Source organism: Acomys minous (assembly GCF_964271855.1).
Source record: "Acomys minous genome assembly, chromosome: 12".
NCBI classification, from domain to species: Eukaryota; Metazoa; Chordata; class Mammalia; order Rodentia; family Muridae; genus Acomys; species Acomys minous.
Window position 1 is genome coordinate 60,824,807 of NC_140493.1, and position 70,609 is coordinate 60,895,415.

Genomic DNA, 70,609 nt, shown 5'->3' on the forward strand with positions numbered 1-70,609 from the left:
GAAAGAACGATCCAAGCCGGGTGGTCATCATTTTATCGTCACTTTTCAGATTTGGTTGTACATATGTCAAAATAAGTCAAGTGGGGTTTGAGCCTTCAATCCGAATAATAACCCCTTAGGGTCATATCCAAGAGGAGGACCGTCAACAATTACTTGTTAACACGTGTATTCGAATTTTAAAAACCAACCCGCAGCCAGAAACTAATAAATTAATGCGCGTGGCGCTTAATAAATTTGTTTTTGCCTTTGAAATTTCTACTTAGTAGAGGAGGATGGGACGTATGGAAAATGCGAGATGCTGGTAAATTCAGAATGCAAAAACCTCTGAGCCATAGTCTAAGGCAGGGGGACGCCGACCCGCCGTGCGAGCCTCCCGCCTGCAGGGGGCGCGCCGCCGCGTGTCGCGAGGCCGCTCTGCCCCGCGCGAGCTCCACCTCTGTGGCTGTCCGCGCCCCGCCCGCCGCCGCTGGAGAGGAGGAGCTGCTGCTGTCGCCGCTTCCTCGGTCGCAGGTACCGGGGCCGGGGCTGTAAGGCAGCAGCTGGGCGGGAGCCGTGACACCTGCCCTGCGGGCCCCGAGGGCCCTGACGGCCGTAGAGCCCCAAGCGGGTCCGAGCGGCGTCCCCTGGGCGATGCTGGCGGGTGGGCCCGGGTCCGGCCTGTGCGGCTGCGCGGAGGATGCCCGCGGTGATGGGGGAGCCCCAAGGAGCCCGCGCCCCACCGGGCGCAGGTGCAGAGCATAGTTAGGAACTGTGAAGTCGTTAGCGGGTCACACGAGGAGTCCGCAGTCTGGCCATACGTGGGAGCTGTGGGGGTGCGTGTGAACTGTCACACTGCCCGGGATTTGCACGCTTTCCGCGTAGGCCTCGAGTGATCATGGACCTTGACACTTGACACGCGTCGTTAGAAAGCAGATAACGTCCCTCCAGATTTCCCAACAACTGTCATGGGGGGAAAAGACATGTAATCAATCACTCACCATTGGAGAGTAACCCTAAATATTCTTCAGAGCTAAGCATTGCAACCGAGGCGCTTCCTAAGGCGCCCTCAGTGCTATGAGTTTTTTTTATGTTCCAGTAACAGCTGGCTGCCTTCGTGTCAGATGTTGTGCCCAGTGATAGACCTTTTTAAAAAATCTCTGCCAGGTGCGTTGGCTCATGCCTTTAATCTCAGCACCTGGGAGGCAAAGGCTGCTGGATCCCTGTGAGTTCGAGGCCAGGCGGAGTCTAGGACATCCAAGACTACACAGAGAAACCCTGTCTCAAAAAAAAAAAAAAAAAAATTCTTTGCAATAACCCTAACAAGTACCATCTCTGATTTGCAGATAAGGAAACTGAGGCACAGAGTTAAAATTATCTTTTCCAAGCCCAGACAATTGGCAAAGATTATGTGAGATGGAGATGCCCAGACCTCCCCCCCCCCCACCTCAGCAATCCCATTTCCGGTTCCTTCCAACTGTAGTGTTCCTTAAGATTGTTGATTATTGATATAAGTTGTAGTCAGAACAAACTAGTTTGTTAAAGCCTTGTAGTACCAAAAAAGTTAAATGTCCTGGGTCCTCTTCAGTGCAGTTTGATTTGAAGTAGAAGTGGGTCTGTGTGTATGTGTTTGTTTACACACATTAGTTGTGTGTTCATTAATTTATTTTTACAGCAGTTCTAGTGAACTTTGAACATGCAGCATTCTGCCAAACTGAAAGATTTTTTTTCCCCCTCTGACAATAAGCTAATGTTTTACAGGGCACTGGAAAGGCATGGAAGAGAACTGTCATGTGACGAGGAAAGGAGGATTCAGGGCACATTCTGTAGAGCAAACTGAGTTACTGATTGCAAGATCAAGGATTTTCACTGTGACACAGGGAGTGGTTATTCCCTAGTCCCGGAGACCAGGGCTGGTAGTCTGTCTGTGTCCCTTTACTATTGCTGGGATCAGTACTCTGACAAAGCAGCATAAGAGAGAAAGGCTCATGACTCCCGGGCGCAGTCTGTCGTTGTGGAGAAGAGAAAGTGGCAGGGACTTGAGGCAGCCAGTCACATTGCAGCCATGGTCAAGAGCAGAGGGCGGTGAATGAATGTGTGCTGGCGCTCAGTGTCACCTCCTTTCCATGCTAAGGCCCAGCTCCTGAAAAGGTGCTGCCCACAGGGTGGGCCTCCCCATCCTAGCTGAGGAAACCCCTCACAGGGATGTGCACAGGCCCCCTTCCAGGTGCCCCCTTCTTTCATCAAGGCGACAGCCATCAATGCTAACCACCACAGAGGCCCGACTCCCTCAGCCGTATCAGGACTCAAGAGTTGCGTTGTCAGACTCCATGCAGCAGACGTAGCCTGTCCTTCGTGGCTGGGCGAGTCTAAGGACCCAGGACATACAGGGAACACAAGTCCTTGATCTAATGGAGCTAATAATCCCCTGGAGGAAGATGAGGATGATAGAGTAATTTGTTTAAAAATGGAAATATATCCAGTTAGGTGGTAACGGTTACTAAGAAGACAGATGAAGCAGCGAGGAGGTAAGAGGTACTGGGAAAGAAGCTACACAGTTTTACAGTGAGAATTAGTGTCCTACAGGATGCAGGGCGCCCTCCAGCTGTCAAGGGGAAAGTATACAGCAAACACAGAAACCCCTAGAACACAGTGTGTTAGAGAATGCCTCTGAGCAGAGCAGGGGGAAAGGCATGAAGCCAGAGGCCTAGTGGGTGCTGGTAATGCTGGCTTGTGCCCCTAAAGAAGATGGCCAGAGGGATTTGAGCAGAATGAGATCAAGTGTGTTCAGAGCTGAGGTGGAGTCAGAGAGGCCACTTAGAGGGCCCCAGGGCTGGTCAGGGTTCCTGGAGGGTATAGTCCAACACTCCCAGGCATGCCTGAGACCCGGGATAGTCCCAAGCCCTATATACACTGTGCTGTTTTTCCTTTGTATACATGCATATGCTTAACAAAGTAAGCACAGTGAGAGATTACCGACAGTAATAAAATAGGACAGTCAGTAGCGTTAGGCCATAATAAAAGTGACATGGATATGCTCTCTGCCTATTTAAAAATGTTTATGGTGTCCACCCATTTCCTTGTGGGGTTTGAGGTGACAGGATGTCCACATGATGAAATGAAGCAAGGCAAATGATACCGGCGTCTCAACATGAGCCACAAGCATTGCCAATACTGGCAGTTGATCTGGTAGTCCACGTGATGGCTAACTGGCTGTCGTAACCAGAGAGCCTGCTTAACAAAGGGGTGCGTCATGTCTAAGTTGGAACAGCTGGATGGCTTGAGATTTAATCACTATTCAGAATAGTGTGTCCTTTAGAACTTATGAATTCTTTCTGGAATTTTCCACCTATATTTTGGATTACGATGGTTGAAAACAAAAAAGTAAAAGCATAGATAAGAGGGCTTTGTGTAGTAGTCACCAGACATATTCTAGAAAAAGATTTGCTGATAGAAGGAAAGCGGATGTGAGAGTGGGTGGTACATGAAGCAGTCACAGTCGAGATGCCGTTCAAATAGACTATAAAAGGCCGGCGCTCAGGACAAAGGTCTGACTGGAAACGCAACTTTAGTACTTAGCAGGAAGGTGGGGTATTGGCCAATCTTTACTCAATGTAACAAAACCCCTGGAATAAATAAGTTGAAAGAGGAAAGATGTATTTTATTTCTAATTTAGAGATCTTAGTCCGTAGTCCTTGCTCTGTTGCTTCTGGAGTCATCGTGAAGTAGAGCATCAGGGGGCGGGGGACAGGGGGAAGGGGTGGGGGGCAGAGGGGGCAGGACTGCTTCTCTCACGGAGACAAGAAGCAGAGAGAAAGCGCGCGATGGCTGCAGTAACTCGCTTCCTCCAGCTAGACCCGCATGCTGAAAATTTCTCAGTCTCCCCAGCCCCGCCAGCTGGGAACCAGGCCTTCAGTTACCTGAGCCTTTGCTGGAACCTTTCATAGCCAAAGCATCATGGGTGTGGTTAAAGCCCCGAGACTGGCATCTAGTCTAAGGGATTGAGAACTGACTGACGTGATTGAGCAGGCAGAGGACACCAGGGAGGAGAAACCTCGCAGTGTTTGAGGGAAGGGAAGTGTCGGGTGCCAGGGAGAAAGGCTGTCAGCTGTATCCTCAGCCTTGACACAAGCCCGGTGGATGGAGTTAGAAACGGCAAAGGACAAATGGTCTTAGGAACATGTGTTGTTGGGACACTTGCCGTACAGGAGATGCAAACCTGTTATAAACCAGAGGCAGTGTGAGGCACTGGCATTGAGACGCGTGCACCCTGTGGACTTGAATGAGAGAGGGAACAGATCCACGCAGCGACGTGTTCTGCCGTAGCTACATTGCCTGTACCATAGCTGTGACCTCATGCTCGTTTGAATTTCAGACATGCTGTACCTGGCTGTAGTGACTGTGTGCTCCAGTTCTCAGCATTCAGATGCTCAGGGACTTACTAGTAATTGTTTAAAATCTCTCATCTGACTATGACTTTAGTAAGGTGGAAGAGCAGTGGTATCTGACATGAGGAGCAGAAAAGAACTGGAACAGAAGCCCGCGGAATTGAAAATGGAACCAGTAGCCAAGGCCCCGGAGCTGCTGCTTTGGGAAGATCAGTGGGACCAGTGAACATCTAGGCAGCTGAAGAAAAGGGAGGCACAGGCTGGTAATGTTATAAGTGGGTAGGCCTGGTGCCCAGGCTGAACTCCCAGCCTTAGAGGGCGGAAGCAGGAGGATTGTGAATTTGAGGCCAGGTTAACCTGGGAAACATAGGGAGACGCTGCCATATGATAGTGTCTTTTTCATACACACACACACACACACACACACACACATTGATTGATTGATTGATTGATTGAAGGGACATGATTACAGATCCCATGGACATTAAATGAAAACGAACCCTGTACTGTTCCCACAGAGCCATCCTTGTAAGCCAGTGCTAGGCCAGATGGATGCAGGGGTGAATTCTCTCAGACATTTGGGAAGTTACACCAGTTCTTGCAGCCTCTTTCCTCGTTCTGTGAGGCCAGCGTTACCACAGCCTCCCAGCACTGAGAAAACTACAGGTGTGTAGCTCAGGATTGGGGGGTAAAAAGCCTCCACAAAGTGTTAGCAAAAAGTTTCCCCACTTCTAAAGAGAATTACACAGCAGCCCCAGCATTAGGCCAGAGAAGGGAAGCCAGTGATCATGTCAGGTGCTTAGCAGTGCAGCCTTCAGTAACGCTCCTCAGAAAACAGCCCCGAGGACCTCTCGGCTTGGTAAGCCCTGCCACCGAGGCTGGACTTAGGGAGCTTTCCCACAGGATGAGACATGTAGCAGATGCTTTTCAGTGTATTGAAAGTCTACCTAGCTAGTGCTGGGACATGAAGAATATAAAGTTGGGGAAGAAAGAAAGAAAGAAAAAAAAGAAAGACCATTTTTGTAGGGCCCCTCTGAGCTGAGGCGCCCATTGCCCCAAGCCTCCCCACTGTGGTAGAGGTAGCCTATTTCCCCAAGCCTCGGTGGCCTGTTTCCCCAAGATGTGCAGCCACCCCACTTCCCCTGCCAGTATTGGAGAGGCCCAGTGCACACCCGCCCCCAGCTCTGTCTAGCCCCCGAGCAGAGGGCCATTGAGACTTTAAGTGGCACGATGCCCGCTCCCTCCTCCTTTCCTCAGCACTGCCTCCTGCCTACCTCAGGGCTGTCAGCCCCCTCCTTCCTGCCCTGGGGCTGTTGAGACAGGAGCAGACAAAATGGTGGCTCCTGTCAGTGCCTCAGCAGGAGCTGTCCATGGTGACTTTTCCTGCATCAGCCTATTGCCATGTTGGGAACAGACATCTTTTCTGCCTCAGAATGCCTGGGGCCGCCATGGGAGCTGTCCAGAAAGACGACAACCTTGCCTGCCTCAGCCTGTTGCCTCCACGGGAGCTGCCCACAATGGCAGTGCCTCCTCCTCTCCAGTCTCTGTCCATATTCATGCTGCTGGGAAAGGCTTCCCTACATGGACACCTCATACCCCTCAAGGAGAAAAGTGGCCAGACCCTGCCTGAGAAAGCTCAGCAGCCCAGCTCCTCCCCCAGACCTTGAGGGCCTCTGGGTGTGTCTGTTTCTGAAGTGTTACACACCTAAAGTTATCTGACAAACCATAACTAAAATCTAGAATCAATCCAGTGTGGATAGAAGACGGCATAGGAGGACCTGTTTGGGGGAGTGTTGCTGGCAAAGACGGCTGAAGGCTCGCTGTCCTGAGCCTGAAGGCATGGCTGTAATTTGTCTTTGTCTTTTATGCAAAAATACAAAACGTTTCTGATTCAAATTGTTTTCCAAAATCCAGAACTGTGTATTCTGAGATAGAATTGGTCCCATGTACTCAAAAATAAGAAGCTTGTTATAGTATTTGGAGCTGATGAGGACATCATCTTTGAAAGTATTTTAAAGAACAGTTTTCATGTCATATTGATCTTTTCTGAACAGCGTGGTTCTCTTGAGTGCCAGAACAAAAGTTCAAAGTAACAGTTATTCAGACTTTAAATAAAAAATTGTTAAGTGTTGTAGTTTGTCATGTCCCTGATGACAGGTCATATAGAACATTTTAAAAAATAAGGACATTTACCATGTTATTGCCAGGCTACTCAGTGTTAGTCATAGTGTAAATTACAAAGTTCTGGGTTTAAGACAGTGTGAGTAAGAGCTGGGAGAAAAGTGAGCCGTGTGTGTAAAGTAGCAAGGCTCTTCACCTGGCTGTGCCTGCGTCTCCGCTGGACGCACTGAGGACGCTTCCTGGCAGACGGCAGGTCTGAGGGTAGCTATTGTAACACAATGGGAGATGCACAGAGGGTGAGCCTTCTCCCCGGTGCTGTCACAGGGGCCCTTTGAGCTGTCTAAGCAGTCTGTGAGGATAGTTCATTCATAGGGTTGGAGGCTGGAGCGATGGCTTGGTGGTGAGGAGAGCAGTCCGCTCTTCCGTAGGACCTGTCTTCTCTCAGCACCCCTGTCAGGTGGCTCAGGGCCTCCTATCACTCAGGTCAGGGCATGCAGTGCCTTTGACCTCTGCACACACATGCACAGCACAACCCACCATGTATTCATAATCCCTGGGACTGCAGCCTCTGTTCCCATCTCTGAACGGTTCCCCCGAGCTCTCTGGGAGACCGAGTCACTGCCTGTTTGCCACCTTGCTGGGAGAGGCTGTGCAGGCCAGCTCTCCATCAGAAGGAAACTGGCTGTGATTCGATGCTCTTCCACTTGAAGTTATTACTCTGCTGAGGCAGCTCTGGGAACTGCTCTGTCCGTTCCGCGTCAGGGTATTGGCATTTCCTGCTTCCTCTGACCATCACGTAGTTTCCTAAATGTAGAAGGTTCTGCTAAAAACTCATTTCTGCCTATAATCTTTTATTTATTATCTCCATAACCTGAGCTTGGGAATACAGGAATAAGAAAGAAAAAAAAATCACTTTTCCTATTGAAAATCCACATCTTTGCACTTATCCTGCCTTCACTATCTTAGCATCAAAAGATGACAGACCCTGCCCTTCCTCTCAACTCCAAGAGAAAAGAGCCGGAGGGCCCTGTAAAGCCTGAGAGACTCCTTGGCCATCTAGGAGGTGACAGCTTTAAAATATCCAAAACCAGTATCCTTCTCCTAATCCGGGCTCATTAACAATATGCTGTTGGATGAAGTTGGCTCCCCAGCCCAAACCGACCAAGGCCTCTGGTAGCATAGGATTTATAAGTTACTGGGGTTTAAGGGTCAGTGAAGGTCCTTTGATGGTGTAGCCTCACGACAGTCAGACAGCCCTGAGGCTACTACACCCTCTCCAAGGTTGTGTGACGGAAGCTGTTGCCCTCCCCGTGTTGTTTGGATGGTAGCTTTGCGTGAAGGATGTGGTACCTGCCAGACAAGATTGGCTCCAAAACTAAGCTAAGCTGCAGACTAGATGGCCCACAGGGTGGCGCTATTGGGCCATATGAACAAAGCTGTTGGCTCCGCTGTTGTCCGTCAGTAACACAAGCAGGACGCGGAAGAGTCCAGCCTGACCTCCCAGAGCCTTGATGTCCATGCATATAGTAAGTATAGATCATAAACTGAAAAGAAGCCCCTTTGCAGTAAGAGTTTCAAACCCTGCATAATCACACACTAAAGATTCTAGAAAACAAAATCATTAAACTGTCCAAACTAGCATTTATTATTTCTATGAAAATTTTATTTAGATTTATTTAAATCTATTATCTTTTCTAAAAGTTGAGTTGTGATTAAATTTTAGTCATTTAAGCAATAAGCACTCTAAATAGTGCCAGAATAGAACAGACATCCCTGTTTTAGTGTTTTTAGTTTCTTTGCGGGGGGGGGGGGGGGGAATGGGTGAGGCTTCTCTCCTGTTATCCCACACCGTGAGAAGTACTGAGGAACAGCAAGTCCAGGAATCCAGTCACTTCCTGTAAACTAGAGGACAGTCTCAAAGGTTCTGTTGTTTTTCCACAAAAACTGACTTGTATTCACTAATGACAAGGTTGCTTCCAAGCTCACGTGCGGCTGCCTCCTGTACGCAGGCGGCACTGCAGACCTTAATTGTTCTCGGGATGAGGCGAGCCCGTTTGCAGTGTGAACACTAGACTCAGACTCCCTGCGTGGACGCCGTGAGGGGGAGGTTTGCCAGGGCAGCGTGTGAAGAAGGGATCCCCCGATAAAGCGTGTGACTTGACACCACACGTACGGTGGGGGAGGCCAGTGCTCAGCGGTTCTGCGGAGCCCAGTGCTGTGCATGAGGATGAATGCGAGGCCGATGGTACAGTTTGTGCTTCAGGTGCAGACAGGGGTGCGAGACTTCTAGTGGGTTTTGTTTCTTTTTGATTCATTTTTCCTTTTCATTAAGCTTAGTCCCCTAAGGGGATCTACTAAGTAATTGCTGAATTAACCTAGTTTAAATTACTTTATGAATGTCAATATAACGAATTGGCCCTTTAAAAAGTATTATTTAGAAATTCATACATCTCAAATTAATCTTTCCTTTGCTGTGTTAATTATGTTTTAATTATGAAATAATGGATAGTGTGGCACTGAGAACATGACAGAATTAAGACTTTCAAGGCTGGGATGTAGTGCAGTCTTGCTCCACATTTGGGAAGCCCTGGGTTCCCAAAGTACTGGGTGTGATGGCTCATCTCAGCTACAGCCACGTGTGAGGCCAGCCTGGCCTGGGCAAGGCCATGCCTCCGAAGCAGGGGACGCCTAAAATGTCTGAAGTGCCACAGAATGCGGGTTCTCTACAAGCTTAGCTGTGGAGTGAAAATGTGTCTGTTGGCCTCAGATCCATGTTCATCTAAACATTCTTGTTTTGAATGTCTGTTGTTTTTTTGTTTTTTGTTTTGTTTGAGACAGGGTTTCTGTGTTTTAGCTCTTGCTTTGTAGACCAGGCTGGCCTCGAACTCCTGCCTCTGCCTCCTGAGTGCTGGGATTACAGGATGTCCATTGATTTTAATCTCAGAAGAACCACTCCAAATGCCTCCCAGTGTGCTAGGCTGTCCTCAAGGCGTGTGCACAGTTTCTTCGTCAGCTCACTCAGAGCCCCACCTACAGAATGTGGGCAGCCCTTAAGACCCACAGTGGCTCTGGACAGGTGGCTTAATGGCTAAGAGCCCTTGCTCCTCTTGCAGGGGACCCAAGTTTGATTCTGGCACGGGAGACTCACATCTGTTGTAACTCCAGGTCCAGGGCATCCAATGCCTTCTTTTGACCTTTAAGGGCACCAAACATGCCAGGTGGTGGTGGCACAGGCCTTTAATCCCAGCACTTGGGAGGCAGAGGCAGTCGGATCGCTGTGAGTTTGAGGCCCGCCAGGACAGCCAAGGCTATACAGAGAAACCCTGTCTCAAAAAACCAACAAACCAACAAACAAAAAACAAAAGAGGGGCACCAAACACACCCACATAAATAAAAAATAAGTGTTTTTTAAAAGGAAAAAATTACAAAGAACCCCAAATAAATATTTGCACAATTTATGTTTACTTAGAACACATAACTCAAATCTTAGAAGGTCAAAGTTTAACCATAGGATTGATCAATAGAAATTTAATTCCCAGGCCCTTCTAATATAAGAGTCCTGAAAATAAACAAGCTTTAAATCCAGCTTAGTTTAAGATGAGCCGCATACCACTCTTGGAGCTTTCACAGGCCAGTAGCAATTGAGTCATCAGGAGAGGAGCCAAGTTCTGTAGCCATAGGCACAGCCAGCCTCGTCTGGCCAGAACTGTCACCCACCTGGGAACCAGTGAGAATAGTCTGATCTCAGTCAAAAATGGTTATTTTTAACTTTCTTCAGCATGATTTAAAATGTCAGTAGAGCCGGGTGTGGTGGTGCATGCCTGTAACTCCAAGATCTGACACCCTCACACACATACGTGCAGGCAAAACACCAATATACATAAAAATAAATAAATAAAAACTGTTTGAAAAGAAAGAAAATACAAGTGGAGATCTGACAGCCCCTCCCTGCTGTGCCAGTTTTTGGTCACACTTGGCTCGAGTGTCTTGGCTTTAATACCTCTTTCCAATTGCTCATAGGCATGATGTCAGCAGTGCATTTGAAGCGGGAGTGTAGCACTTAGTCATGCCTTTCCCAGTGACTTTCAAAAAGAAAAACAAATCGATACAGTGCGTACGGTTGTTGATACTGGATATAGAAAGAAACGTAAGGTTATCAGCACAGTCTGTACTAAAACAGAACAGCTTCCCGTCACTTCCTGACCACCAAGAATTGATTGCAGAACTTGTGTACTTTGACCCAAGACTATGGATCCAGAATTTGGGATATAAATGGAAAAGCATCTTCAATAGAACTTTCCATCCTGTTGGCAGCTGTCAAGCTTCCTCCCAAGCCTCCTCGCTGGCTCAGTGTTTGGTTAGCATCGGGGAGACCTAAGTGACTTCTTTGTCCCAAGGGTGAGTGGCTGTATCAGTGGGGCACACAGCACAAGGCTGTGGGGCTGTAGCACAGCTCTCAGGCCTGACCCCTTCCTTCTGGGACAGTGCCCATCCGTGGACTGGCCTCATGCACCTTGCCCTTTGCAAACCGTGGCCCTCATGACTGGCAGTGTGCTTTCTGGGCCTGGCTGCCCTACCACAGGCTGTTCGCGCCCATTGTGCTTTTACTTTGCCAGAAGCCAGTTCTTTTCCTGGAGGTCTTGCTCCCCACTGGGTGTCACCCCATGCTAGAAGCCACCCTGTTACCAAGGGATGCATGTGCCTTGCAAGTGTGCCTCAGCACAGCAGGGTACCACACAGCCTGGGATGGCAGCAGCCTGCGGCCTGGGCGCCAAGCTGCACAGCTGTAAGGATCTGAGCTGGATTACTGCCAGGCAGTGCAGCGGCACGCGAGTTCTGGATGGAGTGACCAAGCTTTGCCGGCTTCTAGCAACAAGGCCACCAGCTCTGTGGTCCTAAACATTGCTCCTCACACCCTCCTGTTTTCTCCACCTTGAATTCAGCCCTCATGTGTACTTAGCTTTCAGACCCATGTGCAGCCCTTGGAAGACATTTGAAAGCTGCCGGTCAACTGTTCTCTCTCGTGTTAGTGTCCCCAACTCTGTCTTTGGGGGGTACAGGCCGTGGTGAGTTCCAGGGCTTTTAGTTGTCCTTCCAAATGCTTGCGCCCACAGAGACTTCTGCAAATAGCTTGACCCTCAGAAAATGACTCCAAAGATGCTTTGTTGTGTTCTTTTTTGCATGGGAAAGATGGCACCATTGGGCCCAGCAGTTACGTTCCTAACTTTTTATCCCAGAAGAGGAAGACCACCACCACACGGCCTTCCCAAGTTCTTGTAAAAGTGTAGTGTGTGCTCAGCCCCAGGAGTGACGGCTAAGTTAGAGCCCTGGTAGAAGTGGAAACAGACCCCCCCCACCCCACCCCACCCCACTCCCACCCCCGTCACGAGTTATCCTCGGAGTTCCTCGTCACCACCACGCTACTCCACTACCAAATGCAAATGAATCATACTCAAAAGAAAAAGGCCCTAATGTAATTGCTAAGTTCCTGTAACAACCAAGTGTCCTTCAGCAGTAAGCTAACAAGCAGTGGTCTGTGCATAACACGCAAGGAGACAGTGAAAACGGGCGGAATCTGCACACAACATCAAGAGAGTCATGTCAAGTAAAAAGGAGCCAGGCCAAAGGCTCTGTGCAACCGTGTGGTTTCATTTCAGCTGAGTCTTCCAATTGTTCCAGAGATGGACAAGGCACACAGCAGTTTCTAGGGCATGAGAAGGTGGAAGTTGGAGCAGAGGCTAAGAGCACTTAGTGCCCCTGCAGAGATCAGCGGTGGGTTCCCTGCATCTGTGTGGCAGCTCACAGCCACTCCAGCTCCCGCCTTGGGGGACCCAGTGGCTCTGTGGGCATTGTAAATGTAGGTGATGCACGTGTGTGTGTGTGCAAAACATTTATACACACTAAAATAAATAAACCTTGGAAGGAAAACAGCCACACTCGTGGCACTGGAGACAGCCACTGTCTTGGTGGTGTCAGCATCGCCCTGACTATGCTGTCCTCCTATGGATTTTAAGGTGGTGCTATCAGGGGAGCTGAGGAAAAGGGACGTGGGGCTCTTGTGTCATCTTTTTTTTTTTTTTTAATTTTTACTGAAAAGAAGAAGACAGCTAGTCCAAGTCATGTGTAGGTAGGCACTGAGTATTCTGATGTAGCTGAGTGTCTAAGAAATTATCTGCCCCGTATCTGTCCATGACGATTTCACTCAATTCACCCTGGTCATCAAAAGGCAGTTTATTCTGGGGAGGCTGTCTTGTGTCATCTTACAGGTGGGCCTGCAGTTGTCTCCAAATACATACAGTTGAGAAGGGCCCCCTTGTGCAGTAGCTAACGCATGTTTGGGTTTTGTTCGCTGTGGGGGTGGGTAGGAATGGATTTCTAGTGACTGAAGTATAGATTGGTGCTGTTGGCACTGTTGTAATTCAGGCTGATGTTTATGTAGCATGAAATATGTAGATTTGATCTGTAATTTGGACAAGTGTGCTTGGCCACCAGGCGCCGTCCTGCCAAAATGGCAGAAGCCCGCCCTTTCTTACAGACCAGAGGGGATTGTGGGAGCATTTGAGGTGTGGTTATGTAATTGTCATTGTGGCTCTACATGACGACCACAGCTTCCTCCTCCACAACACGAGTGCACCTAACAGTACACTCTCACACCTTTTCATACTGGAGACTGCAGCCAGGTGTAAGCTGGAGAGAGGTGGCGATGACACTTCCACCTCGTCACTCAGGTCAGAGATGGAAAGTACTCAGAACAGTTGTCCAAGAAAATCGACTTAAGTGCTTCAGTGACAGGATGTTTGTCCAAACTGATGGGAGCCCAGACAATTAGAATCAGTAGAGGGCACTGTGCGCTAGCCAGGGTGTCTCACAGCCAGCTAGTCTGCCGTCATCCCCAGCTCCTGTCCAGCACCGCGCGCTCCGTGTGACAGTCTGGTATGCATGTCATAAATGAAGCCTTACCAGATGCCATTAGCGGTTCTCTGTGTAAAGATCTTGGGTAGCAGCATTCATGACCAGTCAACGCTCAACGCAGGTTTCACCCTCACAGTGATACTGGGATTTGGACTTTATTAGCAACCAGTTAAAGTGACGCATTTCAGACACAGGGTGAATGTTTAATGATTGATGCTGCCCTTCTGTGATCTGGACTGGCTGCCCTGTGTCCGCAGTTCTTCTTAAGAATTGAGTGGTCAGACAAGGTACACAGAGAGGCCACCAAGTGGGCCCGGGGGTAGCCCGAGGATGGGTGATACACGTCAGTGCAGGAGGACGAGGAGGGACAAAGATTAGATACTGAACTGACACTCTTCTGTTTGGTTGAGCTCTAAGCTTTGGCTGGTTGTCTGCCTTTCCCCCTCGTATGAACAGCATTTTCTTTGTAAGAGTGCTGTTGTGGGGCTAGGGGGGAACGTGGCCCAGTGGTTGAGCCCTTGACCACTTGTGCAAGACCCTGGGTTCCAGTTCTGGGGCCCTGCAGAAGTTAACTAGTCAGAGTGGGAGCAAGCTTCCATTCACACTGTAGAGAATGTGCATTCAGAGTTCCAGAGGCTGGAGTGACCCCAGGGCTGCCGCCACAGGGCCACCACCACAGGGCCGCCGCCACAGGGCCACCACAGGGCCACCGCCACAGGGCCGCTGCCACAGGGCCACCACCACAGGGCCGCCGCCACAGGGCCACCACCACAGGGCCGCCGCCACAGGGCCGCCGCCACAGGGCCGCCGCCACAGGGCCACCGCCACAGGGCCGCCGCCACAGGGCCACCGCCACAGGGCCGCTGCCACAGGGCCACCGCCACAGGGCCACCGCCACAGGGCCACCGCCACAGGGCCACCGCCACAGGGCCACCGCCACAGGGCCACCGCCACAGGGCCGCCGCCACAGGGCCGCCGCCACAGGGCCACCGCCACAGGGCCACCGCCACAGGGCCGCTGCCACAGGGCCACCGCCACAGGGCCACCGCCACAGGGCCACCGCCACAGGGCCGCCGCCACAGGGCCGCCGCCACAGGGCCACCGCCACAGGGCCACCGCCACAGGGCCGCCGCCACAGGGCCACCGCCACAGGGCCGCTGCCACAGGGCCACCGCCACAGGGCCGCTGCCACAGGGGCCGCCACAGGGCCACCCCGACAGGACTGCCGCCACAGGGCAGGCTCTCTCCTGTCTGCAGTCACAGCCCTCCACTCTTCTCTCTCACTTGAGAGCCTGGCAATCACTTGGGTGGCCTGGCGGGTTGGGCTTCCCTCAGGTGTTCTGGGGGTACACACAGGGCCCCGACCTGCTTGCGTGTCACAGCGCCCTGCGTTCTTTCTCGCGCTGCTTCTGGGCTGGAAGTGAAGTCCCTCGTCCTTGCCAGCCCTTCTGGTGCATTGCAGTTTGTTGTTGATGATGGTCTTTGTTAGGAATTCAGACACAGCTGGGGGTGCTGAGGGAGTGAGCTGACTGTGCACCCCTTCACCTGCTGGGCCTGCACTAGGGCAGGTGCACCTACTGACCAGGACAAAGTGCTGTTTTCCTGCGGGAGTCTTAATTGTGAAGTTGAGGTGAGCAGTTCCTCCAGGACAGAGAAATGGACCAGTTTGTCACCTCAGAGCATATAAGGACACTCCAGAGGAATCCCAGTCTGCCAGCTGGAAGACCTGAGTCAAAACACCAAGTAGACAGGTTTTTAGGATCACTTTGTACAGTATAGCCAACATGTCTTGGCTCTTGGAAAATACTTAGTATATGCACTTTTATTTCCAAAGCAGTTTGTTAGGTGTTCGTTTGTTTGAGTATTCCAGTCCATGACTAGTGCAAGGGAAATTAAGAGGAACTGCTAGCTGCTTTATTAAATAAATTATTAAGATGGAATTATTCTTTTTAATAAGTGAGAAGATAACTACCACATGGAAACTATGCCTTTTTTATTTTTTAAAAAATATTTTTCTGTCGCTGTGAGTTTGAAGCCAGCCTGGTCTACAAAGCAAGTCCAGGACAGCCAAGGCTACATAGAGAAACCCTGTCTTGAAAAAAATATTTTTTTTTCCTAGATTTCTTTTAAATATGTGAGTGTTCTGCTTGCATGCTTGTCTGTGCACCCCCATGTGCCTGATGCCTACAGAGCTCAGCAGAGGGCACTGGACCCCCTGCAGCTGGTGTACGAATGGGGATGACCCACCACGTTTGCATCAGGAACTGAACCTGGCTCTTCTGCAAGAGCAAAAAGTGCTCTTTTTTTTTTTTTAAATGATTTATTTTGTTCTTTGGTGTTTTGCCTACATATGTGTCTGTGTAAGGGTGTTGGATCCCCTGGTGCTGGAGTTACAGACAGTGTGAGCCACCAGATGGGTGCTCGGAATTGAACCCAGGTCCCCTGGAAGAGCAACCAGTGCTCTTAACTGTTGCGCCAACTCTCCAATCCCTGGGCCACAGTGCTCTTAACCACTGAGCTAAGTCTCCAGCCCTGGGGCTTAATTTTTAAGAATTTATTATTTCAAGCCAGCTGTGGTGGCTGTGGCCGGAGGGTGTGAGTCTGAGGCCAGCCTGAGTCTCACCTGTCGTCGGTCAGTGCCTCAGACAAGCCAGAGTGGTTATGTTGACCTCTTTCTAGAGCTGTTCCTAACAGCTGCTGCTCAGCCTTGCTCATGCTCTGAGTCCCTCTCCCGAAGTGCCCGTCCTCTGTCACTGCTTCGGGTCAAAGTCCCATCACTTCCTGTGCACTGACCTTCTGACAGCTTGCTTGTCTCTAGTGTTTCCTGTCTAGCCCTCCACGTTCCTGTCCAGCGTGTCCTGTACGTGTGGGCAGCAGCAGGGCTCTGCAGCCAGGCAGCCTGGGCTGGAGACCTGAACACAAATGCTGAGGCCCGAAAACCCTGCCTGTGGGCACTGCGCTCCTAGGCCCAGGGCGAAGTGGGCAGGTAGGGACAGTGGGCTGGCCTAGTACCTAGTTCCATTAGTGTCCAGAGAGTTCCCTTGGGAAACGTGAGAGCCCAGCCTGCTTTATAGGGGCTGGGAAACCGTGCAAGCCCAGCCCGCTCTATAGGGGCTGGGAAACCGTGCAAGCCCAGCCTGCTCTATAGGGGCTGGGAAACCGTGCAAGCCCAGCCTGCTCTATAGGGGCTGGCCAGATGGCTCAGAAGTTAACAGTGCTCACACCTGAGTTGGATGCCACATGGCAGAGGAGCAAACCGACACCACAAGTTGTACTCCAGCCTTCAAGGTGTCCCATGGTGTGCACACATGCAGTGTGTGCATACACACGCGATAGATAAATAACAAATATTTGCCCTTTGTTCGTTTGTTAGAGCCTTCTCTGTAAATGGCCTGCTCACTGCCTTTCTGTTTTCTCTTCCGAAGTTCCTTTTGAGAGACTTTACTTGGTCTTAGTTGAAGCGAAAGGTGAGGAGAGAGCTTGTGAGGCGGAATGTGCTGTGGCTGAGGCAGGGCAGTGCCAGGCTCGGCGTGTAGGTTTTGGGTTCAGTCTCTCTGGAACACTGCCGGCCTTGGAGCTGGAGCTGCCGACTGTGTGCCTAGCCGCCAGGTGGGGTGGAGTGTGCGCAGTGCTGTGGCGGGGCTGCTGCTTGCCTGGGTCTGACGTCCTCCTCTCTCACTCCTTACACACTGGGAGTCTGGCAAAACCAAGTATGGAAGTGACCATAAAACAGAAGAGGGTTAATTCTGCAAATTGCTATTGATTTAATGACATTTTAAAAATCAGTGTGTACTAACTTTAACTTGTAAAAATGAAGTCTTAAGCCGAGTGCAGTGTTGCACACTTGTAATCCCAGCACTGGGAGGCAGAGGCAGAGGCAAGTGGATCTCTGTTAATTCGAGGCCAGCCTGGTCTACAAAGCGAGTCCAGGCCCCTAAGGCTATACAGAGAAACCATGTGTCGAAAAACTAAAACCAAACAAACGAAAAAAGAAGTAAGTGTAAGCTCACATGTGTTTTCTGATAATTTAATGAACTTAAATCTAAGTAATTGTCCTTAGCTTTAAAAATATTTCAACTTTTTGTGATAAAAGAGCACTATATAGTAATTAAATTGCCATTTTGATCTAGCAGATCATGCTATGACAGGATAAAATCTTTTAGTAGAAAATAAAACATAATTGATACTTTTGTGATTATTGTTTGTTTGATGAGAAAATTTATTATATGAAAGAGGCCAGGAGTGATAAATGCTGTCCCTCTGACTGGTTGCCTCTGTCATCAGCTGTCACTCGCCTTGTCTCACTGCAGGAGTGTTTGTCCACCACAGACAATGTCCTACGTTTTTGTGAACGATTCTTCACAGACTAATGTGCCCCTGCTTCAAGCCTGCATCGATGGAGACTTCACCTATTCCAAGCGGCTTTTGGAAAGTGGCTTCGACCCAAATATCCGCGACAGCAGGGGCAGGACAGGCCTTCACCTCGCCGCGGCCCGGGGCAACGTGGACATCTGCCAGCTGCTGCATAAGTTCGGGGCTGACCCACTGGCCACAGACTACCAGGGCAACACGGCCCTCCACCTGTGTGGCCATGTGGACACGATCCAGTTCTTAGTTTCCAATGGACTCAAAATTGATATTTGGTGAGTTGGTGTGCCACCGAAGCCCAGTCATTTCTTCCCGTTTGTCTTGGAGGCTGCGGGCTGAGCACCACCCGACCCCTTGTAATGACAAGTCCAGGAAGGCAGTGAAGCCTCAGCCCTTAGCAGGGCAGTGTGCGAACACAGGGCCAGCCCCAGGTGTGTGTGTGCGTGTGTGTGTGTGTGTGTGTGTGTGTGTGTGTGTGTGTGTGTGTAACAGCAGCTGGTTTCTGTTAACTATAAAGTATAATTCAACAAAAGAAGGAAGAGGACTGTTTTATCAGCTTGTTCTAGACTCTCGGTGCAGTCTCTTCATTTTTTAAATTATTTTTTAGGTCTTTCCCATGCGGGTATTCATATGTTGAGCACTATTCCCCCACCCCTCCATTCCAACACTTTCTTTTCTCATTTTACACATGGAATAGGTAGTCAAGAAGTCACACAGCTTATGAAGGACAGGCTGGGATTTGAACCTGGGTCCTCCGCAGAGCTCACGTGTCTTCTGTCGAATACCACAGCAGCCTCGTCATAGCGCTGGGCTGAGCCCTCTTCAGGCTGCACAGGTGGAGGGCGGCTGGGGGTGTTGTTCTGTTTGGCCCAGTGCTACTCAGTCTCTTACGTGGGAAAGGCCAGCTCACTTCAACTCTGAGCTTGAACCTTACGCTGCAGGTTCTTGCTGTCCTGGTGACTGGGGGCCATGGCCACCTGGGTCCTAGCATGACAGCAGTGTCATGCTCTGACAGCAGGACAGAACGAGCAGCAGCTGACAGTGGAGTCAGGGTGGTTGGAGGTCTGATCTGCTCTTCCTTTGCTAGTGTTAGATGCTCAGTGTTCAAGGCAGCTTCTCATCTTAGGCCTTTTACATATACATGTACAAATATGTATGTGTGTGTGTACACACATATGCATATGCTTATATGAATATGTACTGTGTATACAAAGACTGAGTCTAGAGAAATATGTGTGTGTACACATACATGTCTATATACATACATGACTATACTCACAGCGTGTACAAAGACTGAGTCTAGAGATTTGTGTGTCTGCACATTACATGTCTTCTGTTCTTTCTTTTTCCTAAGTGTTCTTTTTATTTTTTTATTTTTTCTTCCCTGGAAGGAAAAACCCAGTTAATTCAACTGTCAGTTTCTGGCCTGCTTGGCTCTGCTCTGGGTTTGACTTGTGAACCGTTTGTGGCCCACACTTTGCTCACTGTAGCAATGGGGGCTGGCCATGTGCATGGCTGCTGCTGGCGTGACCCTTTCCTTCTGTGACCTTTCCAGCAATCATCAGGGCGCTACCCCCTTGGTCCTGGCAAAGCGCCGCGGTGTGAATAAAGACGTCATCCGGTTGCTGGAGTCCTTGGAAGAACAGGAGGTAAAAGGGTTTAACAGAGGCGCGCACTCGAAGCTGGAGACCATGCAGACAGCGGAGAGCGACAGGTACAGAGCACGGCCGGCTGAGGCACGGTCACCAGCGCCTCCCTGCTCTTGGTCACCCCTTGCTGTCAGGCGCAGAGCTGTGCGCTCTCTGAACTTCATGTATGTGCTGTGGCTTCAGATTACAGTCCAAAACTTGGCAGGGGTACCCAGTGACAACAGCTGAGCGATGAGTTAGAGGCACCACGTGGGTGGATCGGAGGCCAGACAGTTCAAAGTAGAGAGCGAGAGAGGGCCTTCCAGTGTTCAGTATGGATCCGAGAGAGAGAGAGAGAGGGGGGGGGGGGGAAGGGAGGGAGGGAGGGAGGGAGGGAAGAGGGAAGAAGGGAGGGGGAAGGAGGTGGGGGGGCCTGAGAAGCTGGGTTGCATTGGAGGGAGCAGGCGCGCTGCAAGGGCGGGGGTGGAGGGCTGGAGTAGGGAGGAAGACCAACTCCAAACAGATCAGCCACTGAAAGAACTGTGTCCAGTCTCACACTGCAGTACTGCAACTCAGGCTGAGGCAGGAGAATTGCCATCAGTTCTAAGCCAGCCTTAGCTACAGAGTGAGACCCTGATCGTGTGGGTCCTCACAGCTGTACACAAGTGCTCATAGCGCAGACAGATGAAAGCAGGTGACTTTCCCATGAGTTGGAAGTCACGGAGTTGGCCTCCTCTAGGTAACCAGGGCTTGGATTTGGTGGCTGGTGTGTCTGATTGCTCTTCATCTAGCTGCAGTGGGGAGCGCAGGCCAGTCAGTCTGAAAGTCTGCAGAGTGCTGCTCTCTGCCCTGATGGCTCAGCAGGCACAGCCAGCAGGCCTGACCTGGGTTTCAGTGGCACGGAGCCTGTTGGCTGCCATGGTCTTTCAGCTTCAAGCACTCAGTGAGTCAGCTGTCTCTTCCCAGGAACACAGCTGTAGTGTGGTCACTCAGACCTCTCACTGTGGGTCACCAAGGTCAGTGCTGCACATCCCTCCTCTGTCTGATGCCTTTGGGCCACGCCCCCTTCCTTCTCATGTGCTGGCTGTGGGCTCCGTGCTCACTTAGTTCTGCTTTCTTAGTGTCAGGCGCTTCCTCTGGTCCTGACGGAGCAGAAGGTTTTACTGTGAACTGGGGAAGCTCCTGAATTCTCCAGATGCTGACAAGCTGACAGAGTAACAGGAAGTCAGACACTCACAGCCTGTTCCTTCACCTCTCGGGGTTTGCACTCCGTGTGCCAAGTGCTTAGCTCTGCCTCTGTGTATACTGATGTGCACGTATGTATGTGCACTGGTAGAGAGGCCAGAAGAGGGTTCCAGGTGTCCATCAATCACTGTCCACTCCTTCTTTTGAGCAGGGTTCCTCCTGAGGCCAGGGTTTGTGTTTCCTCCCTTGGAGCTGGGGTTCCGGCATGTGTGTGGTGCCTGGCCTGTTCTGTGGCTGCAGGGGTTCCGGTATGTGTGGAGTGCCTGGCCTGTTCTGTGGCTGCAGGGGTTCCGGCTTGTGTAGGGTGCCTGGCCTGTTCTGTGGCTGCAGGAGTGCAGGCATGTGTGGGGTGCCTGGCCTGTTCTGTGGCTGCAGGGGTGCAGGCATGTGTGGGGTGCCTGGCCTGTTCTGTGGCTGCAGGGGTGCAGGCATGTGTGGGGTGCCTGGCCTGCTCTGTAGCTGCAGGGGTGCAGGCATGTGTGGGGTGCCTGGCCTGTTCTGTGGCTGCAGGGGTGCAGGCATGTGTGGGGTGCCTAGCCTGTTCTGTGGCTGCAGGGATTCCAGGCATGTGTGGGGTGCCTGGTCTGTTCTGTGGCTGCAGGGGTTCTAGGCATGTGTGGGGTGCCTGGCCTGTTCTGTGGCTGCAGGGGTTCCAGGCATGTGTGGGGTGCCTGGCCTGTTCTGTGGCTGCAGGGGTTTAAGCCCCAATCCTCAAGATTGCACACAAGTGCTCATAACTATGGTGCCATTTCTCCAGCCACCCCGCCCCCTTCACTGTGACAATATTCACTAGTGCGTGTTTCTCAGTGCATTCTGGAGATGTCATTTTGACACCGATCAGTAGGTCTTTATCAGAAATGGGCTTTATTTTGCCGTCCCGATTACTAATTACATAGGTCAGGGTTAGAGTTTGGCGAGCATGGGAAGAACAATGGCAGTCCTGCTTTCCCAGCGCCTGTCACGGCGTGTGTGCAGCTACAGCTCTGTGGACACCGAAGCCTCTCAGTGTAAATTATTAACACCGCTGCTACTCAGTTCCACTTAGCCCGGCCCTCAGTGCCACAGTAGCTGAGATTAAATCCACTCGAAACAAGTGTTACAGCCAGGCATGGTGGTGCACACCTTTAATCGTAGCACTTGGGGAGGCAGAGGCAGGCCGGTCTCTGTGAGTTCGAGGCCAGGGTGGCTTTGGGTCGCTCTTGGTGGGTGAAGCATGTTCTCACGCCCCTTTCCTGTCTTCCCTCCTCCCGCAGTGCCATGGAGAGCCATTCTCTGCTCAACCCCAACCTCCAGCAAGGCGAGGGGGTCCTGTCCAGCTTCCGGACCACGTGGCAGGAGTTCGTGGAGGACCTGGGCTTCTGGAGGGTCTTGCTCTTGCTCTTGGTCATTGCTTTGCTGTCCCTGGGCATTGCCTACTATGTGAGTGGGGTGCTGCCCTTCGTGGACAACCAGCCTGAGCTGGTGCACTGAGGGCTGCGGGGATCGGGCAGGGGCCTGTGTGTGGGCTCCAGCTCTGAGCCTCTGTCTTAGCACAAGGCGTGAGGGCTGCCTGGCTTTCGTTTTGGATTTGTAATTATTGTGGCCCTCCGGAAGAATGATGTGTTCCAGTGATGTCACCTGTCCTGCACCCTGATGCTACCTCGGATGCAGCCTGTGTCTAAAGAGGACATCCCCAGGCTTGTGGGACCCAAGTGTGGACGTCAAGGCCTCAGAGCAGGGACCCAACTCTGGTGGAGGAGCAGTGACCTCCCCCCCCCATCTTTTTTTAAAGCCCTGTTTTTTGTTTGTTTGTTTGTTTTACTTTCCTGGGGAGAGGAGAGAGTGAAAACTTTCAACTTAATTTTTTATTTTTTTTCACAATAGGAATTTGTAATATGTCCAATTAGAAACTTTGACTTTAAAAGTCTGTTTTCAGGCTAGTCAGACAGCAAAAGGTTTTGAGCGTCAGCAGTCTTTAACATGGATTGACTTGCTCTGTGTCTGCGAAAATCAGCTTGCAGAGTTCAGCTCACTCTCCAGCCTCATCCCGTTTTACTCTTGAGATGTCCTCTTCAGAAAAGCACCAGGAAACTGTTGTAGTGAGAGAAGAAGAGCCTTCTCCCCAGTGTCCCCCTGCCTGGGCAGTGCTGCCAAGACACTGGCCCTTCAGTCCTGTAAGCCGGCATGTCGTCGCGGCTCATCACAACTAACCTGTGTTTGTGCGTCACGCGCCCTGAACAGCATTGTGCTGCTGTCATGGTGCATGGCGTGAGTAGGACTCTGGGCCCCAAACTCGGCTGCAGCTTCCGGCAGTGTTTGAAAACTCTTTTTGGTCTGTAATATAGAGAGGACGATTTTTATGTTACTACAGCGAATGAAGTATTAGGAAGCCCTCACAGAGAGTGGAGGCTTAGTGATGGCTTGTTGAGTAAAATCTGCAGTGGAGAACTAATGGGTTTGTTTCCTGTGGCAGAGGCAGCACTAGCTGACTGAGTAGAGAGGCCCTTCTGCGAGCCTCTCGCTTGCTGGTATTTTCTTACCTGTTTGTAGATACCAGGTACTGACACTTTCCTGTCATGTGGCTTTATCCCGTCTGACAGGAGTTTGCAGCTCCTGAGCGGCTGCCTCAGATTCAGCATGCAGTGTCTTGCTTTTAGTGAGTCATGTTTGGTGGAGTGCAAGGGGGCGGCAGGCTTTGCTTCTTGCATGGAGAACATGGAATTTAGGTTTGGAGTATGCGCAGGCCGAGGGCTGGGGAGTCGGCTTTCCCCCTGTGTGACTGAATGTGTGTCCTGTGTAAATACGCTGCATCCCCACCCCTGCTTCCTGCCCAGCTGCTTCCTTTGCATTGTGTGCTCCACGTCACTCATTCAGCAATGCTACCAATAAATGCATTTATCAACCCTCGTCACCAGCATTTTCTTAGTGTATCATATTTCAGTATCTTGTAATGGGTTGACGCCCTGGTGTAGATAGAGGCTTACAAATGCCTGAGGACTCCTCAGTGCGCATTGCATGTGGAGGTCAGTGTCCTGACTCGGCACGCTCATCCCTGGGGACCAAGGGCCCTGGCTGTCCTAGCGTTCTGGTGAATCATTTGAGTCAAGCTGGAAGAGTGTCTTCAACAAAGTCACTGTAGTGTAGACGTTCCCAGCCACCGGGCGTTGGAAGCCATGCCCAGGGTGGCTGTGTGACACAGGGCTGTGGGTGGGGGCTGGGGCGCTGATGCCACAGGTAGGAAAACAGCAGAAACAGAGTCCAGATTAAAGTTCAGATCCCCAGTGTCAGACACATTCAAGTAAGCAGGCTGGCTGTGGTGGTCTGTGTCCTCTGGTGGCCTGCACCGGCGCTACAGCAAGCTGGCAGCATTAGAAGCCAAGGGTGTGGAAGTCTCACCCAGTCCCCACTCGGTTATCAAAGGAGAGTTGCTGCAAACGTACCCTCCCCTTGGTCTTCTCAAAACAAAATCCATGCCACCTTCTCTATAGCGCATTCCATGATGGAAATGTGTCGGGGTGCTCTGCAGAAGGCTCACGTCAGGCACAGGCCAGACAGCACTGTTCACTGTGTGGTCCAGTTCTTGGGAGAGCATTGTTTCTTCAGAGTCACCTTGGGCTGAAAACTTGCCTTAGGAGTTCGGTGACTATGGGAACCAGCCTACATCTAAGCCCTGGAGGTCATGCAGTGACTTAGTTGGTAGTGTTTAACAGTGCTGGCGCACACCCTTGATCCCAGCACTCAGGAGGCAGAGGCAGCTGCATCTCTGTAAGCTTGAGGCCAGCCTGGTCTACAGAGCAAGTTCTAGGACAGCCAGAGCTACACAGAGAAACCCTGTCTCGAAAAAGCAATACGTACATGCATTACTAGTCATAAGCAGCCAGTGCGCTGGTACGCACTTACCTGTCAACCCAGCACCCAGAATTCTGAGGCAAGAGGCTCATGCTTTCAAGGCTAACCCAAGCTACGCGGTGAGGTGCCCTCAGATAACGAAGCAAACACATAGACATCATTCACTGTCCGCTATGCCGCAGGGACCCTCTAGGTGTCACTGAGCCCTTGTGTTTCCCTGTGCTCCCTCCCGCCTCACATTTCCAGCCTTTCTGTAGAGCCTGAGGTGTGCGTGGGAGTGAGGGAGCAGCCCACACTTGATGAAGCTCCTCCAATTTGCTCAGAAGCCACTCGGTTCAGGGTGTATAACAGGCTCTCCATCTTTCTCTCCCTCTGTAAAGGTTTATTTATTTATTTTTTCCTTGATGCTGCTACCTTGGCAGAAGTGACTTTAAATTTGATAATAAGCCATAACCTAAGGAAAAGCTGAGAAAATCTTTCCTGGAATTCTTACGAATGTGTGCATTACCAATCTACAAAACATATCAGCAAGTTTCTATTTTTTTTCTTTTTATAGTATCTTTTTATGTGTGTTTAAAGCGTTACAACACTTGGGCTGGTAAGGTGGCTCATCCGGTAAAAGCTTTTGCTGTGTAAGCCTGAACTCCGGAGTGTGACCCCTGGAACCCATATAAAAGTATATGAAGAGGCTAGGCATGGTGGCGCACGCCTTTGATTCCAGCATTCAGGAGGCTGAAGCAGCTGGATCTCTGTGAGTTCAAGGCCAGCCTGGTCTACATGGTGAGGTCCAGGATACCCAGGGCTACATAGAAAGACCCTGTCTCAATAAACCAAAAATAAAATAAAACGAAAAAGCAAAAATGGAGAGAACCAACTTCACAGATTGTCCTCAGACTTTCATATGTGTGTTGTGACATGTGCACACACACACACACACATACACACACACACACATCACACATACAGTATTAAAGCACTATGACATCCACACTGGTTCTACAGAACAGATGGGTGTTTGTGTGTCCACAGACCAGGGTCTCTGTAGGAGATGTGGTAACAGTAGCTAGCCAAAGTCTCCGGCTCTGTGGAGGTGGCAAACATTCTGAAAGTGCTGTGTGGTACTTTCCCCTCCTGTAACCGCTGACACAGCAGTCTTTACCCACAAGTTCAGAGTTAACTTCGACATCTAAAGACTCTAGGTCAGAGTAGTTGGAGCTGTTTTATGTGTTGGCACTTAGCACAAAAAAATAAGGTTTGAAATAGTTTCTAGGTCACTGGCACAGAAACTGGTAAAAAGCTGCAGGCTGGCTTTGGAAAGTCCTGGTTAGCCCAGTTCCATCAGTACAGGCTGTGCTTTCAGGCTGTGAGTCATGCTAAAGAGGAGAGGAAATACAGGGAGCTCCAGCCCCTCAGATGCTGACCAGACACTCCCGGGCCTGGGCAAGCCTCTGTCACTGTAGCAACTGTCCTGAGTTAGAAGGCAGGCTGTCTAACAGCTGGCACATCTACCTTTCGTTTGAGCCATTGGCCTTGGTTATTTTCGGGAATTCTGAGTTTGGATCAGCCAGTGGACGCTGTGGTTTTTGCTGCCAAATGTGTAGACTTGGTCACGAAGGCCCCAGCTCTAACCTGAGGTGAACTGGCCTTTGTCAAAACTTTAAACTCCCCAAATCTCTGATTTTATGTGTAGGACAGAAATAATAGTGACATCTCAGGTTTTATTTATAATTAATAAAAATAATAACTACCTTGTGTCAGTGTGGGCCAGGCTCTACAAAGAGTTGTAACCGTCATTACCCGTAAAGAGAGTGATTTTGAAAGGTTAAGTGTGGCCCAGCTGGGTGGCGCACTGAGGAGGCAGAGGCAGGAGTGTCTCTGAGTTCAAGGCCACCTTGAGTGGTCTATAGAGTGAGGTCCAGGACATCCAAGGCTACATAGAGAAATCCTGTCTAAAAACAAAACAAAACAGAAACAAAAAAAAGGGGGTGGGGGGAGGAAAAGATGGTTAAGTGTGGGGCAGGGAGGTGGCCCAGTGCATCATGGGACAGGGAGGTGGCTCAGCATTGTGGGACAGGGAGGTGGCTCAGGGCCTCAGTGTGTTATGCTTATAAGGCCTGACTTTGAGACCCCCAAACCCACATAGCTGGTGTTGGCAATGCAGACTATAGCCCCAGTGTTCCTACAGAGAGATAGGAGCAGAGACAGAAGAAATCAGAAGCCCAGGCCCAGCTAACCTGGCATGCATCATCAAACAACAGACAGAAAAACAGTCTCCAAGAGGGCAGAAGACAAGGACGGACACCCGAGGTTGACCTCTGACCTCCACATGAACACTGCACATGGACTTGCCCACACTTTACACTTGAAGTCTGTCTGCTGGAGTCCTGGAGCCTTTCAAACCAAAGTCTAACTCAGGAGAATTTGTGATCAACCCTTCCTGGACCCATCCTGTTATTGTTGAGTGAGAAACGTGCCTGAAGGCATTTGATTATTTTTTTAAGGACTCAGAATATGTTATTTCTGTCTGACTCAGCAGACTAAATGATGATTTTGTTGACTGGACTCTTAACTTTTTATGTTCTGCTGTCATAAAATGTGTGATTTGCTGAAGTTTTCCATGTTTTCATAGCAACAGCTTTATTACAATCTGTAGATTTGTAGCCCTTCCTTCCATGAAGCAGCCTCTTAAAAATAATCTTTTTTTTTTAAACTTATGTTTTTATTTTTAGGTTTATTTTATGTGTATGGGTATTTTCCCTGCATGCATGTCTGTACACTGTGTGCATGCCTGGTGCCTGCAGAGGTCGTAAGAGGGCAGGGGTGACAGGAACTGCAGTGATGATGGTTGTCGGCAGCCGAGTAGGTGCTGGGCACTGAACCCAGGTCCTCTGCAGGAGCACACGTGCTCTTAACTGCCGAGCCATCTCAGCCTCCCCGTGCTCCCGCCCCCTTCGGAGATAATGTCTTACTAGCTGACCTGGAACTTACTCACTGTGTAGACCAGGCTGGCCGAGGCCTGCGCTTGCTGAGTGTTAGGATTAAAGGTGTGCACCACATGCCCGGCACTGAACACACCCCTAACGAAGCAGTAGGCCCAGAGACCGTCCAACAGTGGATACAAAACACCCAGGCGCATAGCCCCGGACTGGCCAGTCCCAGGGCTTCATTGAACAGGGAAGAACAGACTTTCTTAAGACATGGGCAACTTCAAAAGCCAGATATGCAACTCCAGGGGATAGCTCTGGTGGAGTTTTGTGGGGATGCAGACAGCAGTTGGCACAGTCACTTCAGAGCCTGCCATAACCTCCCTGGCCCTGAGAGTGAGGCCCATGGAGCTGTTTTCTCTGAGCTTGGGCCTGCTCTGTCTAGAAAATCCACACTCTCTTCCTGCTCACTGCACCGCAGTTGTAGTGACAGTAAAGCCCTGAGCTGTGGGGACGTCACCCTGCCTAATTACAGGGCTGGGAGCGGCACAGCAGGTGGGTCAGTTCAGGGAAGGTACTGATACGTAATTACCTTTCAGGGGTGAGTTTTATTAGGAGAAAGGGCCCTGGATGAGATCAGGCCTTGAGGTGGAAGAGTTAGAAAAAAACTGTACAATATATTAAAAACAGCATGTAGGGCCTATGCTAGCTCATTTTTTTCCAATTAGTAACCATTTATTTATTTTTCTTTTTTTACATATGCATTTATATTATTACACATATATACAATAAACTACCTACAGCAAGAAGAGCCACGAAACAATCAGGAATTATATAAATGTTACATTCATAGTGTTTTGGCTATTTGTATTTGGCAGCCTTGAAGAAAATAGCTTTCCTATCTTGGTGAGTCTAAAATTCTGAATGTAAATCAATATCTATCATATCTTATCATTACCAACTTAAGACATCTTTCTAGACCTAAAAACATCTTAACCCCCAAACAACTAAACTTAATTGTAAAACTAAACTATCTGGTCTTCCACCCCATCAGAGACTTGAGAAGGAATAAAATTAGTTACCTGAGTGAACTGCAACTGCAGGTTAGCAGCTTCCAAAGTGAAAAAAAAAAAAAATGACAGAGACAGTTTGCTGCCTGAACAGTCACTCAAATCTCTCTATAATGTTGGAGCATCATCTTCAGCCTTCTGACCCAATCTATCTGACAGACATATTTGTGAAGCAGGAACAACTGAAGCTTGCTTACTCTGTCTTGGCAGAGTTTGGCCACTAGCTCTGCCTGCATCCAAGCTTGCTCTTTTTTAGGCAGAATTCTGTCTGTGCTAGAAATGACGATATTTTGCCCAGTGGCTTGTTTGCCACATTGAAGCCATCTCCATAAGGAGGTTCATTGATGCTCATCATCCTCTTTGAGGTAGGCTGGGTGTTGCCAGGAGTTAGCCTGTCTTATTGTCACAGAATCTTTAAACTAGTAAAAACATCGTTAAAGGCCTGTGCTAGCCTAGTTTTATGACAACTCGACAAATGTTTACATCACTAGGTCATCAGAGAGGAGGGGACCTCAGCTGAGAAGCTGCTTCCATAAGATCAGCTGTAGACAAGCTTCTAGGACATTGTCTTAGTTAGTGACTGGAGGGGGAGGGCCCAGCTCCTTGGTGCTACCCCTGGGCTGATGGTCCCACTGCTGGGCTGGTGGTCCCACCCCTGGGCTGATTGTCCTGGGTGCTTTAAGAAAGCAGGCTGAGCAAGCCAGTTAGCAGCACTCCTCCACAGCCTCTGCATCAGCTCCTGCCTCCAGGTTCCTGCCTGGTTTGAGTTCCTGCTTTGGCTTCCCTTAGTAGACTGTGACCTAGGATAGGTAAGCCAAACAAAGGCTTTCCTCCCTAAGGTGTCTTTGGTTGTGACAGTTCATTAACCCTAACTAAGACAGGGACTTCAACTCTAAAGGAAGAGAGGCTTCTCTTTAAGACTTGGAGAGGAGCTTCGTTAAGAGGGATGTTGTAAAGTAAGCAGAGAGAGGGAGAGCTGTCATGGATGGAATGGTGGGGCGTGCATGTGCGCGCACACACACACACTCATGCACAAGCAAACAGAAGTGTCTGGTTTTTACAGCCTTTTAGGTAGTGGTAAGAAGCTCTGCGTACATGGTTTATCTGCTGTCGCATATGTTACCAGGAACAAGCTACTGGCTGGAACAATGAATAAGGGACCGTGGAGGCCCCACTTTCACACTGGGTTGGGGGCAGAATGGCGTGCTGTGAGTGGCTGGCCTTTGGGCCCCAGGCCTCCAGTCTTCAGTCTTGTTTTGTAGTGCTCAGGGTTGAACATAGGCCTCCTGCGCCAGGCAGACCTTTCTCCAGTCTCCAGCCAAGACCGTGTGACCTTGGGCAATTTGCCTGCCTAGACTCAGTTGTGCTTGCTAATGAGACAATGAAACTGCTCCCTGAGCTGAGCCTCGCTCCTTGGTGTGGTGTGGTGTGGTGTGGTGTGGTGTGGTGTGGTGTGGTGTGCTGTGGTGTGGTGTGGTGTGGTGTGCTGTGCTGTGCTGTGGTGTGTTGCCTTCCTGCTTCTGTTTTGTTCCCTAGCCTTCTGACAGAAGGACAGGTCAGCTCCCAGCATGGACACTGACTGACTAGGTAAGCTCCAAGATGCTTTCAGCTCTGTGAGTTTCCTTTAAATAATACCACAATTACTCCTCAAAGAACATTGAAGCCAGCCTCAGTCTGCACAGCATGCCCAGGATATCTGAGGAGACACACTCTTCCCCCAGGTGCCCAGAGAGCTTATGTTGCTAGCCCCATTTCTCTGTGGCCTCAGCCGGTCCTGGCACATCTGTTTGGATGACACTGGGGGCTGTCACCTTTCCGGCTTGTGCAGAGGGGAGAACTGAGGTGTGGACATGAGCAAGGCTCTCTGCACCTTCTAACAGAGAGCAGAGGCACACAGGCCCCACTATCTTCAGGGAGGGAGGCAGAAACCATGATTTGGGGGCCACTGTCGCTAGAGAGGGAGCAAAGGGCCTGCCGCCCATAAGTGCTTTGGGAGAAACGAGCTCTGCAGCCGTGCAGATGGCTTGTAGCCTTCGGGCCTCCCTGGGTTTCCAGTTCCTTCTCTGCCTCTAGGATGTGAGGCAAATCACGTCTACTTGGTCTTCAACAAAAGGCTGCTTCCTTGTCTGAAAGACAACTCCTGGCTGGTGATGTCAGGCTGTTTTGTCTGTCCCCAAGGACACTGGGGATTCAATTTCAGTTGTAAAGAAAATAGTCTAGGGGAAAAAGGCTATTTGCTTTATTTGGAAAATTAAAAACAAAGCAAAACAAAACAAAACAAAAAACCAAACCAAAAAAACATAAATAGTGTGTGCAAAGTAAAAGTGCCCTGGAGTAGGCAGGCCTGAGGCTCAGCTCCTCCACCCAACGTGCAGCAGGACAGCTCCCCTGCTTCTCCCCTGCATGCACCCCTACCTCATGCCCTCTTCCTGGGGACCCTCTCTTTAATTGCAGAAGGGCAGGCTGGCTAGAAGTGCTTTCCTGGCTCGCATTCTTGTGGCACCTGTGCCCACCTGCACTTCTTCCTCACTTCTAGCCCTGCCATCTCCTGTGACCGTGTTCCTGCTTTTCTTATTGTCGTTTTCCCCACAGCCAAGACCCGTGAGAGAGGCAGAGAGCAGAGGCTACGTCCCATTGTGCTTTCCCAAGCCAGACCATCAGCTACGAGTTGACCAGGGGCAAAGAACTGAACACCAGGACTAGCTTTTCAAAAAGTATTTTTAAGGTTTATTTTGTTTTATATGCACAAGTTTTGCTTGCCTCTGTGTGTGTGTGTGTGTGTGTGTGTGTGTGTGTGTGTGTGTGTGGTATTAGCATACTGCCCCCAGTCTGCGTATCGACCTATGACATCATACCTGCCTGCCATTAGATGGGCCAGCTGCCCAGGATATAAAAAGGGCGAACTCACTTGCTCCCCCTCTCTTGCCCCTTTTCCTCTCTCGCTCCTCTCCCACCCCTTTTGATTTTTCAAGACAGGGTCTCTCTGTGTAGCCTTGGCTGTCCTGGACTCACTTTGTAGACCAGGCTGGCCTGGAGCTCACAGAGATCCGCTTGCCTCTGCCTCCCGAGTGCTGTGATTAAAGGTGTGCGTCACCATGCCTGGCTCCTCTCTTGTGTCTCTGTCTCTCCGTCTCTTTCCCTCTGAGGTGCCCTCCCCCTTCCCTGCTCTTCCACACTCCTATAAGAAACCTCTCCATATCATATCTCTGGTGCCTGCACCTGGTACCTGTGGAGATCAAAGGGGGCCATCAGGAAGGGATTCCATCTGCAGACTTCACCCCATTTTAAGGCCCCACTCTCCCAGGTTCAAGCTGTCAGCTACAGCTACAAACACCCCATGATTTCAGACAGATGGGGTCCCTGGTCTGCTGGACCACTGCTGTGTTCCCCTGTACTTCCCAGAAGCAGCTCTGTAGGATCTGTTCATCCAATGCCTTCAGGGCCACTCCCCTGTCCTGGCCCCAAGGGCCACGTGAACCTAGCACTCAGTTGGGGGACAGCCTTGGGGAGGGACCCAGAACTGGTTTTGTTCCCATCTCAGGCAGGAAGTGGTGTGGATTCTTTGAGGCAAAATGATGGACGAATAAAAACAAAGGCAAATATTTAAAAAAAAAAAAGCCCCATTATCACAGTTAATAAGCTCCCCACAGGCTTCTGAGATAGAAGGAGCCTTCAGTTTAGACTTAGGGTAATGTAGATTTTCAAGGTCTTATGATTTGATTTTTAGATGTGGAGATGTAGCTAACACAAGCCACATATGCCCCTTGAATTTTCTAGTGGTTACACACGTGTGTCTCAGTATACTGGGCCGTGCTGCTGTAGGCGGAAGCCATCTACATGATGTTCTGTATTGGACAGCAATTCCTGTGACCTATGACCTGAGAACACAGCAGTGGCCCAGCAGACCAGGGACCCCCATCTGTCTGAGATTGTGGGTGTTTGTAGCTCTACCTGGCAGCTTGAACCTGGGAGAACGGGCCTAAAAAATGAGGCAGACTAAAGTCTTGTGCAATAGCCAACTTTATTCCGAGCATCCAAGGGTTAAGAAGAGTCACGTGAGCATGGTGCTCAGTCACAAGGACGAGGCACAGGTGGCAAAAACATGCTTTTCCACAGAAGCAGAGGAATGACAGCAGCTGAAGTAAACTCTCTGGGAAGGTGTTGGGGGTGCAATATATTCTCATGCTAAATACTGGCCCCCAAGATCTGGTTGCCGCCCAGACAAGTGCATTCTCACGTACACAGTGATGTTGTGTAAACTTTGCTCGCCAATATTCTCTGGTTAAATAAAATAGCTGGCCGCATCGGAGCTTAGGTTCTTGGGCTCAGGTGAGGTGTGTTAACATACAGGCGTTCCCACTGGACTGCCTTTTAGGGGCCCGGCAACCTCTGACATCATCACCTGCCACCCCTGGGTGCGCCAGGTGTGTGCTGGATAAAAAGGACCCAACAGCCTCTGGAGCTCTCTCTTCGTTTCTCTTCCTTTGTCCGTCTCTTTTCACATCTGTTTCTCTTTGTCATGGATGCCCTGCCCTTTTCTCCCCCTCTTTCCCACAATAAATCTCCTTCCAACCAGATCTGTTGTGTGACGTCTTAATCATTATTATAACAAGATGGGACCCACAGAACAGAAGGTGGAGAGGAGGAAGTTGCCAGGGGGGCAGTATGGACCGTGAGCACATGGCCTGATGGGAGCAGAAGCAGCCCAGGCAGAAACAATTACAGCAAGTAACTTGGGGTCTGTAACTGGGAAATAGCAAGCTAGCGTAGAGGGTTGGTACCTGCCCAGCTATGGTGCTTTAAATCTTTTATAATTCTAAGCCGGGCGTGGTGGCTGTGAGTTCGAGGCCAGCCTGGTCTACAAAGCGAGTCCAGGATAGCCAAGGCTACACAGAGAGACCCTGTCTTGAAAAACAAACAAAACAAAACAAAACAAAAAACCAACAAAACAAAACAAAAAATAAATCTTTTATAATTCTAAAAGGCCTTTGTCTCGGTTGTTTGGGAACTAGCCAAGGTAGAGAAGCCCTCTAGAGTCTAGTATTCAATTCCACAACAGGAAGGGGCCTTTGGGACTTCAGCTGCTGCAAGCGCACGTGTGTGTGTGTGTGTGTGTGTGTGTGTGTGTGTGTGTGTGTGTGTGCATGTGCGTGTACACGCATGAGTGTGTGCCTGTGTGTGCACTCGAGTGTATGTATGTGTGTGTGTTCGTGCGTGCGTGTGTGTGTGCGTGTGTGTGTGTGTGTGTGTGTGTGTGTGTGTGTGTGTGTGTGTAATACTCTAAAGGAGGAATCTCACTTTTCAGGAGACCCCCGAATGAGAGACGGAGACCAGCTCGATGCAAAAGCAAGAGGTTTATTGATCCAGCACGCTGGGCTCGACCTGCACTCTGGGCAGAGGCAACCCTGAACAGAAGAATCTTAGGGTTTTTATATTCTTAGGCTGTGCAGATTTTGTAACAGCAGGCTAAAGCAACTCATTGGTGGGTTCAGATTGGGCCGGATCTCAAGGGAAAGCTGTGGGCCACAGGAGTGTCGACCTTCAGGCAGATTGGGTGGAGGCTGAGTCTGGAGGGGAGGTTTTGTTTTGTTTTGTTTTGAATCTCAGAGGAACATTGGGAGCTAATTGTATCTAATCACTCCAGTGGAGTCTCTGGAAACTGCTGGCAAGTCTAGTTTATGGCAGTGCATGGTCTTTCCCAGAATGGAGGAAGAAGTGAAGTCACCTGGAGGACAAGTTCTCAAACAGAACATGGTATTAAATGCAGAATATAAATTACATATAGGATATGGCGTTAATTTTGCCTTTACATGTGCGTGCGTGTGTGCGTGCGTGTGTGTGTGTGTGTCCGTGTCAGCACTCAGCATTGGATGTTGCTCCACACCTTTCTCTTACACAGGTCTCTTACTGACCCAGTGCTCATTGGTTTGGCAAGGCTGGTGGCCACTGAGCTGCAGAGCCCCACCTGTCTGCCTCTCTCACCACCAGCTCTGGGCATCTTCAGTATGGCTTCTTGGGATCGGAACTCAGGTTCTGCTACTTGCTTGGCAGACACTTTACTGACCACAACATCTTCCCAGTTCCTGCCTCTCGGCCACTATGGCCTAAGTGACTTGCCTCTGCCTCTACCTCACCATCTGACCATGCACTGAAACATGGCCCCAAATAAACCTTTCTTCCTTTTAAACTCATTTTTTTTCCCTCAGCCATTTTGTTGCAGCAATGGAAAGCTGAGTAGCACATGAGAGATCAGGAGTCTGTTTTGAGATCTGTTGAGATGGAGACATCACTGACCATCTCAAGGCAACATCAGGTAGGCAGTTGTGTTGTAGTTCAGGGGAAGGTCTGGCTGGAGGGAGGAAGCCTCTAGTAGAGAAGAGTCCCGGGTGTGAGTGTGGTGGGAAGGAAAGCCAAGGAGTGCGGGCAGACCTGGGGGGCGGGGGATGGGGAGGAATGATCAGAACTGTAAGAAAACTAAGAGATGGCTGTGTTCCAGGAGCCAAAGGTAGAAAATGTGGCCAGCAAGATGCCTCAGAGGGTAAAGGTACTCGCTGCGTTAGCCTGACAGCCCAAGTTCAACCCCTGGAGCCCGCAGTCAAGAAAAAGGGGAAAAAAAAAAGCCCTACTCTCAAAAGTTCACCTCTGACCTGACATGAGCGCTGTGGCATGGGAGTGCCCCTCCCCCACCACAACCACACGGTAATAATAAATACAATAGCATTTTTGATAAAAGAAAGGATTTCAGGCAGGAATGGATGATAGAATATTCCAGGTGGATTGAGTAGGGTGTAGCCTAGACCCGAGATCTCACCAGTGGATTTAATGACATGTGTGTCATTGCCATCTTAAGAGGTCTCACTGGCTACAGTTGGAGCCAGCCTGGGATGCACACAGCTTGTTTCCTTAAAACAACAATGAGATAAACATCACTGTCTCCTTTATTGAGCTTCTCCAGAGAGCTTGCTAGAGTCAGGGCGGGGGTTTCAGAGACGTCACAGGGAACCAGGTGTAAGCAGAGGCCCCGGAGCTGGACAGCAGCACTGCCCCTCCCCCGCTCCCCCCTTCACACTTCCCGTCACCCACACAAGCAGAGTGGGGAATTCCGGGGCTGGGACCAGCCATGTTTCCCTTGTGTGGAGAAAAGCAGGCTATCTTCTGGGGCAGCTGGGCTTCCGGGGACGGCCTGGGGAGGGGTTCAGAGGAAGGCTGAGGCAGGTGCAGCCCTCGGCTTCAACTCAGAATCCAAAACAGCTGGACTCCTGAGGGCAGATCTCTGAGGCCTGGTGGCGGCTGAGTGTGGCTTCAGGGGAAAGGCAGGTCTGAAGGCACCGGAGGCATTAATGACCCAGGTCAGCTGGGCCAGAAATTCAAGTGGTGTCAGTGAAGAGAGAAGGTGATGACCCAAGCACTACAAAGGAACTTGGGTCACTCAGCTGGGGGTCCCCACCCCACTTTCCCATCACAGACACCCCTCTTCTCTGGCCTCCACTTGGGAACTTCCAGCCCCAGAGCATGTGGCTGTGATGGAGAGAGCCCCGGGTGCCACAGGATCCCCAGGCGTGTGGCCAGCAGTATACCTACTGTTGACAGCAAACACAGCTGTCCTTACGCCGGCTTCTTTCCATCCCTGATTCCTTCCTCATCTTTGTTTTTTATCGTTTTTTTTTTATCAAAGGGAATAGGGACATACTCAGGTTCTGAACTTTTATATAGTTGCAAGCAAAAGAAAGTCATAAATCTAGATATTCTTCAAATATACTATGGGGGGCACAGGTGGGCACAGCGAAGCAGGGGTACCTGCCGTGAGTTCTAGGTGGTACCTGATGAAAGCTTTAGCTTTGGGGTTGGTGGCCACTCGTGTTCTGCTCATTCCAAAAGGCCTTACCTGGTCAGTGCCACGGCAGTGAGTGGCCGATGGGACTAAAGATAGCACAAAGGAATTTGGCTTTGGATCAGCACCATTCCAACTCTTGACAATCACGAAACACTAAACATTTGGGTTGCAGGAGTATTTTCACATAGACATGGCTTTTTCCCCTGGGGAACATAACACCACGTGAAAGTATATGTCTGTATATGAATCAGTCTACACCCTGCAGGGACACCAGAAAAGCTGTCACCCCTGAGAGGAAGGTGGCAAACTCTCTTTTGGGGGAGTCCTCTGCTGCCCACGGCTTTCTCATGAAGACAGCGGTGCGTTGGGCCAGGGATAGAGCTCGCCGTGCGGAAATTCCCTCTTCCTCCCGAAGATAGCGTCGGAAGCTGAGCAAGTCTCCTCCTCACACACCTTCCTGCCTGCTCTCCTCTCGAAAGCCTCGACCCACGCTGCTGTCCATGCTGGAGCCTGAAAGCCAGCCCAGGCACGGTCCAGCAAGCCCCTTCATCTGGTCGGCTCCCGGGTTTCTGTTGTTTGTTTTCCGCATCCCTTCCCCAGCCTCCTTCCAGCTTTCCTTGAGGGAAACAGTCCTTCCTGTTGTCTGTCCTAGAGCTTCCTGTCAGGGAGGGATGGCCTTTCAAGGTCACCACGGCAGGCACAGACTCTGGAGCACAGAGCTGGTATGGAGGGGAGCTGTAAAGGTCTGCAGCGCCCTGAAAAGCAGCTTTGGGGACCCGAGGTCCAAAAAGCCCCTCACCCCCTTCCTGACTACTTTCGAGTAGATACAGCATACAGGAAGCAACTATTTTAGCTGAACTTCTGCCCTGACCACCACAGACCGAAACAAAATGGAGTTACTCACGCCAAATGCCTTGTATCTAAACAACCCGAGGAACTAGGCATCCCTGGAGGGCCAGAGAGCCCTGCAACTCCTGTTGCTGTCCTCCTAGCCACTGAAGCCAGAAGACGCCCAGTGAGAGAAGGCTTAGCCTTCCACTTTCTGTGGTCTCCTAAACCTGTCCCTGGGCCTGTGGCTTTCCGGATGTCAGCATATTCCCAGAGACGAGCTTTCCATGGGGACAGGAGCCAGCATCTCCAGGCTTGGGGATCCCTGGACATGGCACCTGAGCAGAGAGGGCTTAGTGATGACCTCCCTTGCCCTTCATAAGTTAAGTGTAGAACAGAAGCTGCACCTCTCCTTTCTTAGGGGTTCAGTGTTAGAGAAGACCTGATGGCCTGTGCGAAGAACCAAACAAGCAAACAAGACATGGTACCAGCAAGGGTGTGTGTGTGTGTGTCTGTGTATTTGTGTGTGTGTCTGTGTCTGTGTATTTGTGTGTGTGTCTGTGTGTGTATCTGTGTATTTGTCTGTGTATGTCTGTGAGTATGCTATGTATATGTGTCTGTGTGTTTGTGTGTGTGTCTGTGTATCTGTGTGTGTATCTGTGTATTTGTGTGTGTGTCTGTGTATTTGTGTGTGTGTGTGTATTTGTGTGTGTCTGTGAGTATGCTGTGTATATGTGTCTGTGTGTTTATGTGTCTGTGGCTCCTGGTAGCTCAGAGAAGAGGCACAGGCCAGCCTCGGCAGTGGGAAGCATGGCAGCCAGGACAGTTAGGGATGGCATTCTTGCTGAGGAATAGCAAGGGTGACACCAGGAGATGCCATCAAGGATGCTGTGAGGAGTGCGGTAGAGGGCAAGGAGAGAGCAGGCTGGGCAGCCCAGACCCTAGATCTCGGCTGCTGAAGCCGGGAGCCTGGGAGGATTCCTGTCAGTCCTGCCTCCTCCTCCGGCTGCTCCTCACCTCACTTCAACCTTCACAGCTGCCCAGCTGTTCTCCTTGCTGGGCAAGGCCAGGGCAGATGTGCCTGGCTACCGTGGGCCACCAGTGACCCTTGTGGCTGGAACCTCACAGTTAAGGTAGTTAAGGTCAAAGGCAGCACTTGGTTATGGTTTGTCAGCTTTTTTTTTTAAAGCTACTTTGCAGACAGCCTGTGACAGCCTGTGACAGCCCCTGAGTCCCCATCATCAAAGTTAAGCCTGCCTGATGGCTCTACTGCCTGAAGGGTGACCTGGGGCCCCTCGGTCTGGGCCTTGAGCTTGCTGTCAGCCCTGCTCCAGCCCTTGTGACCGACCACGGCACTTCAACAAATCCGCATACCTGTGCTTGAGCAAGCTGCCAGTGACTCACACCGGTGAGGGAGACCACATGGCCACAGCGTGTTAGGGGAAAGGTGCATGGGACGCTTTCTAGGACCTGAGCTCTGGTTAGATCAGTCAGGGAGCATCTAAGCAGGCCAAGTTGCTGCAGGAAACAAGACAGTCTCAGGAAGGCATTATTTTAGTAAATCCCAGGCCACTAGGGATAACCAGATGGAGGCTAAAGGTAGAAAAAAAAATCACAACTGTCACTCTTTAGTCAGAAGGGGGTGGCCTGTGTTTTTTTTGGGCTTTAGTCTGTGCTTAGGAAAAGTTAGGAAAGTGTCTGCTTCGATGTCCTCTGGTTGCAGCGTAGCCTGGTGTGATGGTGCTGCACAGGTGAACAACACAACAGCCAGGCAGGCCTCTCAGAAGTTGAAAAGAGTCAGACCTGTTCACAGATGCTAGGCCCGCTTTAACTGTATGCTTAGTTTGTGTCTGTCTTGTCAAGGTTGCCTTCTGCTCCCATGCGGCTAAGCTCCAACCCTTACACTTTTGTTCCAGAGTAGAAAGAGGGTGGGGCGGTAAAGGGCATGTTTCCCAGAGTCCTCTGGAAAGGCTTCTGGAGCCCCTCCCCCTGGGTATACCTCCCTGGCTGTCCCTGGTTTTGTTTTTAAGATTATTTCTTGTTGTTTTCTGTGTATGCTTGCCTGCATATGTGCATGCACCACACACATGACTACTGCCTGGGAAGACCAGAAAAGAGCATCAGGTCCCCTGGAACTGGATTCCAGGTGGCTGTGAGCCATGTGTGGGCGCTGGGAACAAAACCCAGGTCCTCTGTGGGAGCAGCCAATGCTCTTAACCACTGAGCTACCTCTCCAGCTCCTGTGCCTGGTTTAGAGAACTGGGCAACCGTGTTACAGCTTGTCTGTTCTCTGTCTCTACTCGCCAGTCCTGTAAGGCAGGAGAGGGCAAAGCGTCAGGCCCTAGGAGGGGACAAGATGTTATCTTTTCTTTCTTATCAGCTCTTAGCATTCCTGGGGGCACTGAGGCAGAGCCAGGTCAGGAGGTGCAGGAAATTTCCCCTTGGTAGGATTGCCTCCTGTGTGTTCCCGACCCTGACCGGGAGAGCAGATGTTTACACATGCACGTCAGGTCAGATCGGTGTGCCTCAGGTGGGACAGCTGTCCGAATGCCGAAGAGCACGCCTCTCCAGACGACCAGCCACCTTTCCTGAAGGCATAGGGAGGCTAGTGGGCTTTGAATCTGGACTGAGCCCCACAGGTTGATATCCTGAGTGCTTGTCCCCAGCAGGTAGCACTGTGTGCGGGCTGTGGAGTCTTTAGGGTGTGAGCTTGGTCAGTGGAGGCAGGCCTTTGGAAGAAGCCATATCTGCTTCTGAATCTGACCCAACCAAGCTGTCTTCCCTCTGGTGGGGCCACAGGAGGAAGTTATAGCCATGGGTACTTACTCCTTACTCCAAACTTTTCCTGTTGTGAGGAGGAACTGACATCCCTCTGCAACTGAGAAACAAGGTAAATCTTTGTCGTCTTACCCTGTTTCTGTCAAGCGTTTTGTCACAGCAAGGACACAACTAGCACAGAGGCCAGATGGAAAGGAGACTTCTTCGAACTTTGAGTGGTCAAAACTGGGGAGGAAGAAACACAGCCGCTCCTTCCTACAGTCAACACAGTGGCCAGTGCCAGGCTGTGTGTTATAAGGCCCAACATGCCATGGCTCACACACAGTGTATCACACATGGCCTCTGTGGTAGTGTGCCACTTGCCTGGCACATCACCTTCCTAAATACCATTTACTGAACACTTGCAAGGTCCTAGGTCCTGGACTTCGACAAAAATGCTGTCATTAGCCAAACTCTGCCCAGGATCCCTGGACTGTTTTTTAATTAGCTTTTGGGTCAAGTCTGTCCAGGCTTAACATGCATCTCACAAGTCATTTTAACCAGGAATTGCCACCCTCAATAGCATGTCCCAACTCCGTAGGCCTGACTGTCCCCTCATCATGATTCAGAGTGAACTGTTAGAGTACATCTCAGTCCTCCTTGCCCCAAAGGTGTCTTCTTAGTAACTTCCTATCATGGCCTTAGGCCTGGTTACCCCGAAACACGCCATCATGGCAATAGGACAAACAAGAGAAGCTAGGAGCTTTTTCTCCTCCCAGCCTTTGCCCTACACAGGCCGTGAAAGAATTCTCAGACTTCCGTATGCACAGGTCATCAGAGCGTGTGTCTCCTGTGTCACAGCAAAGGAATGAAGACCCAGACACCCAAGGGAGAACCCTGACACACAGGCCTCCCTTCACCCCTGTTTGTCACCACTGGGCCTTTCTCTTTTGTTCTCCACTCACACCTCTGCATAAGGCACAAACAGACAAGGCTGCTGTGTGTGTGTGTGTGTGTGTGTGTGTGTGTGTGTGATGTGGTGGTGGTGGCTCAGCCAAGTGTGATACCAGCACCCACTTAAGGAGACAGCAGGTTGGCCTGCACTTGCGATCCCAGCAGCGAGGAAATGGAGCCCTGAGGCTCACTGGCCAACTCAGCCTTCCTGGAGAGCCCCAGGTCACAGCCAGAGATTTTGTCTAAAAAACACAAGATGGCAAATCCAGAACAATGCCCATCTCCTGAGGGTGACGCCCTAGGCTGTCACACCTGTACATACGCCCTCTAACCCAGACCCAGACCCACACACACAAGCACAATTCTTAGGTCTGGAACTTCATGATTTCCCCTATTTCTTAGCCCCTGCATTCCTGACGGTTCTCGTGTCACGTTAAATTTTAATCAAATAGATGTCCGTGCTCATCTCTGGCTAGCCTATCTTTTGGTGTGGAAACTGAGTCCTAGGCCTGGGGGGCTAAGAAGACATAACTTCCTTTCTTTCCCCCCTCTACACTTTCTCCCTGAGCTAGTTTGGCTCGAGCTAGGTTTGGAGTTGCCTCTGGTTTCTCTCAGCTGCAGTGTCAAGTCCTAGCCCTGTGCCAGGGCTCCGGAAGTGTAAGGTTGGGTCTCCGGAGGCTCAGAGCTACCTGCACAGTTCAGGGTGCCATGCAGAGGAGAGGAACATGCCACCTCGCATCCAGACTTTAGCTTCCCTACCTCTGTCCAGCTGTTAGCCTCCAATCTGGGGGCCACGTGCCCCCAGAGGGGAGCAGATGATATATAGGCAGGCTGTGCGCTGCTCCCGTCCACAAGGCTCACCCACACCCTGTTCAGCCCACCACCTTTGTGTGGCCTCAGCCAAATTGTTGACCTTCCTTGTGCCGACACCTGCCTCAGAGGCTCCTAGTGGGAGCAGGATGCCCAGCCAGTAGCTGGCTAGAAGTGGAACTCGGTGGACGTGTACGTGACAAGCCTCCCCGTGGGCTGAGGCTAGGCATGCGGTGGGTGACGCTCCTGTGTCTATGCCCTCCCTGAGGCTCATCTCAGCCCTGCAGGACCTCAGAGCGTCCACTTCAGGTACTGTCACCTCTATGTTCTGGTCAACTTAGAAAAAGTAACCCATACAAGGTCGCACAGCTGAACTCCAAGGAGACTTCTCGGAGGACGTGAAGGCAGAAGTGGGGAGGTGGACAGAGCCATCTGGGAAGCCCTAACTTGTCCTAGGCCACAGCCAACCTTTGGCCACTTACCTACGACCAGCAAAGGCCACGATCCAGAATTCGAGAGCCTGATACTGAAGGAGGAAGCCTTTCTCCTTCTGGGGGCAGGAAAGCCACCACCCACTGCTCAGGAGAGTTGGGTGTGGGGCAGGAAAACTAAAGAGCAAAATGTGTAGTGGGTGCAGGGATGCAGGCCTGTGATCCCAGCACTGGGGAAGCTGAGGCAGGGGAGTGGCTTCAGGCCAGGCTGGGTTACATGGTGATACCTGTCTCAGAGAAACAAACTGACAACACATATGCTATAAAGAAATGTAGTAATAATAATAATAATAATAATAATAATAATAATAATGAGGAGGAGGAGGAGGAGGAGGAAGAAGAAGAAGAAGGAGAAGAAGCTGTTAACAAAATTGCCTCTTGCAGTAATTTGTGTCAATTTCCCCTAACTCAGAGGACTTCGTGAGAAATGGGCTCTTAAACTCATTACAGAGAATGAGTCTTTTGAACTGCTGAGGGCTTTCTAGAAGTCACATGGCAATTTCACTTTCACCTATTAAAAGTGAAGCTTGCATTCAGCATTTTCAAAAGCTTCCTGGTACAGAGTCAGCCAGCAGGCAGCCCGTGGGCTGGCTCCCAGGCCTGGACGAGGCATCACTGCCCTGTGGAAGGAGAGCCAACAAGCTACAGGCTTGGGCTCAGACCTGAAGCCATCCAAAAGGAAAAAAAAATAAGCTCAGAGAGACCACAGGCAATAGCTGGTGTCTATCAGTGCCTCTGCTCTCTTCTGGCTTGGGTGCTGCAGGATGCAGTCAGAGCCCAGAGTTAGTGGACCCAGCCAGGAGGGAGTGACCCATCCACACACCACACATCCCTGCCTCCTGGGGCTGGGCTAGGTGGAGAGCAAATCCATTGCCAGAAGGAGCCAAAACTAGGAGTCACCACAATGGAGCATCTGCTAAGCTCTCAGCCACACATACACAGAAGCTACCCTGTCAGGGATGGAAGTCCCCATGGCTGCACTCCTCAGTTCCTGGATGCCATGAAAGTGGGGTCAGAGTTTTTATTTCCTGGGTACAGAGAAGGCCCACTGTATAAGGGCTGGCACAGCATGGTGTGTGTGTGTGTGTGTGTGTCTGTCTGTCTGTGTTTGTCTGTCTGTCTGTCTGTCTGTCTGTCTGTCTTTCTCTCTCTCTCTCTCTCTCTCTCTCTCTCTCTCTCTCTCTCTCTCTCTCTGTGTGTGTGTGTGTGTGTGTGTTAGGGACTGTGGGTGTTTGCACAGCACAAATACCTCTGCAGACAACAGGAAGTTTCAGAGCCCTGCCTTCCTTTCAGTGTGACTCAGCAGCACTTTCTTCTCACAGGGTGGAGGACAGGGGAATAGCGCAGATGCTCCCAAAGACACCTTCTCTGGTCCAGGCCTCCCTGCTGCCCAGCCCAACCCTGTTTGCACTCTCTCAGCTCTGCCTGCTTAGTTGCCTGAAGTGTTTCTAAAAATGTTTGACCCCCAGAGCCACTGCACATCCCACACATGAGCAGAACAGACGTAGTCATCACCGTATGTAACCCCGCTATGGGTATGGGGCCCCTGCAGGAGGCTGCCAGGAGACCCGCTCTACTTCCACACCAAGACTATGTTCTAGAGAGATACTCTTAGACCTAGCATAGGGACATCTGGATTCAAATCCTCTCTCAAGCCCAGAGAGCCATGGGCCATGTGATGCCTCCTCACAGCCTGGCCTCCCTGATAATGTCTCCCTTGCAGCTTGCCGGCCAACGTGACAAGTGAACCAAAGGAATATTAGGCAGCAAACAAAAGTACCGTCGTTGGTGCTTGAGGCCAATGCCAGCTTGGTCCTGTCTGGGACACCTTAGACACCTTATCGATTCCTCCAGGTCTTCATTTTCCTTCTGGAAAGTGGAGAGAGCCTAAGTCCTGTCAGGAGGGTCCTGTGGCACAGTGGTTCATCATCAAGTGTTAGTGTCTGGCTCCCGGCAAAGTCCAGGAGCTGAACCAACCGTCCCTCCTGTTCCCAACCTCCCATAACAGCAAGATCCACCCCCTGGACCCCGTTCATCCGGCACCATGTGACCTGTAACTGTGATAAATCAGCAGATGGTTTTGGCCCACAGTACTGCTGAGGACACTGTCTGGATGCATGAACATCTGCCTGAAGCCGCGGACCAGATGTCCTCTGCTGTGTGCCTGTGTGGAACGACTGCAACATCATGGGCCTTGGAGGAGGACCTGGCTTGTGTCCTAGCTGTCACTCATTTGTACTGTGTCCCCCTCTCTTCTGTCCCCCTCATTTCCATCATCTGTCCAATGGCCAGGAGGGCAGCAGCTCCGCCATACTGGCCACTTACAGATGAAATCAGATGCTGAAAACAGTGTTTCTTTCCACAGAGATTGCAGGAACAGGCAAGGGAAGGGAAGGCCCTTCACATACTTCACTGGTTCTCTCAAGGGGACAAACCTGAAGCAGATGTCCCTCCGGCCTCCGTTTGCTCCCTACTCTCCAGCTGGCTTCCTCTCTTGAGGCTCCCATGTTGCTGGTCTTTGAGAAAGTCGGCCTGCCTCTCTCAGATACCAACTCCTCCCTGTGTCCCTGTGTCTGGGCCAGTGTGGTGCTCACTGATCAACCCCTCAAGGATGAGGCTCAGGTGCTGTGGGGTCACATGAGGTCTCAGGCCAGATGTGGAAACCTCAGTTCTGACCAAGGTTTTGAGTTCTGCTATGCCCAGGCATCATAGGACCTCAGGCAAGCCCTCCATGCTCTCTCTCTCTCTCTCTCTCTCTCTCTCTCTCTCTCTCTCTCTCTCTCTCTCTGCTTCTCTCCTTGGTTATTAATCATAACTATGGGACCAAGATGTCCCCAGAGATGATGCTGAACACCTAGTAACCAGATGTAGTGGTTACCTACTACATGGATGCCATCAGATCCCAACATGCTCCTCTAAATCAGCTTTTCTCAACCTGTGGGTCTCGACCCCATAGGGAGGCAACGGATTCTTTCACAGGGGTCACCTAAGACCATTGGAAAAATATAGATTAGAATACATTATGGTATGTATCACATGATTCACAACAGTAACAAAATTACAATTATGAAGTAGCAACAAAATAACTTTATGGCTGGGGTCACCACAGCATGAGGAACTATATTAAAGGGCCACGGCATTAGATGGTTGAGCATCACTGCTCTAAACACTAGCTTAGTTAGCTTCTGCTGCAGGGGCACTGTAGTACCAGGCATTGGTAAACACCAAAATCCTTGGCTGGGTAGGGGCCCCAGCTCTTGCATTCACTGGCCCAGAGCCTGTAGAGGAAACACTCAGAGAAGGCTATGGCTAACTGAAGCTGCCTCCGAAGGCATCTGTTCTGCTCGCTGGAAAGTCACAGCTGTGCTGAGGATGGGGTGGGGCCTTGGTGTCTGCTGTCCCATGGATCTGTATGGTGTCCTATGTCACTTGACCATGGGAACTGTTTTAGCCATGAACATTCTCTGTAGATCATCAACACTCGACATAAGACATCAATATCTCAGAGCCCAGTCACCAAGTGTACATTCGCGTTCCAGGCAAGCCAACAGCATACATGGGCCCCTCCTCACCTGGAAGAAATGCCCTGAAGATATTTATCCTGCTCTGAGTTTAGGCAAGCTTGTATCTGTCCTGGTTCTTTGGGCACCCTGCTTAGGAAGACTTTGAGGCGCCCTCTGATACCGAACCTCCTCCACAGCAGTGGGTTGGCCTCGACCACCCTCAAGCCCACTTCCCACATCCCAGCATTCAAGGCTGAAACTGTCAAGGACACCAGGCCCAGCTGTCCAGGCCTCCAGGGAGAGCCTGCTGGGGGAGCAGTCTGCTGAGACAGGACAGATGGTCACCCAGGAGGGAGTCCTTGGATTCCTGCTGGACTGTGGCAGCCTGCTGGCTCCCGCTGTGAAGATTAAAAGCCACCATCTCTTCGCTGAGGCTGTGGCAGTGCCCACAGTGCCAGGCAGCACAGCAGGGACACTTTCTCTGTCATCCTCATAGGAGTCCCTGCTGGAAAAGGCCCTAAGAAGTTAGCTGCCCAGGGAGAGAGGGAGAGGGCTATCTTAAAGTCCTGGCTGGGGTGAGGGGTGGGGTGGGGGTGACCTTAAGTCATTGCTGTCCTGGTTAAAGCCACTAGAATGCAAATACAAATGACATTTGTTGGTATCTATTTGATCAGTGAGTGTATTTCCTTATTTATTTTAGAGCTGTGCTCTGTGTGAATACAGCCTAGTGGAATGCCCCCAGGGCGAGTGGGTGGGTGGGGGTGCAGTGTCACTTAGGTTTCTATTTCTGTCCCTTGGTGTGTTAAGACTGCCACAGTATGTTGAGCACTGTGATCATAAAATCGCCTGTTCCCTGCTCTGCCAGGGATGTCTGTGCCGGTCCTCCCTTCCAATGACCTCTTGTCAGGAGTCAGGGATCATAACTGTAATAAACTTGTCCTGCTGGGACTTGGTGTGCCAGGGTGGGTTGGTACTCATGGGGGCCTTCCCTTTCTCTGGGAAGTGGGGGATGGGCATGAGGGTGGCACTGGGAGGAGAGGAGGGAGGGGGCTGCTCTCAGGCTGTAACACAATGCAACAAACAAATAAATGGAAAAAAAAAGAAACTCGCTAACACTTATGAAACGTTCCGAGGGTGCCTGCATAGAACTCAACACCATGAAACTAACGCTGCGTTCCTCCCTGTGGGAGGGGCCTCTGCTGAGGTCCTGGGTCTCCAGCCTGCTGCCTCCAGAGCCTGTAAGGATCCCCTTGCTCCCTCAGATACGCTAGGTCACTCATTTTCTGCTTGGGGCAAGCAAAGGCTGGGGGATGAGGACCCCCTCCACATACCCTGAAATCGGGGAGCCAACTTGGCCAAGCGCCAGCATATAGACCCACCTGCTCCTCACCACCTCACTTCTGGGTGCAGGTCACTCCTGGTGCCAGTTTACACTCCCTGGTGCAATTACCGGGATATCTTAAGGTCTGTGAGTCCGTGAAGCACATTGGTTACAATTGATGGTGATACATTACCCGGAACCCAGGTGCGGGGGGCCACCGCAAGCGTCACTCTGGCAATGCATAATGACGTGTCTCGCTCCGTGGATGTAAACGAAATGGAACAAGCCTTATCAGACGCCCCAGCGCTGGTGTCTTTTGGTTCTTTCACCTCCCTGGTGTTGCTTTGTCTCTGAAGTGTGTTTCCTCTTAGTCCCACAGCTCGGATTTGGAAGCCAACAGTATCTTTTTATCAACTGAGTAAGTCAGGGGCAAGCTTGCCTCTGTGGCACCTAAGGGAGTGTTTACTCACTGACTGCTTCCTTGTATCTTGGGTTTTCAGCTTTAGTTTGACAACATTTTTCCACAGATCTTAATCTGTGGGTGTGAACCCTGAGGTCACAGGGCACTGTTAACAGACTGATGATTTCACACTTATTTTAAAGGGCTTGTGGCTGGAGAGGGGGCTCCGTGGTTAAAAGCACTTATTTCTTTTTGTCTAGCAGCTCACAATCGCCTGTAAGTCTGGCTACAGGAGATCTGACATCCTTTTCTATACATTCTTTCACATACACATATACACATAATGCAAATAATAAAAATAAATATTAAAAAAATAGTAAAGTATTTTCTTCCCGGGGCCAGGGTCTTAGAAAAGACAACCAGGCATGAGCTAACCTCAGGGGTGAGTTGGGGGATGTGGTGGTTTGAATAAGAAAAGCCCCCATAGACTGGTGTGTTCAGACCTTAATCGCCAGCGCCAGGCCAGTGAGTGGAGCTATTTGAAAGGATTAGAAGGATTAGGAGGTGTGGCTTTGTGGGAGGAAGTGTGTCACAGGGGGATGGGCCCATACCAAGCCCAGTGTCTCTCATGGCCAGTGGTTCCAGATGTAGCTCTCAGCTATTTCTCCAGTGCCGTGTGTGCTGCCATGCTCCCTGCACGACGATGGCGGACTAGCCCTCCCAGGCTGTAAGCCAGCCCCAGTGAAATGTTTTCTTTTGTAAAAGTTGCCTTGGTCATTGGAGTCTCTTCACAGCCATAGAGCAGGACTGAGCCAGGCATCCTCCACTTTTGCTTGTTACTGTTGTTTTCTCTTGGTTTTATGTGGGTTCTGTCATTGAAATGAAAGCGCTTTACCAGCTGACCATCTCCCAGCCCATTCTTCCCTCCCCCCCCCCTTTTCAGACAGTCTCATGTACCACAATCTAGCCTCAAACTGGCTACATAGCTGAAAATGACCTTGAATTTCTAATCCTGCCTCAGTGCTGGGGTTCCAGCCATGTGACACCATGCTGACTTATACAGTCCTGGGGGTTGGTCCCAGCAGATTTATTTGGCGACACACATGACCAATGATCCGTGTCCCCAGCCCCAAGGCCTTTCTCTTGAGTGGTGAGGTGAGCCTGTTACATTGTTCTCTGCCCTCACTCCCAATGGCATTATGTGACATTGCTCCTTACATCACAGGGCTCTCTGCCCTCACTCCCAATGGCATTATGTGACATTGCTCCTTACATCACAGGGCTCTCTGCCCTCACTCCCAATGGCGTTATGTGACATTGCTCCTTACATCACAGGGCTCTCTGCCCTCACACCCAATGGTCTTATCATCTCAGATCTGTCACACAGGTGTCCCAAGCAGCACCCATGCCTTGTGTTCCTGGCCACAGACTGGTGTGCCCCACCCTGCCCTTCCAATCTCAGGAAGCTCATCTTGAAAGCCTGCTGTGATTGGCTGCCTGTTAGTTAGCCTCTGCCACCTTCCACTGAAGAAACACTCCCTCATTTCCAGAAAACATTTTGGCTTTTGTTGGTATTTTTGTTAGTTTGCTCTCTCTCTCTCTCTCTCTCTCTCTCTCTCTCTCTCTCTCTCTCTCTCTCTCTCTCTCTGTCTCTCTCACTCTCATTCTCTCTCTCTCTCCCCCCCCCCCCCATTTCTGTTTCTCTTTCCTTCCTAAAGACTGGGCCTTGCTTTTTAGCACTAGTACCCAGGAACTCACAGCAATCCTCCTGCCTCAGTCTCCCAAATGCTAGCATTACAGATGTGCCCCACCACACCTAGGTCCAGAGATCCTTTTTGTTTTGTTTTGTTCTTGTTGCTTTGAGGCTACATTTCACTATGTAGCTCTGGCTGCCCTGGAATTTGCTGTGTAGACTAGGCTAGCCCCCGCAAAGGCTGGTAACAAGGCATGTGCCACTACACCCAACCAGAGCTCATTTTGAATGATACGGCACACTCCCGTACTCCAAGGCTGCCCTCACCATTCCTCTCGGATGTGACTCAAGGAAAGCCCAGCTCACCTCACCAATACCTTCGTGCCCCCATAGTAAGGGACAACTCTTCCCCTCCCTGCTTTGTTCAGGACCCCTGGCTCTGGCATCCCGAGTCTTGAGCAAACTCTATTCTCTTCCTTACCTGTCCTCCCAGGACGCCTAGGCTTGTGAACCCCAGGTTTGCCAGACTCCCATTTGGAATTCTAGGTTGGTCCAGCATGGGTTAGGAGATGCTGAACCATAGTGACAAATTGACCCCAGAGTTCACCAAAACTCAAAAGAGAGGCACATTCATATATCATGTCAGGCTCTAGGGTGAAAGGTCCAGGTCCACAGGTGGTGGCTCTGCTTAGGTGGCCTAGGCTCCTTCACGCTCCATCATCTCTCGGGGCCCTGAGCTAGTGAGCGTGTGAGCTTGAAGGAGGTCTGCTGCTGTCTCCACGGCTTCTCATGCCCCACTGTGTAAAAGCCGGTTTGTGCCCTTCTCTCACAGCAGGATGGGCTGGGGAAAGCTGTCTAGCTCTTGCTCAGGGGCAAGAGCTCTTCCGGAGGAACCAGGTTCAATTCCCAGCACCTACACGGTGGCTCACAACCATCTGCAGCTTCAGTTCCAGAGGATCTGATGCCTTCTTTTAGCCTCTCCAGGCACCAGGCATACAAGTGGTGCACAGGCATACACTCAAGCAAAATGCTCATACACATAAAATAAAATTTAAACAATTACAAAGTTTAAAAAAGTGGACAACTAAAACCTTGCCATAGACCCCTGCCTCCCATGTCACCCGCCTCTGCCTTCCAACTGTTCTGCTCATGCCTCTTGCCAGGAATCTATAACTAACATAATTAAGAGACAGCCTGCTACTGTTTGTGGGGGGCTGGTAGTGGAGCCATTTACCAACAGTAATCTCTGCTCTAAGAAACATACCATATCCCAGCGCTGGTCCATGTTAGCATTCCCAGAGTGTTTGTTTGTTTGTTTTGAAATTTATTGGATGTGCTGTTGTTCATTGCATCCAGCCCTTGCTGATGGGTACCAGCTCCGGGAGAAATAACACAAGCATTAGCATCTTCCTTCAGCACTGATCCATTTCAAAGTCTCCAGCCAGGCTCAGCCTTGCAGCGCTAATCTTTGGGCAGACTGTCTGGATCCCATCCAGACACATTAGCCTTAATGACGCTGTAACCAGGAAACAGACCCAGGCTCCAGATCATAGCCCTTGACCCGACCGTCCTGTGGTCCCCACTCGTACCTCTCCAGATGAGGCTGGTCCCACCCGGCTGTCAAGGAACAAGAGAAGGCAGGAGGGTTGCAGTGACCAGTGGACATTTCTTTAGGGCCAAATGGAATAGTGGAAACTTTGGGCCCAGAGATGAGGGAAGAAGGTGGCATCTTTAAGAACTGTTTGAGGTTAGTTACCTGTCTTGTAATGAGTGCGCACCACACTCACTTTCCATCACTCTGGCTTCCTTTTTTCCTCTTCTCAACTGTTCTACGTGTCCGCCAATCAATATCTCTCTCTCTCTCTCTCTCTCTCTCTCTCTCTCTCTCTCTCTCTCTCTCTCTCTCCCCCTTCTCGTCCTCTCTCCCCCTTCTCTGTTTCCTTTTTTGTCCCAGGAAGACCACCCGGACCCTGTCTGTGACTTCCTGTGGTTACTTTTGGTCTAGATCCCCTGAAAAGAAGTCCCCCACCTCAGACTTCCCCCTCAAGCTCCAGGAGGGCAAATATGGCAAGAAGACACTGCCCCCCGCCCCAGATTGTCCACCAGGACACCAGACACCATTTGTCCAAAATGGAACGGAACTTGATGGTCACTCTGATTTTCCATGTTTCTAAAAAGCTGTTGTGGCTGGGCCACGCCTTGCTGTCTGCTTGTCCCATTGACTAGAGCCATTAATTCAAATATGGGAGACAGCTTTGGTTCTTACCAATTGACAGCCTCTGGCATATGGTCACTAATGGCTCTTTGTTCACTCACTTGGGCCCCTGGGGTCATTCTTTCCTTGTCACTGTTTCTACTGTTCTGTCCCAGCATAGGCCACCACGATCACTGACCTCACACAGCACAGGCCACCACCATCACTGACCTCACACCCCAGCTTGATTACACATCTCTGTCCTTTCCGGTTTGCTTTCATCACACCCCAGGACAATGGCTTCTTGAGAAATGAGTCCAAGAAGACGATGACAGGTTTCTGGCTGAGGTATGTCAAAGCCAGCCTCACAGTGAGGATTGCTAGAGAAAGGGAGGGACCTAGTAGGGACTGGGCCTGGAGCCATGGGGACAGCCCTCTCAAGGCTTGTGTGGTGGGGAAGATCTGTCAGCTTATGAACCACTGTGGTCACAGTGGCCGGCACATGGTGCCAGGAGCTCCAGGACAGCAGTGGTGCTCATTAGCTGGAGGCAGGGTGGGGTACAGACAGTTATTTCCCCTGAAGCTTTTTTAAAAAATATCTTCTTGCGAAGGAGTCTCCGCAGTCTAACAACAAAACCCTTTGTCGGCCACCTTCCCGGCCAGGCTTCCCGGCGTGGACTGGCACTGTAGTCACTCTTGGACTCTTCTTGTACACCTCTTGGTTTCCAGGGTGATCCTGACCCCTGCTGCTAGGGGTGGTGGTAGCACACCCCCCTTTTGACATCCATGAGAGTTGGAAACTCTCTGTCCTAAAGGTCTCAGCCTGCCTGAATTTCCCTAATACAGTTCCTTAGATTTCAAGACGCCGGAGATTTCCTTTTCACCTTTCTTCCCGTTTCTCCACATTGCTTGTCGTTCTTTACCAAGATACGCAAGGAAGCTAAAAAATCTATCACTCTTATGCCCAACTAGATTCTACACATGTTAACATCTTATATATTTACTTTCTCTCACATCCATTTGTCCATCTACGCTTCTGTCTGTCCATCCAGCCACCTGTTCATCCATCTAAGCATCCCTCAATTTTTTTTATGTCTTTCTAAGTAAGTTGCAGGCTGTAGTATCCTTTACCTCTAAATGCTTTTGCCTGTATATAGCAAAGGTCAGTATTTGCAGATTATTATGTTTGAAAGTGTTACAAGAAGCCAAACCAGAAATTTGTAAATATACCAATCACTGTGTTTTTATTTGTTTTGAGCAGTCTCACCACGCAGCCCTGTTGGTCTGGAACAACTTGGTGTGTAGACGAGGCTGGTCTCGAACTCTCAGAAATGCACTGCTTGGGCCTGTGCCTCCCAAGTGCTGGAATTAAAGGCCTGTGCCATGCACTAGGCGTTAATGTGTCTTGCTAAATGCATGTACCTACCTGGTTAGCACAGTCATCTTAGACTAGTGCCACCGCTTCTAGAACCTCCCATAAGTAAAAGTGCAGCATGTACTCTTCTGTGTAAGGCTTTTGTACCTTAAAACCTTACCCTCTTGTTGTTTTAGTTAATTTCTCTGCTGTGAGGACTTTGTGTGCGTATGCTGTGGTATGTTTACTAATTCCTGACATTTGGGCAGTTTTCTGTGCTTTAGATATTGCAAATAAAGGTGTTAGAGCTAGCGTCAAGCTTTGTAGACTATTTAAGGCTTCCGTGGGTATGTTTTTTATTTTTATTACATGAAAACTCAAGAATGAAATGGCTAAAAACTGCCAGTTTTTTCCCCCAAAGTGTTTGCAGCATTTTGCATTCCCACTAAGCATATTGAGGGCTGTGCTGGGCTCACGCCTGAGAGCAGGTGTTTGTCTTCCCAATGTTGGTCCTTCCGGTGGACATGTGGTACCAGTCACTCAAAGTTTAATTCTCATTTCTCCAGTGATCAATGACTATGATGTTAGACAATCTTTCACGTGGGCTGGAGGGATGGCTCAGTGGTTAAAAACACTGGCTGCTCTTCCGGAGGACTGGGGTTCAAATCCCAGCACCCACACGGCAGCGCACAGCTGCCTACAGCTCCAGTTGCCAGGAACAGGATGCCCTCTTCTGTCCTCTCCTCACACAGGCACACACACACACACACACACACACACGCACGCACGCACGCGCACACACACACACACACACACACACACGCACGCACACGCACACACACACACCAGTCTTCCACATGCTACCGGCTGGTAGCACACCTTCTGTGATGTCTGCTGACAGCCTCTGCCTATGTGAAGAGCTGTTGGTGGTTCTGCTTTTGGATCGTAGCTTGCTACTGCATAGGTAAAGATTTTTGCATGCGTGTTAATGAAGAATAATGGTATATAATCTATTTCATCAAACTAGCTCTCTTTGTTTTTGATTTCAGGATTATGATGGTCTCAAAAATGAATTTTAAAACTCTCCTCCTCTATAAAACACTGACACACTCCTTTTTTTTTTTTTTAACTCTCCCACTTACAATCCACCACTGGCGTTCTATTCTGCTTCAATAACACTGAAACCTGCTTTTGTAAACCTATTCAGATAATTCTTGACTTTTCAAATGCAACATTTTGGTTAATTTGTATTTAATGTAATTGTTGGTTTGGTGACTTTACCTGTTTAGCTTTGCAGCCTGGAACCCCCTCTTTCTTGCTCCTTCTTCCTGCTTTCTTTGAGGTTAAATGACTCTGAAGCAATTGCTCTCAGTTGATCAGCTAGCTTTTTGCTAAATATACCCCAAACTGTGTATAGAAAGCAGACACCTGGGTTCCCTGGCCTCGTGCTCTTTCCGCATCTTTCTGTTCCACAGGCAACCTGTGTGACGAGGCTTCGCATCTCTTTCCCATTTGGAGGGAAAAGCCAGCATTCGCAGGTGCTTTTCCAGCACGATTCTTGTTTTGAGCAGTGGCTTCTGGGTGTTTGTCTACTGTGAGACTGGTTATATCACGTGCGTAGCTTTCTTGTATAGTTCACCAAGTTCCAGTCTAACATGGCCTCAGGTGAGGGCAGCTACCATAAAGAACGTACCAGGCACTTACACAAGTCAGAGACAGTGGTGGATCCTGAGGGCAGCTACCATAAAGAACATACCATACACTCTTACACAAGTCAGAGACAGTGGTGGATGCTGAGAGAAATGGAGTTGATTCCAGGTCACTGGAACTTCCGAGACATTTCAGAGTGTGAAATTCAGAGAGCCTCTGACCATAGCTTGGTGACAGGTTCTTCCGTTTCCTCTCTGCCACTGCACTGCAGCAACTTCCCTCCCTGGCCCCTACCTCTCTCCAGCTAGGAACCTGTGCTATCTGGCTGGATCTTTCCTCAGTCACCATTTGATGAAATCTCAACTGTGTCCAAAGAACAAACTCCCTCCCTCCTTCCCTCCTCCCCCGCCTCTATGTTTTAAAAATCTATTTATTTATTATGTATACAGTTGTGAGCCACCATGTGGGTGCTGGGAATTGAACTCAGGACCTTTGGAAGAGCAGCCAGTGCTCTTAACCTCTGAGCCATCTCTCCAGGCCCCCAAGGACAGTCTTTGTTTTGTTTTGTTTTTTGAGACAGGGTTTCTCTGGGTAGCCTTGGCTGTCTTGGACTCGCTTTGTAGACCAGGCTGGCCTCGAACTCATAGTGATCTGCCTGCCTCTGCCTCCTGAGTGCTGAGATTAAAGGCATGCGCTACCATGCCTAGTTCCCCAAGAACAGTTTTAACTGAGCATTTTGGTTCATAGGTGAGGACTCTGATGGTACCCATATGGGCTCTTCAGTCTGAGTCCTGTGTTGGGTCTGATTGTCTGTTGCTATGAGCCGATATCTAGGACTACGGTTTAAAGGAAGGGATGCTCACCTCAGCTCAGGACGCAAGAGGTTTTGGTCTATCACGGTGGGGAGGGTGTTGTGGGGCAGAACAGTGCAGAGCATGGGGCCAGGAAGCAGAAAAAACGCCCGCTGTAGCTGCTTCTCGTTTTGCTTTGCATTCCATCTGGACCCCCAGACTTTGGGGGTAGCACCACCTGCAGTGAGATCAGCTCTCCCAGTCCCCCTCACACTTTCAAGTTGGCCTGTGGGAGTGGCGGCTCTCAGATCTGCTCCCTCCACTGTCTGACCCAGCAGCTGTATGGTAGTAAGTCTTCAGCCATGCTGTTCACGTCCCCCCCCATCCCCCCCCCCCCCGCTCCTCCCTCACCATAAGTCACAGCCCCACTGGGTTAGTTTCCTGTGCTTACAGGAACAGATTTTCACAAACTTGAGGGGCTAAAAGAAGATAAGTATATTTCTGTCAAAGTTCTGGAGACCAGAAGTCTTGAGGTTGGTTTCAGTGGGCCAAAAGCAAGGTGCTGCCTGGGATGGCCCCTTCTTGAGGTCTTTGAAGAGAAAATCTCCTAGTTTCTCGGGGCGGCCACACTGCCTGGCTTGGGTTTCCTTGTTTCTCCTTCGCAGCCCATCACTGCGATGTCTGCCTTCGAGGCTGGATTATCTTCTCTTCTGCTTTAGGAAGGTCTTTCTCTGCTTCCTTTATGATGTGTGTGTGTGTGTGTGCGCGTGCATATGTGAGCACGTGTGTAGATGTGTAAGCATGTTTGTGAACATGTGTGTGGGTATGTGTGTGAATGTAAGCGTGTGTATGACTATGTGTGTTTGTGTGAACATAAGTATGAGTGTGTGAGCATGTGTGAGTATTCTGAATATGTGTGTGAACATATATGTGAATGTGTGTGAACATATATGTGAGTGTGTGGGCAAGAACATGAGAATGTGTGCACATGTATGTATGTGTTACTGAATTTTGCATCACAGTAACAAAAATACCTGACAGAGGGGCTAGAGCCACAGTTAAGAACACTGGCTGTTCTTCCAGAGGACCTAGGTTTGTGCTGGTTCACAACCATCTGTGTGGGACTGGATGCTTTTGTCTGGCTTCTGGGAAAATCAGGTACAATTGTATAGTGGACAGAAAGACACAGGGCTAAACACCCACACACATTAATAACAAAACAACAACAACAACAACAACAACAACAACAACAACTCCTCCACCTGACAGAAAGAACAGAGGGTGGAAGGGTATATTTTGCCTCATGGTTCCAGCCCCTCATGGTGGCTGAATCCCTGGCAGTGGGGGGGGGGGGGGGGAGTGTGGCCTCCCACATCATAGGCACTGGTGAGTAGAGCAGTCAGGACTAAGGACTAGGTTACAACCTTCAATGTTCCACACCTAGCAACCATCTATCAGCTGATCCTGTCTCCTGAAAGTTCCAGAACCTTTCAAGGCAGTGCCATGGGGGGTGGGGGTGGGGGCAGCAAAGGAAACCAGTGTTCCAAGCACAAACTTGTGGAGACAGTTCAGGTCTAAACCGAGGCACTGCAGTTACACTGAAGACTAGTTGAGCAATCCAGGATAACCTCTCATCCCATTTAATCCCATCATCAAAATCCCATTTCCATCCCGGAGCTACGCGGGCCTGAGTGCCTCGGAGGCCGTTGTTCTGCACGACTGCACCCCAACCTGCAAACTCTTCCTCCTCCTCCTCCTCCTCCTCCTCCTCCTCCTCCTCCTCCTCCTCTTCTTCTTCTTCTTCTTCTTCTTCTTCTTCTCTCCCTCTCTCTCTCTCTCTGTCTCTCTCTCTCTCTCCCCCAAACAGGGTTTCCCTGGGTAGCCCTGGCTGTCCTGGAACTCGCTCTATAGACCAGGCTGGCCTCGGACTCAGAGATCAGCCGCTGAGTGCTGGGATTACAGGTTTGCGCTACCACCGCCCAGTGCCATCTCCTCTTTAGTATTTATTTAGACTTTATTCTTCCTGTCTGAGAGGCCTCCCTAACCCCCACAGCTAGGTTCTGGCCCTTTCTCTCCCCCCCCCCCCAGTCATCTACGCAGTTGTACCAGAGCTGTAATTAATTCCCCTTTGTCTCCCTTCTTTGAACCAGAATCAGCAACTGAGGACTAGCACACACCCCCCCACTTCCCCCCAACCTGCTCAAATTTGTACAGATTTGCAGGGATGAAAGGGGGCATCTCCTGGTCAACAATTCAACATTTTTAAAAAATGACCTAGTGAAATAGTAACAGGGGTCTGTTAGTCAAGACGTGTGGCTGTGGCTAAGTGTACTCGGCAACCCTAGCCACATTCCGCCCCAGTGGTGTACCCCTCATGGTTGGCCACTAATGCTTTACATATGATGAACAGGCAACTGGTAACAGCCTCAGCGTCCCTCTGGCCACTTTCACTGCTCACTGTAACTTTCCCGCTGCTCTACTCAGGGACCTGGCCTTGTGGGCAAGACTTTGGAATCCTCTCTTCCCGTATCTCTGTGGTGGTCTGTGGCTGGCCCTCTAGACACTGATTAACTTCCCAGGGAAACATAATCATTAGGTAAATTCCATACCCTATCCAGGAAGATATAAACAAAAGCAAACATTAACCCAAGCCCGTGGCTTTACAGCCCCCAGTGCCCTTGGGTTCCTTGGCAGAGACTACTTGCCTTTACTTAGGGCAGCTGCTCGGTTGAAGGGAATGAAACGCACAGTAAAAAACGTTCAGTCTGTGCCAGCAGATAGAGATCATGACCCCCGGAATGCAGACTTGTGCACCATCAAGGCCTGTGAATCGGCGAGAGACGCAAACACTCCCACCTCCCAAGGCTGTATGCAGAGTGCACGCGTTCATCTCCGACGAGGCTAACCTAGTTTTAAACTATTTACACTACAACTTAGAGGCCGCTCCCATGTGCCTGCAGATTGGGGTGCAGAGGAAAAGAAGCCTGAGAGCTGGCTATGGAGGGCAGGCTGCGCTGGACATTTGCTGCCCACAAGCGCAGGGTTTTGTGGGCTGTCCCCTTGCGCGCTGTGTGGTGTGGTTGAGGTGGAGTGGTGTGGTTCCTGTTGGATGGTTTCGGGTGGAAACAAGGAAGAGAGTTCTGAGGCTGCAAACGCCAAGGTGGGGGGTCGTCTGTCCCGTGCCTGCATGAAGCCCTCAGCTCTCTGCCCCTTAAATGCCAGCGCTGAGTGGTGGATGATCTGGGAGTCACAGTCGAAGCAGTGGTCCTCTCTCTCTGGTCCAGCAACTGTCCTTTCGCCAGCGACACCTTACGCCTTACAAAGCCCTCTTCCGCTCTCCTCCTTTGTCCCTCACTCCCCTACTCTGCACCTCCAAATTTCCTCCCCATTAACTTCCATCCCCGGAGTCCTGGCTTCCACCACCAACTTGATCAGATGAGGAAGAGCATCCGGGACTGTATCTAGCATGTCATGTGACTCCTGTTGGCCTCAAAGCTTAGACTTCCAGGGGCTGGAGCGATGGCTCGCTCAGTGCTTCGGAGCACCTGCTGCTCTTACAGAAGACTCAAAGCTCAGTTCCCAGCACCCACCTCAGGCAGCTCACAGCTGCCTATAACTTCAGCTACGAGGGACTCTGATGACGTCTACTGGCCCCCTCAGGCACCTGAGCCTACTTGCGCACATCCTCAACACAGACACAAACACATACACACGATTAAAAATAAAAATTTAAATAAATAAAACTTAGTCGTCCCCCCCCCCCACTCATCAGCTCTGATTTGACAGTTTAGGGCCGGGAATAAGAACACAGATTTTGAGTCGGATAAAATGGACTAGTGCTGCCTCTGCCGTTTATAAACTGTATGCAATTGAGCGAGCTATCATCTTCCTACTTCCTCATCTGTAGAATGAAATCACAGTGATGTCCACCTTGAAATTATGATAGTGGAAAGGAGCTCACGTGTGTAAGAAGCTTCACAACTCCTTGTATGCACACCAAGTGATGGATGAACATTAGCTGTTGTTGTTATTGACAGTAATACGGCTGTAGGGGAGGGTTGGGACTACAGCTCAGTGGGTAGTGTGATCGCTCAGTGTGGCTAAGGCCCTGGGTTTGATTCCTAGCTCCCCATGAACCTGGTGTGGTGGTGTTCCTCTGTAACCACAGCACTCAGGGTGTGGAGGCAGGAGGATGGTGTATTCCAGTCCACCCTGACCTACCTGTTGTGCCTCACAGGCCAGCTAGGACAACTTAGCGAGACCTTTGCCTTGAAAAACAAAACAAAATAAAATGAAAAGCTTGTAGGGGCGATGAGAAGAGTGCGCAGGAAGCGTGTTTGGAGAGAGCTGGAGAGCTAACCAATCAGTGTGCCGTCTCCATCTTTGAGGCAGCGTAGATGGAGAATTTTCTCAAGTATATTTTCCCAGACCAGAGAAGTCTGGTCCTGTCTTGATGGGATTCTAGAATCCTACCCAGAAGCCTCCTGGGCCTCTAAGCAAATGGGAAGAGTCGTATCTTATGCTTGATTTGGTCTTGTTGCACATTGGGCCTGAGAAAAGCATTTCAGTAGAAACGGCCATAAGTGGGTTTCCCACCGACCACCAGGCTTTGCCAGGGTAGCACAAGAAAAAGAAAGAAAGAAATCAGGGACGGCTTTGACTTGGTCAGCCCATAGCCAGATGAGGTCTAATGTTCCTCCCTGGAGGTCTCAGGCCAGAGCCTTTAAAGAGGGGACTGTTTAGATAGGAACTGTCCAGGGCTGAAGTAAGTGCAGACAATCCATGGGAGTTCGCTGGGTGTCATGTTTGTTTTACCTTTTATCCAGACACACACTGCTAGCATCAAAAAGTGCTGATGAAATTCTCAGTGGAGCTTCAGCACTGGGTTAGATATAGGCAAACTGAACCGGAACCAAATTGAAAGCCTCACCCTCATAAGGCAGGGATTGATCGAGTCAGTCCCACATTTCAAAACTGTGCACAAGAGACCAAGAACAACGGAACCAGATAAGCAAGAAAGGTTTGCCCAGTGTTCTCGGCCACTTTCTGACTGCAGGGAAGAGGCTAAGTTATAGGCAAAACAGTCATGGCTGTTACTAAGACCTGGTTTCCTAGAGTTCAGGCTAGGGAAAAGACACCCTAGCGAGCTCTGCTTGCCCTTATGGAAGGTGAACGCTCCTCTCCCCGAGAAATGACCTCAGCTATGCTGGGCTGCCCTTTGCTCACCGTTCAGTAGAAGGAAGGACAATATCCTCTATTTGGGATGACTTCCTGTTCTGGCAAAGACCACACATACTCTGGTGTTGTCTACAACCTCACATTTTTATTTTTAGATTTGACTTTGGGTATCGGGACACAGTGCAAGAGATTTGCCACCTGACCACCTCAGGCAGCTCCGCTGCTTGCATCTGTGCTCTGTGGCTTGTTCTAAAGAATACGACCTCCGTGTGAGCATCAGAGGACCGTGGAGGCAGCAGACTTTCAGAAGGAGCTTTCACCAGCAGACTCACTCTCAGTAAAGTCTAGCCTGACCCTGGGCCTCAGAATAGGGTCTGAAAACTCACTTATGCACAGCTCAGTAGCAACTCTATGGAGGAGAGACCATTATCTTAAAAGCAACTTTTCATTCCCATCCTTAGTTTGATGGGTAATGAGGAAAGAGTTGGGAAAGAGGCGGAAATCAATCCACCTTGCCCACTCATAGCCCTGTGCTTCCCACCAATGTTTAAACTGCTCAGGGAAACATTCTTTTTGCTTGTTTGTTTTATTTTTGGTTTTGTTTTTTCAAGACAGGGTTTCTCTGTGTTGCCCTGGCTGTCCTGGACTCATTCTCTTAGTAGACAAGTCTGGCCTTGAACTCATAGTGATCCACCTGCCTCTGCCTCCCTGAGTGCCAAGATTAAAGGCGTGTGCCACCACTCCTGGCTCCGGGAAGCAATCTTAATCAAGCTGAATTAGTTAACATTAAATAAGTAATTAATATTCTGGTTTTGTTTGTTTGTTTGGTTGGTTGGTTTTTCGAGACAGGGTTTCTCTGTGTAGCCTTGGCTATCCTGAACTCACTTTCTAGACCAGGCTGGTCTCGAACTCACAGCAATCCACCTGCCTCTGCCTCCTGAGTGCTGGGATTAAAGGCGTGTGCCACCACGCCCAGCGTAATTAATATTCTGAAATAGCTGAATTACCTGTAGAAGAATTTTAATCCAGCAACATAGCTACTCTGGCTGCTGCACTACAGATACACTTTTAATGCCAGGATACAGAGGCGAGCAAGTCCCACTATTGGGTAGAAATTCTGTCTTTGTAGAGTTTCAATACTATAAATTATCTTCCTGAGTTGGGCAGGGTGGCACACACCTTTAATCCCAGGTGGCAGAGACAGGTAGATTTTTGTGAGTTCAAGGCCAGCCCGGTGTACAAAGCAAGTACAGGAGAGCCAAGGCTACACAGAGAGAAACCCTGTCTCGAAAAAGCAAGCACAAACAAGCAAAGGAGGAAACACATCGCTTTGAAAAGGCAGCCTCTACTGCTGTGGATGCTGTAACCAGATATTTGGAAGCTAAACAGAAGCTGCCCAAGCTTCCCTCTTTCACCTGTAAATGATACTTACAAAGCTGCAAAGCAACCCAACAGCCTTTCTGGAGAATATTTGGCCCATCCACTTCAGGGAGCGCATCACCTTTTCGCTGATGCACTCCCTCAAGGAATCCTGGTTAGACTCACGGCATGAAAAGCCAACACTAAAAAGCAGCGCAGGAAGCCAGGGCCTATTTTGCGGAAAGGAAGCTGAAGCCATAGAATGAATTCCTGGGTGCTTGCGAGCCTGAGACTCCAGTGCTGGGCTAGCAGTCTGCACTCAGGATACCTGTGAGTGGTCACTGAGAGACTGAGCCCCCTCAGTGGCCTCAGCCGCAGAGGTTGGTGCCGACAGGCAAGCAGGGAGCAGTCTTTAGAAGGAAGTTGGCTGGCTGACGGAATTGATGGAGCCAGAGAACCTCTCATAGAAAACAGAAGTGCCCCAGGATGCAGCAGCTGCCGTGGCTGTTCCCACCAGGGAAAGACGAAGCCCCTCCATCAACGCCATTAACGCCATTGCCGCCTAACCTCTGCCATCTGCCTTGACAACGGATGGCTTCCTAGAGTCTCCCCTCAGCCTGAAGCCTGGGAACGTGAGAGGAGATGCCCTGCTCGCTATCCTAAGCAGAAGTGGCTAAGGAGTGTGCAAACTAAACTCTTCTCTTTCTCGTGCAAATGGCGCAAGGGCAAAATTAATGCCATATCCTATATGCAATGTATATTCTGCAATCAATGATGTTCTGTATGAGAACTTGTCCCCTAGGTGACCCTCTCCCTGCGTTCTGGGAATGACACCTGCCAGCAGTCCCCAGAAACTCCACCGGAGCGATTAGATACAATTAACTCCCAATGATGCTCTGAGATAAAACAACTTCCCCTCCAGACTCAGTCACCACCCAACCTGCCAAAGTGACACTTCCCTGAAGATCCAGCCTCCACCCAACCTGCCTAAGGGTGGACATTCCTGTGACCCACCCTCCCACCTCCCGCTCTCCCCCACCCCCCCACTCCCCACCCCTTTATAAGCCCACCACCTTCGAAGAAGCTCGGAGTCACTCTCCTATCCTGCTGCCTCAGGAAGGATGATGATCCGAAGCTCTGAGCCTGTAATACAGGACCCTGTGTTTGTTGCATCGGTATCGAGTCCTGGTGGTCTTTTTTTTAGGGGGGTGGTCTCCCGATCTGGGTGATCTCAGTATAACATTTGTACTAATAAAGTTGCACATCAGGAGACATGGCAGTTATCTCTCACTCAACTCCCAAGGAAATCCACAGGCCAACTTGCACTACCGTTAAACACTCACCAACTACAGCAATGCATTCCTGCCCAATAATTCTGCTCTCCCAATGGCAAGCTAAAGCGGTCCTTTCTCTACCTGAAATGGGGCAAATCATACTTCCACTACCGAGACTTCGGAGGCAATGCAGAAATAAAAATAAAATAAAATAAAATAAATCAGCTTTTAATGAGGCAACTGGCAAGCCACTGTGTGATGTAAAACCTTTGGGGAGCAATTAGTTGGTGATTAAGGAATTACCAAGTACCCAATGAGTGTGCACCCTTTTTAACTAGCTTACCCCTTAGTCCTGTGCAGGAGGGAGGAGCTATCCCAGGGTGTTGGCTTTGTTTTTTAACAATTCAACTTTATTATACAACCCAACTATCTTACATAAGAGGGAAAAAAGGTTAAAGGGAAACAAGAGTGAACCTTCCGGTATCTGTTCCACGGGACAGGTCCTTAGGTGTCTCTGGCCTGTGAGTTGGTCCGGCCTGTTGGCTGATCCTCTTCCCGACCCATGTGTGCTGGAGCTTGGTCTGAACCTGTTGTCCGTGTCTTCTCTGCTTGTCTGTCTGTCTCTCACGTGCAAGGGCCGGTCTCCTCCTCCCATCAAGGGTCGATTAGAAACACAATAGTCCAGGTGGAGTCCCCCGTCTGCTTCCTGAATTCCAGGCCCAGGATGGCTCCACCCAGTCTATCTCAAGGTTAATCACAGGGAATATTCGTGGTATGTCCAAGGGCAAAGCCCGCCAAGACTGCTTTCACCTGTGACAAAGCTTACAATCCTTCCCACACCAGGGCACCTCTCACGGGACACAGGCTCAGACAGGCTCAGGATGCATTTGTGCAGCGTAAAGCACATGTGCTCTTTGAGATGTGAGCGCTGAGCTCTGTGTGAGGTGTGAGCGCTGTGCTCTGTGGGCCAGGCAGCCCTGAGCTCTGTGTGAGGTGTGAGTGCTGAGCTCTGTTGAGGTGTGAGGGCTGAGCTCTGTGTGAGGTGTGAGCGCTGAGCTCTGTGTGAGGTATGAGCGCTATGCTCTGTGGGCCAGGCAGCCCTGAGCTCTGTGTGAGGTGTGAGCGCTGAGCTCTGTGGGCCAGGCAGCCCTGAGCTGGGTTGTGATGCTCCCTGTCAGGGCCGAGAGTCCCACAGTTCCTTTCCACGTATTTTTCCCTGTTAGCTGCTGTCTGGACAAGGACTACTGTCAAATGTGAAGGAACATCACTCTTAGCTCTTTACTTCAGAATCCCGGCAGAACTAGGAAGTCCTTGTAGATGGCTCCCCGGGGCCCATGGCTGAGGCTTTTGAGGAGTTTGAAATGCCACCTACAGTCTCTCAGGAATGGGAAACAGACCAGTACTAAAATCTAGTTCTGCGCTGGACCAGGCCACATTCTCCTATTCAGTTCTTCAGGCTCCCACTAGGGCACCTTTTGTTGAAGGAGGCTTGCATTTTATAGAAACAGAAAACTTAAGGCAAAGGATTGGGTTTCCTGCTGTGAAATGTCACTTCCTCTTCCCCCTCCCCTCCCCCTCCCCTTTTCCCTCCCCCACAGACTGCTGAGGAGTTCAGAGTTTCCTAGGAAGCCATTTGCAGGTGGCAGCACAGTTGCTGTTATTTCACTCAGACGCACACCTGTCACCTTCTGCCCACAGCTGTGATAGGGGCTGCCCTGCCTCCCTCTCATGAACCGTGTGGAGCACACCTCTTCACTCCTGATGCCCAGAGTGATGCCAGGTAACACCCAGCTAGTCACGTGCGTGTTAGAAGGCACTACAGGATGGATGGAGTTCATGGCCAGTGGGGTACCCAACCACACACACATCCACACAGTGCCTATGCCTAAGGCTCAGGGAGCATTGTGGAAGAAAGGGTGGAAAGGCTGCACGAGCCAGGGCGCCAGGCAGACAGTGTCTTCTATCATGATAGAGAAGCTGCAGCCATGAAGTCTCAGCAAATGCTGCCTAAACAGGGCCTGTGTACAGGGACAGCACCAGGTAACATGTCAATGTGAGTGGGAAAAATCTGACAAGGCTCTAGCGCAGACGAGGAGCTACCGACAATTAATGGATGCACAGGGGGAGGGGCAGAATGAATGAAGTTATTCAAGCCCAAGTAGCTATCCCTGTACACACATACCTACCAGTAACACTAGATGGACTCAGTGTGTGTGTATGTGTATGTATGTTTATATGTGTGTATGTGTGTGTATGTTTATATGTGTGTATGTATGTATGTGTGTGTGTGTTTATATGTGTGTAGGTTTATATGTGTGTATGTATGTATGTTTATATGTGTATGTTTGTGTGTATGTATGTTTATATGTGTATGTATGCTTATATGTGTATGTGTGTGTATGTTTATATGTGTATGTTTGTGTGTATGTATTTGTGTGTGTGAAACAATAGTTAAGAAGAAGAGGCCATGGATTTACATGGGAGCTGGAGGAAATGGGAGAAACTGGAAGAGGGACAGGATGTGATGTAAATGCAGACTATACCACTGGTGATGGGATTCTCAAAAATATAAAAATGAGTGAGAAAAGAACATAGGAGGGAGTGCTGTGGCGTTTACATCCCCTTGCACCCAAGCCCGTGTCGCTGCAAGCAGCCCAGTCAGGGCTGGGACGGATCTGGATTCTATCAGAACCTGAAACGGGGCCAACAGTCACAGACTTGACACCATTCACTGAGACGTCCAGATGATAGCGCTGGTGTACTGTTCCACCAGGAGGGGGCTGATCCAGACTGTGGGCACAGGGACATCTGTCCCATGCTGTCTGTGCTCACCCCCATCCATTCAGTGAGCAGCAGGGCTGGCAGCCGAGCGGAGAAAGCTGTGGCTGCATCTTGGAATGGCCTAGCCTGGTCTACTGCTCTTCTGGGTCTGTCACCTCTACCTCTAGGGCTCTCCAATCCTGTCACAAGGGAATGAATGCTGTTGGGTGATTATTGTTTTTAAAAATAAGCTTCTGAACCTGATTATAGAGTGAATATTTACATATGCAAAATGTATATGACACAATATGTAGCCGGCACCGTCCTGTTTCATAGTAAGGCCGTGCCACAAGAAGCTGGTCCACTTACAGAAAAGCAATATGAAATGACTTGCATTCTTTGTCTTCTGTTGAGACAGGCCTCGCTGACTAGCACTGGCTCACTTGGAACTTTCTATGTAAACCAGCTGGACTCAAACTCATCAAGATCCACCTGCCTCTGCCTTCCAAGTGCAGAGATTAAAAGCATGTGCCACCACATCTGGCTCGCTCTTCCTTTTCTCTCTCTCTTTCTTTCTTTCTTTCGTTCTTTCTGTCATTCCTTCTTTCCCTTCTCTTTTCCTTTCTTCTCAAACTTTGTAAGTTTGTGCACACATATGCGCGTGTACAGTATGTTTGTGCGTGTTCCTTGTGTGAAAGTGGATGCCCTCATGCCGTGGTGCGTGTGTGGGGGTCAGGACAGCCTCAGATGTCCTCACCTTCTGCCTTGTTTAAGACGGAGTCTCTTGTGTTTTCCACTGAACACGCTAAGCTCGCTGGCCTCATCCTCCTGCCTCCACCCCACCCCCACCCCCACCCCCTGTAAGAGAACTTGGATTGCAGATTTATGGCAGGACCAAGTCCAGCTTGAGGAGGCTTCTGGGAGTTTGAACACAGCAGATGCTTTACTCACTAAACCATCTCTTTAGCAGCCCCTGTTTGTACTTTAGACCAGCCACCAATTAGTATCCACAGGGGCTCGCTTTCAGGGTGTTCCATCCTCCATGGACCCCAGATCTAAGAGCGCTGAGAGACCTCGCACGACACGGCACGCTGCCCGTGACTTAGTATGCTTCATCACCCCTAGATTCCTTATGAGACATCAGAGAATGTTATGCCAACAGTTGTCACAATGGGTTGCTTCGGGAATAAGGCAAAAAAGCCTGCACAGGAAGAGCTGAGGCTGCAGATGTTGATCGTGTGGGTCCAGAGGGCTGGCTACCCACTGCCCAGCGGGCACTGCCACGCAGGGTCCCTCTTCTCCTCCACTCCTTGTCACCCCACAAGTGCTCTAAGTCCCTGGGGAGTCCTCCCCCTTCTATCCTGGGGTTCTCAGCAATAACAGAGCACCCGATTGTTAGGATGCAGAGGTGCTTAGCGCTGGTGTGTTTGCACAGCGGCGCAGCAGCAGGACCAGAATCATGGAGGTTTGGATCTGTCCACAGGAGCCTCTGAAGCCGACTTACACAGCTCAGAATCAGTCGTAGTATCTCAGGTCAGGAATAGAAAGTAAATCGTGGAGGGTGGAGGAAGCAGGAGGCTGTCTTCCTCTGAGAACCACGTGACAGCCTAGCCACAGCTGTTCTTGGGTTGAATGGGCAGTGTTAGAAGGGGTCCTCCATGGACTTAGACCAGTGCTTCTCTTAGAGTGGGAGCTGCAGGCCACGCCCGGTCCCCAGGCATCTGTGGCCAGCTGAGTCTCCAAGTACACCAAGTGGGGTCTGCTCTGGAATTCTTTTCAATGTCACTGAAATCTCATCTTAAGTTGAACCTTGCCAGAGACCTGGTCTTTGAGAGCAAGGACATCCTCCCTGGGCCTTTAGCTAAAATCAACTATGTCTGGTCATGTGACTTGCTAAGGTTTTTTTGTTTGTTTGTTTTTTGTTTTTTGTTTTTTTCCCAATAAGTGCCTGTTAACTGGCTGGACACTCAGGAGTTCAGGCAAGGAGTATGGAATCTCTGTGTCTAAATCTGCAGATTTCAGACGTTTACGGAAAGAATTTGAATAAATGTGGTGGTTAGGACAAAAAAGGGGGTGGGCAGGAAAGAAAGTGGGCAAATTCTGAGGAAAAAAAAAAGCAAAAGAAAAAAAAAGCCATGAGTCTATTTCAGAATCATATTTCAAATTTCAAGTTTTTATGTTCTTTTTCTCTCCCAAATTGACATTAATTATGTATTGTGTATCCCTTGGATACTTGTTAATATCATTAGCTTTGGAACGGCATTTCCTGCTTCCTCTCCATACGCAACTGTTTGTTTAGTCAGCTGGCTTTCGTTTCTGAGGGTCGGTTCAGTGGTTGTGCCGAAGGTCTGTGCTCTGACAGATCCCAGATGAGACTGAAATAAATAAAAGGCTTGATCTCTGTTTTCAGGAGTGGATGCTTGTGGGCCAACCTGGCCTCCTTTTAGGAAAACATTATTTGAGTTGCATCGTTTCTGAGGAGTCTGCGTATGGAAAGTGGCCCGTGACTCTCCTTTGGAATGGACCTGGGAGGGAGAGTGAAAGTGCTCCCGTGGCCCCCAGCTGAGGAGACAGAATGGAAAGGCAGCCTCTTTCCCCAGGTCACAGTCGGCATGAAACTGATCCTGATTTCCAACTTCTCGTCCCTGACACGCCCACCTTCGAGCGGCTCTCCTCCTGCTCAGTAGACAGGTATGGTGCTCCTCTCTGCCCCTCCCCCCACGCCATATCAGACTCACACAGGCCAGCAGAAGACAGTTGAGAGGTGTTTCCATTTGACTTCAGTGTCGGGGCCTTCACTGTTTTAACAGCCCCACTTAGAAGCGGCCCCGAAGCCATACCTGACGCTCACAGTCTTGTGTGCCTCCTCCATTTTCCTCTCCTTCGACACCTCCATCTTCTTGTGTTTCTCAGGTTAACATCCTAGCTCCTTTGCTCCACTCCCTGACGCCTCCTTCCCAGCCCAGCCTCAGGAGACCCTCTCCAACTGACCTGTCTCCCTGTCTGCATAACCGAAGCCAGCCAGAGTACTCCAAACTGAGGCAGAGACTGCTCTCTTGGGAGCCCAGAGCCCAAGTGTGTATTCTAGTCCAGGTGTGGCCCATGTGGACAGGAGTGACGTCAGCTATGCCAGCCGCTCAGTGGAACACAGCCAAGGTGTGTGGGGGGCGGGGAGGGATACAGGATGGAGGAGCAAGCAGAACACACCAGCGTTAGTGTCAGAGGATGCTGTGGAGCAAAGTTGGCTGTAATGCCATGAAGAGGGCACCCTGGACAGGAAGTCAGAAGTCCTGCTCCAGGACGGGCTGCGGCATCGGAAGAGGGCCTTGTGCTGTTAGGACATAGCATCACATGGTAGAAACCCGCAGAAGAGCATTGAGGAGCACTATTCATGAAAGAGGCCTTGCTGTGTGACGGCAGTTCTCACAGTAGGTCATTTGGTCGCAGGAGACTCAGCTCCCTCCCAAGAGACCTAACCTAGGCTCTCAAGAAAGGCATGGCATGCACGCATCCACGGGGACAAATCTGTCATGACCCGGTTATCTCCCAAAGGCCTCACCTCCTGACACTGCGTTACTGAGGAATAAAACATGGGTTTTGTTGGGGCCAACCCATCTCCACACCTTGCCACTGTAGCAGCTGACACTCACAGAGCTCCAGATATTGGCTGGGTTTGCTGTGAGCACACTGCAGCGCTAGCTTACTCCATCCTCACACAGTTTGCTAACTTGCTTGCCCGAGACCTCACAGCTGGCAGTAGGTCAGCTGGCATTTGAACCCTGCAGTCTGGCTGCACCATCTCATAGGGTAAAATGAGACAATCCTTATAGAGATCCTAGCCCAGAGCTCTAAACAGAAACATGGAAGAAGAAGAAGAAGAAGAAGAAGAAGAAGAAGAAGAAGAAGAAGAAGAGACTTGGTGTGGCAGAGAGACAGGAGAAGGGTCAACGAGGCAAGTTCTCAGGGTGGCACGTGTGCAAAGCTGCACAGAGAGACAAGAAGAAATGGCCACAGACAAACCGAGTGGGTATCCAGGGTTTAGACAGGACCAGATCTCCGCTTCGTGGTCTTTTCTCCACAAAGCTATCCTCGATCCTGTGTAGCCGAGTTAGACGGTCCCCTTCTAGACCATGGCCCACCCTGTGCGAGCAGGATGTGTCGTACTTGTCACACTGTATTGTCACTGAATTTGTTTATCTGCCCACTCCCACTTCATGCCAAAGGTGATGCCAGGCTGTTTATATTTCTGTCCCCAGGGCCTGACGCCCAACCCAAATTACAGCATTAGGCCATAGTAGCAATATTTATGTAAATGAATTAATAAACATTAGGTTCAACGAGTAGCTGGACAGTGACATTCCTGCCTGGAATCGAAGCGTTCTATTCTCACAACAGTGAGTCCCGTTGGGAAGGCCAGCCCGTTCGCACTCCAGACGCAGGCCTGCAGGGGTCTGTGAGGAAGACCAACAGCTACATCACGTCAGGGCCTGAGGAGCTGCCGAGGGAAGTCTTGCCTCTGGCTCGGGCTCCTTGGCCCACCTAGACCTTGGCAGTCTCCAGGGTAGCCCACCAAACTGCTGGGAAAGAGGCAAGGAAACCGCACCTGTGAAGAAGACGCTCCTCCTGCCAAGACCCCCAGACATCTTGAGCCACAGAAAGCTCCCTAACAACAGACTTTTCAAGTAACAGCTTTTCTTCCCAAGTATATCCAAGGCAGGTGGCTGAGGTCACCTAACCCCAACTCCAACAGTACCATCTCTATGACACCCCCTCTGCCATCTTCCCCAGTTCCTGATCACACAGGGAGGCCCCAGGCAACCGCTGGGGGAGTTCCAAGCCCTCAGGACAACCTGCTGTCTGAACGTGGCTCCCCTAAGAGTTGCCTAAGAACGCTGGCACTCAGCCTGAGGGTGCTCCTAGTTTCTATCCCTAACACTGTCACTCTGGCCAACCCCCAGGACTCAGACAGGGGCCTGGTTGTGTAACCTGGAAGCAGGC

General features: G+C 50.3%; 1 protein-coding gene across 2 annotated transcripts; it reads left to right on the forward strand.

Annotated features, from left to right (window-relative positions):
• The first annotated feature begins 430 nt into the window (after nt 1-430).
• Nucleotides 431-23,524, forward strand: ANKRD46 (ankyrin repeat domain 46). Of its 2 annotated transcripts, XM_084803081.1 has the most exons (5): nt 468-510; nt 16,771-16,864; nt 17,708-18,040; nt 19,321-19,479; nt 21,892-23,524. In XM_084803081.1, exons 3-5 carry the CDS (start codon nt 17,730-17,732, stop codon nt 22,106-22,108), a joined length of 687 nt encoding a protein of 228 aa, XP_084659207.1. In that variant the 5' UTR covers nt 468-510; nt 16,771-16,864; nt 17,708-17,729; the 3' UTR covers nt 22,109-23,524. The 2 variants fall into 2 exon arrangements, with proteins under 2 accessions (XP_084659206.1, XP_084659207.1); XM_084803080.1 differs by lacking the exon at nt 16,771-16,864 and having other exon boundaries at nt 431-510.
• Nucleotides 23,525-70,609: the final 47,085 nt, after the last annotated feature.

Excerpts from the sequence above, each read along its gene's own strand:
- ANKRD46 (XM_084803080.1), top strand. The coding sequence starts at position 17,730 with ATGTCCTACGTTTTTGTGAACGATTCTTCACAGACTAATGTGCCCCTG. Across the intron at positions 18,041-19,320 it reads GGACTCAAAATTGATATTTG|CAATCATCAGGGCGCTACCC; the intron begins GTGAGTTGGTGT and ends TGACCTTTCCAG. Across the intron at positions 19,480-21,891 it reads CAGACAGCGGAGAGCGACAG|TGCCATGGAGAGCCATTCTC; the intron begins GTACAGAGCACG and ends CTCCTCCCGCAG.